Genomic DNA, 72089 nt, shown 5'->3' with positions numbered 1-72089 from the left:
CTAACTAAGAAAGAAAGACTAGTAAGGATCATTTTATTTTTATTTTTCTATTGAATAAATTGCACTTGTAGACTTTTCATATAGTGACATTAACCCATTTTTTTCGGTTTATCGTCAAAATGCTCGTTAACAGCAGACGTCATATCCTCATCCGTCAAAAATCTGCGTCCCCTCAAATCTTTCTTCAGGAGTCCGAACAGAAAATAGTCGCAAGAGTCTGGGCTGGAAGGAGGGTGATTGATTTCTGCGAAGCCATTTTTGGACATGGCCAGCTTTGTTGTGCGAGTAGTGTGCACCGGGGCATTGTCGTGCAACAGCAAAATTCCTTTGCTCAATTTGCCTCTTCGTTTTTCTCTTATTGATTCTCTAAGCTGATGTAGTAATTTGCGTAATAATCAGCATTCATTAACATCCAAGACCCGAGAACAAACATTCGCAATCGCAACCTCAACCTCCTCCTCAAGCCGAACGCCTACCCGGTCGTCATATTACTTACCATTACAAACTTACCAGCTTCACATTGAAATACATATCTAAGTGATCGCTAGGTACTTATGTAAATGCTGAGTGTAGCCAACAAAAAATGATTTATGTTCTAGTGCATAAAGTAAAATCTTCGTCTAAAACCAAAGGCACCCAGGCGCCAAGCCACGAACAGTAAAAGTTTGTAATATACAAAGGTTAATTTATGTGTGTTCATGGATTTTAGTAGATTATGATGCTTGCAAACATGTCACGTTTTGTTATGAAAGGGCTGTAGAATTTGATGACATTTTTGATCATTTGTAGACAGCTTGTATTTCTACTAATAATCTTGACACTGTTACAGAATCTTCTACCATCTCTACATTAATGTGCCTACGAAGATCAAGCCCTACTACGAAGCGATTAGCGAATTACATATTCTTATTCTTTTAAGTGCAAAACTCGAACTTTGTATTGCCGTCTCGCTGATGCTACTTATTTAATACAAGAGTGAGAGGGACGGTATAATACGAACTTCGACTTTCCAGATTTTGTTGTAGCCTCCCAGTGCCTTGATCCAATGAGCAGTTGACCACTGAGTTGTTACTATCTATATTTATTAACTTACTTTAGTCTCCTTGAAACGCCTCCGCTGGTCATCTTGGCACATTGCCATTATCCTTTTAACTTGCAGGATGCGACATATTACTGGTTAAATAAGCCGATAGGGAACATCAGCAAAATGTTTTAGCGATGTTGCATATTATTATTGTTTAGATTTTCAAACCAATACGGTATTTGACTATTTTGTATGTTTTATAAATTAAAACTACACAATGCCTGTTATCGAATAGAAAAACAATTTTTAAGCTACCTTTACAAATAACAAAGTTATAAAGGTTTGAAATTCAAGATTAGACAGAGAAAGACTACTGGCATGTGACGTCATACGCCAGTACCCCCATACTTGCTGCATAGAGAAAAGCGTTTGAGAAAGAGACAGGTATATAGATTTCTCAAAAAATCACTATAAATCCAATATTCAACCGATTTTAATTTTCTCTTCGCTAAACACTATCTGTATATCTATATTTTCATAATAATATTAAGATATGGCAAAATCAGGAGTTGTCAAATACCGTATTCTTGTGATAGACTTTCTGTTGTCGAGTGGAATGGAACGGAGAGAGGCACAGGCGTGTAAATGAAGCACTATGATTCTTGCATCACATTATATTGTATTTCAAACAGTTGTAAAGGGACTAGTAAAACACAATACAAGGTATTACTTGATTAAGTAAAATATCGTCCGTCCATGGCCGGGTCGTTTTGTAGAAGAGAAAGAGACAAGGAAAGTGTAGCCACACGTCAAAACTAGTGTTGCAATTTGGTTGCGATTGCTATAATTACTTAAGGCAGACCTTCACTTTTCAACGTCTTGAAAGTATAGCTCCATCGACACATCGATGATCCCGCCAATGTTTAGGTTGCAAACGATAATTATATTGGTAGCCATTGTTCAGTAACTTCAGTGTACTGTGGGGACTGTAACTTGGTAAGAGATTATATAGGTACTGGCGATCTACGCGCGTGACTTTAAACTGATATGAAATAAACAAGGTTATTGTTCCGCTGATTCAGATTTATTGTAGAACTTGGTAGAACTAATAAATACATTTACATAGATAGTTCCGACCGCTCAGGCTGTCGGGAGCAATCTGCGCTCCGGCATGTATACCGCTGTCAATCGTTTTTAAAGTAAAATTCTAGAAACATACAATATAAAAATCCTACCCTTATACATAATAAAGTCAATCTAACCTGCCAGGTGGTCAGTTTTACCACCTGCCAGCGGGTATACAGCCTAGTTCCTACAGTACGATATTCGCATGAGTGAGAAGACAACACAAATAAATAATCTAATAATCTTGTTAAACTACTTACCTACGAAAAGTTTAGATAATTTAATACTGGTGCGACCTTCTTTCATAGAGATTCATTTTGAAAATACGCGACCCTAATCACGAAACAGTACAAAACAAAAACCAGGCGCAGCTTTAGTCTCATGTCAAGATTTACTGACGAGTGCATCTCACAACCACATATACTTGTACAAATTGCTAGTGTAGATAGATTAGAAGTATAGTCGAATTGCTACCTTCATCATCATCATCATCCCAGCCTATATAGGTACGTCCCACTGCTGGGCACAGGCCTCCTCTCAGAACAAGAGGGCTTGGATCATAGTTCCCACGCGGGCCCAGTGCGGATTGGGAACTTCACACGCACCATTGAATTGCTTCGCAGGTTTGTGCAGGTTTCCTCACGATGTTTTTCCTTCACCGCAAAGCTCGTGGTAAATTTCAAATGTAATTCCGCACATGAATTTCGAAAAACTCAGAGGTGCGAGCCGGGGTTTGAACCCACGACCCTCTGCTTGAGAGGCGATAGGTCAAACCACTAGGCCACCACGGCTTTTTGCTACCTTAGTAAAACTTACATATATTTTTATATAAGGCACTAGCTTTAGCCCGCGGCTTCGCCCGCGTGGAATTCGGTTATCGCTCGCTGTTCCCTCTGGCCCATAAACTATATCTATCCCAAAAATCATGTGCATTTTTCCGGGATAATAAGTAGCCTATGTCACTCTCTGGCCCATAAACTATCCGTCGCTCCGTTTCGACGTGAAAGACGGACACATACAAACACACACACTTTCACATCTATATATATAAAAGGCAAAAGTGATTGACTGATGTATCAACGCACAGCCCAAACCACTGGTTCTAGGGATTTCAAATTTAGCACGTAGGTTCCTTTTAAGGTCTAGGGGTGCACTAAGAAAGGATTTTTCAAAATTCACCCTCTAAGGGGGTGAAATGGGGGTCCAAAATTAGTATGGGGAAACAAGATTAGTTAGACTATTTTATTCGAAACTTCACAGGAGTATTCTTAACAACAAATAAGTAAACACGTGTTTCAGGTTTTTTGAGAATTCAACCCCTGAAAGGGGGTAATGTGGTAACAAAGTCAATCGAAAAGCAATCGTTGATATTTCAACGCACAGCCCAAACCACTGGACCTAGAGACTTGAAATTTTGCACATAGATACCTTATACAATGTAGGCATCCACTAAGGAAGGATTTTTGGAAATTCTAACGGTAACGGGAAAAAACGGGATTTATATATTCGATTCCGAGTGACCCTATCTCAGTAACTGTAATAACTAGACTTCAAATTTGATTCACAAGTAGGTATTACATTAATTAAAACATCGATTTCAGGATTTTTGAAAATTCCCAAGGGATAAGGAAAAAACGGGATTTACATATTCAGTTTAACTGAATTCTATGAACTATAATAACTAGACTCTTCAAATTTGGCATAGAAGTAGGTGATTATAATAGTAAAAAAGTTTTAAGGAATTTGGGAAATTCCCACGGGATAAGGAAAAAACGTGATTTATATTCAGTTTAACGGGATCGATTTTTCATTTTACTGTTCCTAGAAAACTGATATTTTGCATATACTTAGGTTCCTTGAGGAGTGTAGGGGAACACTACAAAAGGATTTCCCGAAGTTCTGACGGGAACGGGAAAAATGGGATTTTTCGTTTTACTGGTCGCAGAAGGCCGCAATTTGGCATGTAAGTTGCTTGAGAAGCGAAGAAAACCATTAATAAATAATTTCCCGAAACTCCCACGGGAAAGGGGAAAAAACAGGATCTTTCATTTTAATGGTCCTAGAAAGCTGAAATTCGGCATGTAGGTTGCTTGGGGATTGTAGAAGAGCGTTAAGAGAGGACTTTCCAAAATTCCAACGGGAACGGGAAAATACGGGATATTTCGTTTTACTGATCGCAGAAAACTCAAATTTGGCATTTAGGTTCCTTGGGGAGGTTTTAGGAAAAAACAGGATTTATCGTTAGTATTATTGCAATTTTACATTAAACAGCATTAGTATTATTGTGGAACGATTAAGAGATAATTTGCCGAAATTCTCACGGGAAAGGGAAAAAATGGGACTTTTCGTTTTACTGGTAGAAAGCTGAAATTCGGCAATGTAGAGGAGCACTGAGAGAGGCCTGTCCAAAATTCACACGAGAACAGGGAAAAACGGGATTTTTCTTTTTACTGGTCGTAGATAGCTGAAACTTGGCAAGTGTGTTCCTTGGGGAGTGTAGGGGAGCATTAACAGAGCATTTCCCGTTTTTTTTATGGGAACGGAAAAAAACAGGATTTTGCGTTTTACTGGTTGTAGAAAGCTAAAATTTCAAAATTCAAAATTTTATACTGCACGTACGCTGCAAAAAGCTCTTTAACCGACTTCGAAAAAATGAGGAGGTTATGCATTCCGATATATATTTTTTTATGTTAGTTCACCGATTTCTCGCTCAATTGTGGATCGATTTTTTAAATATTTTTTTATTCGAAATAATATCTACTCCTGAGGTAGTCCCATTGTCACCAAATCAGAATCTGATGACGGAATCTCAGGGAAATCGAGGGCAACCCTCAAATTTTGTAGGCACGCATTACGTTTTTTATATAATTATCTCGAGTTATTGAAGTATTTGCGTCTGACAGACATCATCTCATGTTGATGAGCTGATGATGGAAGGTTAAACTCCTTAACGGTTAGGAGTTAGAGGAAGTTTCTTTAAACATCATATGCACGTATAGGTAGACCTTTAGTTGTATTCTTTCTGGTTATTCAGGTGAGCTGATGATGGAAGGTATAACTCCTTAACGGTTAGGAGGACACATTAAGTACCTACGCTAAACCAATCAACTCATTACGTAACAAAATTTATCCATACCTGTAAAACAGTATACTGTGACAGGACAGGCTGACAGACCTAAATTTGGCACACATGTAGATAAAGTATCATAGGAGTGCACTAAGTAAGGATTTTTCGAAATTCCCATGGGAAAAGGAAATATTTAAATTTGTCTGCTTCTTGGTTGTTTGGGGAATCTCTGGAAAAACTGAGCGGATTAATAAAAAAACTATCAGTAAAAGCTTTTTAAAAATCGATACCCGAAATAATAGAAGCCTGTTTCAATTCAATCGCGGACAGTGTGGTTTTCTCTTGAATTCACTTATTCCTATCCTGCGGGAACAATCCTATGCCGCGTAGGTACGAAGTCGCGGGCAAAAGAAGCACGTGGGTTTTCTAGAATTACACCCCTGACCTAAAGATGTGAAACAGGGGTTCAAAGTTTAACGAATTATGATCATCTAGGTTGATTTTTAAATTCTAAAATGTGTTACCCCATATTTAACGCGAGCGAAGCCGCGGGCAACAGCTAGTTTATAATATATAAGTATGGATTTGTAAGTAGGTATACTTAATCAACGTTTAATAAAAAACCGGCCAAGTGCGAGTCGGACTCACGCACGAAGGGTTCCGTACCATTTATTTACAATATTCATTAGGCATTAGCAAAAAACGGCAAAAACATCTCGTTTGTTGTATGGGAGCGCCGCTTAAATATTTATTTTATTCTGGTTTTAGTATTTGTTGTTATAGTCGCCACAGTTTTTTTTTATTATTCGACTGGATGGAAAACGAGCAAGTGGGTCTCCTGATGGTAAGAGATAATCTGTGAAAATTTAGTGAAAAGTGAAAAGTTTTCACTGAAAACTGTCTAACTATCACGGTCCATGAGGTACAGCGGTAACAGACGGATGGACGGACGGATGGACAGCGAAGTCTTAGTAATAGGGTTTCCGTGTTTACCACTTGGGTACGGAACCCTAAAAAAACAGTTGGAGTTTTGGTTTTCAGTTAAATAATTAACATATTGCATACAAAGGCCTTATTCTCTAAGACACTTGGAATCGCAATCTTTTTCACCACTTCTAGCTTTCTGTCCCATGGTAATAATAATAATTAAAATATTTTCCGCAAAATGAAATTCTATGCAATTTTTGGCTGCATAAGTTACGAAAAAAATAAGTAATATTTTTCTAAGGATGTCGTATTTTATACGGAATCTTTCAAGTTTAGGTATATTTTATACCTTAGGCTGCTATTTACAACTCATAAACTACTAATAATTTTAAAGCAAACTTGGCCGTTATAGTTTGCATTGATAGTCCCTGAGCAAAGCCGCGGACGGACGGACAGACTGACAGACATGGCGAAACTATAAGGGTTCCGTTTTTGCGATTTTGGCTACGGAACCCTAAAAAGTTAGAAAACCCCGACTTTGTCACTTCAAACTTCAATATCTCAAAAAGGCTAAACCAATTTTGATAAAAAACTTGATTTCAAATAAAAAAAACCGCATTCAAATCGGTCCACCCGTTAAGAGCTACGGTGCCACACACAGACACACATAGCGGTCAAACTTATTACACCCCAAACTTATTATTCTTTTTGCGTCGGGGGTTTATAAAACCATTTATTTGAGGCAACACTGCCCATGCAATGAATAGATACCTTAAAAGTTAAAGACTACTAACATACATAGGTATAATTCACTAGGTGTGGCCCGCGACTCATTCGCGACTTCATTTATCGCTATCCCACGGGAACTATGCTATTTTCCGGGATAAACACTATCATTATGTTCTTCTGCGGGACTTAAACTATCTGTAAACCGAATTTTATCAAAATCGGTTTAGTAGATCCAAAGATTACCCCCTAGGTACAACCTCACAAACTTACTTCACCTCTTAATAATAGTAGTATAAACTAGGTTTTGCCTGCGGCTTCGCTCGCGCAGTATTAGTATGTAGTTTAAAATTTCTTTGATCCCACAAGAACCATACATTATTTCGGAATAAAAAGTAGCTTATATGTTAATGCAGGGTATATATTACCTGTATGCCAAATTTAATGCAATGAGGGCTATCGTTTTTTGGCTCACTAGATGGCGCACTGTTGCGTGAGGTTTTTTGGTATGGCTTTCAAAGTCTGTTATTACGGGCGTGAAAACAAAGTTTAGATTAAAATCATATTTAATACACCTTAAAACCGTACCATAAAAATATCGAGCATGCCACAGTGTTGCATAGTCCCCGCTTTGTTCGGAAAAAAGGGAGGACAAAGGTTTCTGAAAGACAAAACTGTCTCAAAACACAGACATTCATTGCCCCGGAACGCATATTTGCCATAATTAATTTCAGATATTGCAAAATATTCACAAAATTATTCTAATTATAAATAAACCCGCGTAGCTCACCCAAACACTATGAGATTTGACATTTTGGAGACCTCACGCTACACTAGCGCCTCTAGTGGCGAATTCATACGCGATACCCCTCATTCCGATCGGCGGTTTTTGCGTGAAAGAGTATAACAAACATCCGTCTCCATCCATCCATACAAACTTTCGCGTTTATAAACAATAAAATTAGAGGTATGGGATGGGATTGTAGGATAGTGCGATAGGATATAGATAAAAACATTAAATTTTAATAATCAAAAAACCCGACGGCCTTAAAAACTAAAAGGAAGAAAATAAGTCTAGTGGTCTAGCCTCCTGGGTCCCCCGGTCCTTACTTGAGGACACAAAGTAGATAATATAGCTTGAGGATATAAAAAAAAAAAAATTTGAACTTTATTTTCTTGATGTTCGGTTCAAATTGTGAAAACAGAAATTTTACGTCGGGTCTCAGGAGGCTGGAGCTACTTTAAATCGTAACCAGCTCAATCATTCTTGGTAAGGGGTCCTGTCCTGACACTGTCCTTTTTTTTATTCCTCCGCCATATTTATTTTCGCGGACGCCATATTGAAATATTACATACCCTACTGTCACTCCGACAGTTATGACAGATCCAATGATACCTCATATGTTCCAATCCGTCCAGCCGTTTAGGCTGCAGCGAGGACCAAAGACCTGCACATACCTACCCACATACATATATACACTTGAAAAACATAACCCTCCATCGGGCAGTCGGGTAAAAACACAATAATTACAACTAATTAGGTGATAAAACGGCGTGACCCCGTTGAGTCACCGTCCCTGACGTGCATTCATCTGCGGCATGGCTTAATGTTTTTCCGTAGTACTTTGTCGGATAACATAATTACTTATACTTGGTTTGGATAGTTATTTAACTAAATGTAAACAAAACAACGTCAATTGGTGTCTTAAATATTGAAATCCCCCATTAAACTATCTAAACATTTACATTTCTGTATTGAATTACACTAGTTTAGTTTGTATTACAATGATAGATAAGTAAAATGTTTAAAATCATTGAATGTACCAAATTTAGCAGCTAAAGTTTGTTTACATTTTGTAAATACCTATTCAAACCAAGTAAAACTATCTAAACATTTACATTTCTGTATTGAATTACACTAGTTTAGTTTGTATTACAATGATAGATAAGTAAAATGTTTAAAATCATTGAATGTACCAAATTTAGCAGCTAAAGTTTGTTTACATTTTGTTAAATACCTATTCAAACCAAGTAAAACTATCTAGACATTTACATTTCTGTATTGAAATACTTACACTAGTTTAGTTTGTATTACAATGATAGATAAGTAAAATGTTTAAAATCATTGAATGTACCAAATTTAGCAGCTAAAGTTTGTTTACATTTTGTTAAATACCTATTCAAACCAAGTATAAGCTAATTGGTAAAACAAGGTAACTACGAAATTTTCCGACAAAAATACGATCGCAAAACATTATTCACTAGGTACCGTATATATAATAACATCCTTGTCCGAGTAGTGCGTGTGTGAATGTATGTTCGAATATGTGTCAGTATGTTGTCCAAGATAAGCTGAAGAACTCTGAAGATCTTAATGTTTTGTGGAATTATGTTGGCCTGACCACAGCACACCACAAAGTTGTTATTTGCATTGTAGATCCGACAATTTATGTGGACGACTTTATGCTATAAGGAACATGTAGCATTTTTTTATTTAAACATTGGATTTATTATGTTTTTAAAAATTCAATTATGCCTATTTACCTACACGCAATTAAGTAAATCATTGAAACTAAAACAAAATATTAAATAGGAGTGTAGTCATTAAAAAGTGTTCTTTCAAAATACCACCAACGGGACTTATCACGATAACACACACGAGTAATATTTACCTCGACGTTTCGGCCACATTACATGCAGTGGCCTTGGTCACGGGTAGACTAAAAAGTCGTTATATTAAAAAGTATTTCCACGCTACATTGTTTGTTTGTTTATACTCTTTATTGTTCAAAAAGGAAAAAAAAAGGTTACAGAAAAAAAAGTGTTAAGTACAAAGGCGAACTTATCCCTGAAGGGATCTCTGCCAGTTAGCCTTTGAACGATCAGTACAAAAAACTTCTAATATAAATACACAGCAACTTAGAAGTTGCTTAATTTTGGTTTGCTTGGCCGGTTTTTTGAATATGGAACTTCGACTTATCTATACCGTCACGTTACTACTACCCTACTACATACAACAGGTCATTTACTTAAGCTTTTTACCTATAATATCTTCATGCAAAGCCCGATTGCTGCATGTTGCATAATGATTTACAGATTATTGTGCGCGTTGTATAGCTCAGTTCGCCTTTTGAGCCGAAACGGTGCAGTGATAACGTTCATTACAAACATGAGTGAGTCATTTTAGTCTAAAATAAACCTACTTATATTATAAATTCGAAAGTTTGTATGTGTAAGTGAATTTGTGACTCCTTCAGGCGAAAACGGTGGACGGGTTTGGGTGAAATTAAATTTGATAATGTAGATATCTTGATGCCTGGACACATAGGCTATTCTTTATCCTGATATTGCTACGGATCGGTATACATTTTTCTAATAGAAACTAAAACAACTCGTTGGAGGTGTATTCTGGGCAGCATTTACTTAGTTCAAATCTTGTCAATCTCCTTCGTCAATTTTACCATGGATAAGATTAAATTTTTGACGATATTCAGGATGGGTAGGGCAGTTTTCCTTGTTGAGTTTTCAAAGTGGTATTTTTCTACTAGGACTTATAATTACGAATCGTCAATTTTTCATATTGTACTAAATGACAATAAATCTCGAGCATATCTATACTTGGTTTGGATAGGTATGTAACTAAATGTAAACAAACTTCAGCTGCCCGATTTGGTACCTACATTCAAGGATTTTAAACATTTTACTTATCTATCATTGTAATACAAACTAAACACACTAGTTTAGCATTTCAATACAGAAATGTAAATGTTTAGATACTTAGTTTAATGGGGGATTTCAATATTTAAAGGCACCAATTGACGTTGTTTTGTTTACATTTAGTTTAATACCTATCCAAACCGAGTACTTATACATATATGGAAAAATCGACCAAATAAAACCATTAAAATAAAAAAATAAAAATAATTGGGTCATTATTCAATTTGTTCGACTGTACTTGTGTTGCTTCCTCAAGTGTAAAGTGCAGTTAATAAAGACTCAAAAAATCAATAAATATCTTTATTTCATATTTATAAGTAAGTAGGTTTACAGTAGGTACCTGGGGCGTCCCTTTAGGCTAAAAAGCCTGTGTTAGAACGCTCCACTCCTCCAACATTTTTAACACTTATTGACAATATTATATTATAAGTAACAGTATTTTATAATAACTAATCAATATAGAGAGTAACAAATAAATAAATAAGCCTCGTAGATGTACACATATTAGGTCATCTATCCTGTGTGTGTGTGTGTGTGTGTTCGCCGAAAGTTCATAATTAAAGTACTGAACACACGACTTCTTTTGAATGGTACCGACGTGTTATGCGCTCTACTTAATAAGTGACATGACATTTTTACATTGTATTAAATCAAACAGGGTTTACCCGCGGCTTCGCACGCCTAAACTATTCGATCAAATAGTTACAAAATTCCTCCGGGAATCCCCTAAATTTAGATCGTGGTCTACATTGAGGTTGTGTCATTCCCGTGGGAATATCGGGCGGGATAAAGAGTAGCTTATGTGTTATTTCAGATGTTCAGCTACCTACATACCAAATTTCATGATTCTAAACCCAGTGGTTATTATTTCGAGATTTTATCCCTATCCCGTAGGAATATCGGGATAAAAAGTAGCCTATGCCAGCCAGGGTATATATTACCAGTGTGCCAAATTTCATTTAAATCCGTTTTGTAGTTTTTGCGTGAAAGAGTAACGAACATACATCCAACAAACATCCATCCATACAAACTTTCGCGTTTAAAATATTAAAAATAATAAGTAAGATAAATCATTAGGGTTATTTATTAGTGGCAAATGTGTGTGTGGGAAGACAGTGTCCAGCCAGGCGGATCTGCGGCGTCTCCAAGTCGACGACTGGCAAGAGGCTGCGCACGATCGGGACAGATGGCGTGCTCTCGTTTCGGAGGCCAAGACCCTCTTTGGGTCCCTGAGCCAAATTAGTTAGTTTGTTAGTTAGTTAGTTAAATGTCAAACCACGAGTTTAAAGTACACTGAGATGATATAACCCCACCGATAAAATTATAATATAGAGAATGTATAGGAAATAAAAATCTTAACTTAGTGTTAATCACTCTATATCGAATATTAATCTCTCGATGCGACCTTCAGGCGGAAATCCATCGATTAAAGAAATAAAGAAAGAAAATACATTTATTCACAACACAAGACACAACAATATTATTAAGTAGGTACAAATAAAAAAGTATGTGTCATTGCGGTTGTGAATCGTATGAAGCGTAAAGACAAAAAGAAATTAAAAAAATAAATAAGGGACATCACTGGCTTTCGGTCGCATTGGTCACTTCCCTATGGCGTTTGACGTGGCCATTTCGACATTGTTCCTTGAGCCTCCTTGGCGCGCGTGTGTTCCGTGTTTGATAATTGTATTATTATTATATTATCGGTGTTTGTTTGAATTAAATAATTTGAAAGACTATATGGTGTTATTAGATACCTACGCTGTCTTGATAGGTTTAAATTGGCTAACTTGTATCCCGGGAAAGTTTTAAGTTTCCGCAGCTTTCTGTTTAGTCTTTGCAGTTATATATATCTTAGTATTTTTTTTCTCATTCCAGAAAGACTAATTCTTCTTGTATTAATATTTAACTACGGGACATGCTTGCCGCTTGAAGACAAACAAACAGAAGCAACCACAGACAACGTAGAGGAGGAAATTCAAAAAACAGTAAATGTCGTCTCCTACATCCAGAATTTTAAAAACATTATGGCGGACTACGTAAACACTCAATACAAAAATCTAACCATAGACGACATGGAGAAAATTAAAATAACTTTAGAAGAATTCCTAATCAATTTTGCTAACGATTTGAGGGAAACAGTTGAATTACAACAGAAGAATTTGACGTTTGAGGCGAAAGAAGAAATCCAAGACGGCTTACCGGATACGACGTTCGTAGAAATCAAAGATAGAATGAAAACTGAATTCCCGGATATCAAGGAGGACACTGCAAACGAAATCATTTTCAAATTAAGAAAGAATTTGTTTATAACGCGACAAAAAATTGATAATATTATAAATAATTCAGAAAAGGCCGCAGCCGAATATGCACTGGATTAAAAATTACTTGTATCCAAAATAGTTTCAATATTAAGTCTACAGCCGAACTTTAGCAAAAAAAGTTCACGTTTATTTTAAGCATTTAGTTTATTTAAAACGTAGGATTGACACAACATGAAATCTATCGAAAAACACGGGGTAGATTTTTTTTATTTTTATTTATTATTATTAAGCCACAGTTTACAAAAATAACAACTTACAAATATTTTGTCCAAACTGCAAAGCGGTTTTTCGGCGAAGATAGCACTCTTTTTAGGGTTCCGTACCCAAAGGGTGCCAACGGGACCCTATTACTGAGACTCCACTGTCTGTCTCTGTCTGTCTGTCCGTCCGTCTGTCACAGGGCTCTATCTCTGAAGCCGTAAAAGTTAGACACTCGAAATTTTCACAGATTAGGTATTACTGTGGCCGCTATAACAACAAAATACTAAAAATAAAATAAAGTTACAAATTAAAGGGGGCCATGAAGTAAGGGATTGATGGACGAGTTCGGGTCCAACCATCCCTGTTCTGGCCGAGGTTTGTATAGTGCTTTTCTCAAACAATGTGAGAAAATATTTCATCCATTCATCCATCAATCGCATCGCATCGCATCGCATCGCATCGCATTGCATCGCATCGCGTCCTGTCGCGTCGCGTCGCGTCGCTTCGCATCGCATCGCATCGCATCGCATCGCATCGCAGTATCGCAAATGCTTACAGAGTAGTGGTGGTTGGCTGTTCGTAATTTTTCCTTTGTCAATTTAATGTTAGTAAGCAAATTTAAAAACTTTGAGCAGCGGACAGTAATGGATTTTCATACATACTTTATGGCCTAGGGCCTAGGCCCTACGACTATGTATTTTTATATTTGCTGATGCAGTGTCAAAACATACCTTTTAGATACTTAAGACCGCGTCTGTTTGTCCGCAGGTGCCCTAAAAACACACCACACCCTGTCAGGTGTGTAAAAAAAGACGGACTGTAAATAAAATGAATAATTGCATGTTAACATTACCTACTTGTCGTCTTATTTTATTACGTATTAACCTGTTGAAGAATAAAGCAATAAGATTCTGCATTTTACCACAGTAACGTACCTACGTTAAAATGTGAAAAGTTGTAGTAGGTATATTTTTTTTTATCCAAAATGATTTCCATCAAAAATTGCCTATTGCGTATTTCTTTTCAATCCGTTCCATATGGGTATCAAGTGGCTTGGAAAATAGAATTTTGACACAAAAAAAAACATATACAATGTGGCTGCCATCACAAAAGTAACGTTAAGCAATATGAACCTAATCATCTGTACCTTAGTTCATACGCAGTAAATTTCATTTAATTTAATTATGAATTTTGTGCAACTATGCTCAAAAGACATCTGACGATGATGACATTTCTAACCTTCACTAGTGTATTCCGGGAGTAGCAACAAGTAGCAACCCAAGCACTACACGTGCCGCGTTCGAATGAATACGAATTATGCGGTAGACAGAGAAGCATAAAGTAGGCACGATTCTTATGCCTAAACGTCACTTTTGTACGGCACAGAAGCTTCTGTATTTGTACTATTACTTATTCTGTGGTATTGTATAGGTACGGAACCCTTCGTACGAAAGTCCGACTCGCACTTTGGCGTTTTTTTTTTACTTTGTCCGTGCGAAGCCGGGGCGGGTCGCTAGTTATATAATATTCGCCGAGAGTTTTTCAATACGGGTCCCTGACTGCCGCTTTTTAACCCTCGACCTTCGAGGGCTTGTTTATAAGTTTGTGTATATATATGTGTTTGTGTCTGTCTGTGGCACTGTAGTTCTTAAATGGGTGAACCGATTTAAATGCAGTTTTATATTTTAAAACAGGTTTTCTAGCGATGGTTCCTAGACATTTTTATCAAAATCGGTTCAGACGTTTTTTAAATATCGAACTTAGACATTGTTCGATATATCGCCGTTTTTATTCTAGTTTTAATTTGCAAAAGCGCTGCGCTAAGTCTGACTGAAACGGAACGCAGCCTACGAAGGTATTGGCGATGGTCTGCGCGCGCAACTAGTGTCAATTTGAACTCGCCAGAAGAAGAGAAGGCACATTTTAATTCAATATTTTATTAATTAATTAAAACCTACTACATCAAGAGAACATTTTAGTTGTGATGTATTAAAGAATATTATTTTGTGTAATCAGTGCGTAGGTGTGACTTTTTTTAAGACATTTAGATTTGACCTAAGCCTGGACTGCTGAAAACTTTCGACGGGTTCGCTATCGTAGAGGAAAGGCATGGTGAGTCTTTTGTAATTAATCTGGAATGATAAAGGCAGTATTAACAGAAAGCCCATCTTTCTGTGTCCAGTTTTTTAGGTCATTCTAAACTTAGCCAGTTTCTCCTCATACAGTCCATTTGCTTCGAAAACTTTTCTTTACGTGGTTCCGTGACGCCACATTTTTTGACCTCCGATCCGAATTTTCTATTCAAAAGTTACACTATTCTCTTGCCCATTATACCGTGAATCGTATTCACGTCATATTTCTGTAAAATAAACATCTAAAATCATTTTTTTCACGTGTGCAATTGCACATGGGCGAGTTCACTTTTTTTTTGTTTCAAGTTGGCAAGTCCATTGTAATTAATTTGTCCGTGACAGAATTTAAAAATGGCGCCAATAATAGAGGGTGAAGATTGTGAATCACAATTAAAAATTTTAAATTTGAAAAAAGAATATCTGTTCAGTAAGGTTCAAAAGGCTTATGATTTATCCAAAACACTTAGAATGGATAGCTTAGATTCGGTGCAGAGATTTTTGGTACAGTATTCAGAACTCGACGACGCTCGTAGCGACTTCGAAAATATTGTTATGAATATTGTTGTACTTGAATTGCAACAGTCACCAGATTCTAAGCCCTCGACAAGCGTACTAGAGAGTTTTGACGATTTATTTTATGCGTGCAAACGAGTAGCTTTGAACTGTGAAAAGTTAAACCAGGAGCAGTCGGCGAATTTACGTCAAACAAATAATGAGAGCAATTTAGGTAGGCCGTCATTGCCTAAGCTTACTTTGATCGAATTCGATGGTCAGATTGAAAATTGGACGACGTTCTACGATACTTTCGTGTCTTTAGTACATAATCGTAGCTTCGATGACATCGACAAATTTCACTATCTGTTGTCATGTGTGAAGGGTTCCGCACTAAATATGGTAAAAAATCTTCCGATCACTGCTAATAACTATGCCGTAGTGTGGCAAAGTTTATTAGACAGTATCATGATCAAAGGGCATTGACCGGGAGATATTTAGACCGAATGCTGGGTTTTACCCTGCTGACAAAAGATAGTGTCGCGAATTTGACTTCGTTTATTGAAACTTTTGACCATTCATTGAAAGCTATTAAAGCATTGAAAATTCGAGATTTAGATGACTACCTATTCTGCCATATTGCCTTACGCGGGCTCGATAGCCACACGCGAAAGTTATTCGAAGAAAGCCGGGATCAAAACGAGTTGCCGACTTTCAAAGAACTCATTGATATCGTAAATAAACAAAATAAAGTACTCGAAAATACTTTCCCGAGTACTAGCTCCTGGACCGCTTCTTCGTCAACTCAAAACAAAACAAAATCTGGTTTTATTCTAAACAAATTTAGTACACCGCAACCGAGTTATAAGCCTACTCAATCGAATAACATGTATTATAAAAATTCACGATCTCCCCAGGTTTTGCCTAAATTTGGCTTGACTACAACTCGAAACGACACTCATTTATGCGTGCATTGTAATTTAAATTATATGATTTACCGGTGCGAACAGTTTCGTAAACTGTTAGTTCAGGATAGGATTGACCGTGTCAACGCCTTAAAATTATGCACGAATTGCTTAAAATCTAGTCATGATTCTTCTGAGTGCAGAAGCTACATGACTTGTGGAGTATGCTCTTCGCCTCACCATTATTTGCTTCATCGCGACGCGGGTGTGCCGTCAGCCGTGCTGACGCCGCAGCCGCCCCTTTTTGACGCAGGTGCGTCGTCAGCCGTGCTGACGTCGCAGCCATCTCGCTCTAACGTATGCGTAGCCGGGATAAATCCATCGCACTCCGTGAGTGTCGATGCCCATACTGACGTCGCGGTAAAAGAATCGCTTCATTCCGTGAATGAGGACGCAAACTATGGTGTTGTGTTAGGTACTACTCGCATACAAATTGCTGATATCGCGGGTCAACCGCAGAATCGCCGTGCAGTTCTAGATTTGGGTGCTCAAAGCTCGTTTATTACGTTAGATTGTGCTCAACGTTTGGGCCTACGTCGCAACAAATGTCCGTTTACCGTGTCTGGACTAGGCGGCGAAGTAGTTAAAAACTATGGTATTATTACTTGCGACATAAAACCGTGTAAATCGGACGTTCCGAGTTTTGCGGTAGGTTCCGAGGTTGTGGAACAGTATAAGCGTTTCGACTTAGCTGATCCATTGTTCTACGAAAAGTCAGCTGTTGATATTTTGTTAGGCAACGATGTAGTGTCAGAATTAATTATAGACAAGCCGGTCAACATTAAGTAAATCAAATATTACTCCAGTCTACGAGAAGATTTGTTGTATGGAGACTTACGAAAAATTATCCCGCCTATGAAACTTGGCACATGATGAAAATAGGTAATACAGATTGTAATTATACAATAATCCAACAACTTTTTTTACGAGAAGTTAGGTATTTTTACCTAAATATGACAATCGTTTATAGCTCCCTGTGAAAAATTCCTCAGCCTGAAATTCTTTCTGTATACTTACCTATGTACTACCTAAAATATGTATGTAAAAGAATCCAATTGTTTTTCGACTTCAGAGATACCGCAAATTTAACTTTTAATTTTGCACTGTAACTTCTACTGAAAAAATGCTCTGCTGATTTTTATTTTTTTATATGCTTTTATATGTTCAAACAAAGGTGATTTTCGTGAATGGCTACTCGACGATGATTAGCTGCGCAAAAATTAGCCTGGTACTAATGGTTGAATTGTTTTTTTTTTTTTATCAATGTATTCGCGTCGGTATGGCTGGCTGTAAGTCTCACCGGAGAAGTATGGCATTACGCTACCGCCTTCATCTTTTTTTATCGACTATCGGAAAATACAAGCATTTTTATGGAACAAATAGTTTGATTTTCGTTATTTATCGCCCACGCGATTGGGCCAGCGCTATGACCATCATTTTCTTTTTTGTCATTCCGTAATTAGACCCCTGTGAAGAACCGCCATACTGGTACAAATGATCTAATATTTTGTGTCACAATCTCCGGGTCTACCAGAAGTGGTCCGATCGGTGAAGGTGGCAGAGCTTGGAGCCACTGCCCGGATTCCCACTCAGCAACCTCGAGGAGCCAAGCACGCTATGAAAGACTGGTTGACGTTTGGTACAAATTATCCCATCGTACCAGTCCACAGAGTGGTTCATCCCAAAGCCGCTGAGAACTGAAGTTTCCGGGTAGATCGGTGCTTAGGCAGGCGTTGGTCCACGCATTTCTGGACACAGATATAAAAGGTATGTCCAAATGTTTTACCGGCGATTTTAGAATTTGGGAAGTAAGTTCCAGTGAACTTTAAGGTTTGTTTAGGTAAGTATATTTTATACCTTAGGCTGCTATTTACTCATAAACTACTAATAATTCTCAAGCAAACTTAGCCGTTATAGTTTTCCTTGAAAGTTTGATATACTTACTACCATCCTGATTTTTTTCAAATTTTCCACCAACCGGTTTAGATTTTAGAGGGGTGGGGGGGCTCGATTTTTATGAAAATTTGCACTTTAAAGTTGAATATTTCGCAAACAAATCACTGAATCGAAAAATCGTCTTAGCAAACTCCTAATGGTTTTAAAATACCAATCCAACGATTTTCCACACTATAGGGTTGGATGAAAAAAAAAAATCACCCCCACTGTACGCCTATGGGAGGCAGCCTAAAAAAAAATTTTTTTTAATTTTTTATTGTACTATTTTGTCGGCATATATATCCGCATTGATTGTCCCTGAGCAAAGCCGCGGACGGACAGACAGACAGACAGACAGACATGGCGAAACTATAAGGGTTCCGTTTTTGCCATTTTGGCTCCGGAACCCTAAAAAGGAGACGGGCAGCTTCTCTGATATCACCCTCCCCTACTTTGTTTACAATGTTTCTATATAAAGATGTATTATGTTTGAGGGCTATTCTGTGAAGATCTTCGAGTGAATTGTATTTGGTGTATTGTATCCTTATTGTATCCAACAATTTTGAACATGAAACTACCGTGAGACTCACTCATATTAAATATATTGACTCGGATAACTCATGACTTAAATCGAGTTTAGCCCGACATGTTTCGGGCTAATCCGTAGCCCTTCCTCTTCGGAACCCTACTCTACCCTACATTTGACAATTATAATGAAAATGACGATGAAAACGCGGGTAGTTGTGTGCCGGTGTCAGTTTCGTTGGGTAGTCACGCGAGCAGAGCGGCGGCGCGTAGTGCGCGTGTTGCAACAGCCGCCGAGTAGCGTTGCTCCGAAGAGGAAGAGCTACGGATTAGCCCGAAGTCGGGCTAATGAGGGCTATCGTTTTTTGTCTCACTTGATGGCGCACTGTTGCGTGAGGTTTTTAAGTATAGCTTTCAAAGTCTGTTATTAGATTAAAATCATATTTAATACAACTTAAAACCGTACCATAAAAATATCGAGCATGCCAGTGTTCCATAGTCCCCGTTTTGTTCGAAAAAAAGGGAGGACAAAGGTTTCCGAAAGACAAAACTGTTTCAAAACACAGACATTCATTGCCCCGGAACGCATATTTGCCATAATTAATTTCAGATATTGCAAAATATTCACAAAATTATTCTAATTATAAATAAACCCGCGTAGCTCACCGAAAAACTATGAGATTTGACATTTCGGAGACCTCACGCTACACTAGCGCCTCTAGTGGCGAATTCATACGCGATAGCCCTCATTAAGACGTGAGTTATCCGGGTCAATAATATATTTAATATGTAACCAACAAACTGGTGTTTTCGCTTCTATGGTCTTACGGCCACCAGCGGGCGACTGCGCTTTTAGTTTTGCCCAAGATTAAGTAAGTACAATCCGAACCATTTGATTCCTGACCCATCGTAGAACGTTCGCACAGCCTAAGTGTCAGAATAAATTCCCTCCCAATCGTAGAACGTTCGCATTCAGTTAAGTGTCACGAATAAACCTTTCGCCTCGTTCAAGCAAACATGCGTTGGCACTATACGACTTTTATTCGAAATGAAGGTTTCTACAGGGGGTCATGAATTACGATTCAGATGATGGTTCGATAGTATTGTAGTCCAACAACAGTATAATTGAGTCGCCAACTCGACTATTCTACCTCTGTTCGCATTTACAGTCGTTACACGTTTCGTTAACTTGGCTTTTCGTAACTTGCCGTTACCCACTAAAGGGTTAAAGTGACAAGCTACAAAAGTGATCACTTATCATCACGTTGACTGTACCTAGATTTTTTTTTTATTTTTTTTATTCGACTGGATGGAAAACGAGCAAGCGGGTCACCTGATGGTAAGAGATTACCACAACCCATAGACACCTGCAACACCAGGGGGATTGCAGATGCGTTGCCAACCTAGAGGCCTAAGATGGGATACCTCAAGTGCCAGTAATTTCACCGGCTGTCTTACTCTCCACGCCGAAACACAACAATGCAAGCACTGCTATTTCGCGGCAGGATTAGCGAGCAAGATGGTGGTAGCAATCCGGGCGGACCTTGCACAAGGTCCTACCACCTGCAAACTCTAACTCTAGATCCAACCAGCGGCCCGAGTGTGGCGATTACCTAATGTACATAGGGCGGCTTTAGGGCGGTGAATGAAACAAAATAAATAAAAACGAATAAAGGATTTATTTACTAAAGTATATTTTTTGTATGTTTTTTTACATTGCTCCATATGAATAAATAAAATGTATAATTAGAAATGATTAAATCGATATTTCGTGCTCAGTCGTTGGCATTAGTCGAATACGTAACATACTTCAGGATAAAATTCGAAAGTATATATATACTTACTTAGAATCCCATGAGACGGCGAACGTTCCAAGGGATATCAGCAATATCGTCATAGCAGACGCAGATCTTGCCCCTTCCGCCAGATGGTCTTCCTGGTTTGACTGGTTTGGCTGGGTGTCCTGGTTGCCCTGGCTGTAGAGGTTGTTGTGGCTGTTGTGGCTGTTGTGGTTGCTGTCCCTGGGTTGGGTTGTACCCTGGGCCACTTAGGTTTCCTGGTTGTCCTGGTGTTCCTGGCTGTTGTGGCTGCTGTGGCTGTTGTGGCTGTTGTGGTTGCTGTGGCTGCTGTGGCTGCTGTGGCTGTTGTGGCTGCTGTGGGTTGGACCCTGGGCCACTTAGGTTTCCTGGTTGTCCTGGTGTTTCTGGCTGTTGTGGCTGCTGTGGGTTGGACCCTGGGCCACTTAGGTTTCCTGGTTGTCCTGGTGTTCCTGGCTGTTGTGGCTGTTGTGGCTGTTGTGGTTGCTGTGGCTGCTGTGGCTGCTGTGGCTGTTGTGGCTGCTGTGGCTGTTGTGGTTGCTGTGACTGCAGTCCTGAGTCACCTTGCTGTTCAGATTGTGATGGCTGCTGTGGCTGTTGTGGTTGCTGTGGCTGCTTTGGCTGCTGTGGGTTGGACCCTGGGCCACTTAGGTTTCCTGGTTGTCCTGGTGTTCCTGGCTGTTGTGGCTGCTGTGGCTGTTGTGGTGTTTGTGGCTGTTGTGGCTGCTGTGGTTGTTGTGGTTGCTGTGGCTGCTGTGGTTGCTGTCCCTGGTTTGGGTTGTACCCTGGGCCACTTAGGTTTCCTGGTTGTCCTGGTGTTCCTGGCTGTTGTGGCTGCTGTGGCTGTTGTGGCTGTTGTGGCTGCTGTGGTTGCTGTCCCTGGTTTGGGTTGGACCCTGGGCCACTTAGGTTTCCTGGTTGTCCTGGTGTTCCTGGCTGTTGTGGCTGCTGTGGCTGTTGTGGTGTTTGTGGCTGTTGTGGCTGCTGTGGTTGCTGTCCCTGGTTTGGGTTGTACCCTGGGCCACTTAGGTTTCCTGGTTGTCCTGGTGTTCCTGGCTGTTGTGGCTGCTGTGGCTGTTGTGGCTGTTGTGGCTGCTGTGGTTGCTGTCCCTGGTTTGGGTTGGACCCTGGGCCACTTAGGTTTCCTGGTTGTCCTGGTGTTCCTGGCTGTTGTGGCTGCTGTGGCTGTTGTGGCTGTTGTGGCTGCTGTGGTTGCTGTCCCTGGTTTGGGTTGTACCCTGGGCCACTTAGGTTTCCTGGTTGTCCTGGTGTTCCTGGCTGTTGTGGCTGCTGTGGCTGTTGTGGCTGTTGTGGCTGCTGTGGTTGCTGTCCCTGGTTTGGGTTGTACCCTGGGCCACTTAGGTTTCCTGGTTGTCCTGGTGTTCCTGGCTGTTGTGGCTGCTGTGGCTGTTGTGGCTGTTGTGGCTGCTGTGGTTGCTGTCCCTGGTTTGGGTTGTACCCTGGGCCACTTAGGTTTCCTGGTTGTCCTGGTGTTCCTGGCTGTTGTGGCTGCTGTGGCTGTTGTGGCTGCTGTGGCTGTTGTGGTTGCTGTGGCTGCTGTGGCTGCTGTGGCTGTTGTGGCTGCTGTGGGTTGGACCCTGGGCCACTTAGGTTTCCTGGTTGTCCTGGTGTTCCTGGCTGTTGTGGCTGCTGTGGCTGTTGTGGTTGCTGTGGCTGCTGTGGCTGCTGTGGCTGTTGTGGTTGCTGTGACTGCAGTCCTGAGTCACCTTGCTGTTCAGATTGTGATGGCTGCTGTGGCTGTTGTGGCTGCTGTGGCTGTTGTGGCTGTTGTGGCTGCTGTGGTTGCTGTCCCTGGTTTGGGTTGTACCCTGGGCCACTTAGGTTTCCTGGTTGTCCTGGTGTTCCTGGCTGTTGTGGCTGCTGTGGCTGTTGTGGCTGTTGTGGCTGCTGTGGTTGCTGTCCCTGGTTTGGGTTGGACCCTGGGCCACTTAGGTTTCCTGGTTGTCCTGGTGTTCCTGGCTGTTGTGGCTGCTGTGGCTGTTGTGGCTGTTGTGGCTGTTGTGGCTGCTGTGGTTGCTGTCCCTGGTTTGGGTTGTACCCTGGGCCACTTAGGTTTCCTGGTTGTCCTGGTGTTCCTGGCTGTTGTGGCTGCTGTGGCTGTTGTGGTTGCTGTGGCTGCTGTGGCTGCTGTGGCTGTTGTGGTTGCTGTGACTGCAGTCCTGAGTCACCTTGCTGTTCAGATTGTGATGGCTGCTGTGGCTGTTGTGGCTGCTGTGGCTGTTGTGGCTGTTGTGGCTGCTGTGGTTGCTGTCCCTGGTTTGGGTTGTACCCTGGGCCACTTAGGTTTCCTGGTTGTCCTGGTGTTCCTGGCTGTTGTGGCTGCTGTGGCTGTTGTGGCTGTTGTGGCTGCTGTGGTTGCTGTGCCTGGTTTGGGTTGGACCCTGGGCCACTTAGGTTTCCTGGTTGTCCTGGTGTTCCTGGCTGTTGTGGCTGCTGTGGCTGTTGTGGCTGTTGTGGCTGCTGTGGTTGCTGTCCCTGGTTTGGGTTGTACCCTGGGCCACTTAGGTTTCCTGGTTGTCCTGGTGTTCCTGGCTGTTGTGGCTGCTGTGGCTGTTGTGGCTGTTGTGGCTGCTGTGGTTGCTGTCCCTGGTTTGGGTTGTACCCTGGGCCACTTAGGTTTCCTGGTTGTCCTGGTGTTCCTGGCTGTTGTGGCTGCTGTGGCTGTTGTGGCTGTTGTGGCTGCTGTGGTTGCTGTCTCTGGTTTGGGTTGGACCCTGGGCCACTTAGGTTTCCTGGTTGTCCTGGTGTTCCTGGCTGTTGTGGCTGCTGTGGCTGTTGTGGCTGTTGTGGCTGCTGTGGTTGCTGTCCCTGGTTTGGGTTGTACCCTGGGCCACTTAGGTTTCCTGGTTGTCCTGGTGTTCCTGGCTGTTGTGGCTGCTGTGGCTGTTGTGGCTGTTGTGGCTGCTGTGGTTGCTGTCCCTGGTTTGGGTTGGACCCTGGGCCACTTAGGTTTCCTGGTTGTCCTGGTGTTCCTGGCTGTTGTGGCTGCTGTGGCTGTTGTGGCTGTTGTGGCTGCTGTGGTTGCTGTCCCTGGTTTGGGTTGTACCCTGGGCCACTTAGGTTTCCTGGTTGTCCTGGTGTTCCTGGCTGTTGTGGCTGCTGTGGCTGTTGTGGTTGCTGTGGCTGCTGTGGCTGCTGTGGCTGTTGTGGTTGCTGTGACTGCAGTCCTGAGTCACCTTGCTGTTCAGATTGTGATGGCTGCTGTGGCTGTTGTGGCTGCTGTGGCTGTTGTGGCTGTTGTGGCTGCTGTGGTTGCTGTCCCTGGTTTGGGTTGTACCCTGGGCCACTTAGGTTTCCTGGTTGTCCTGGTGTTCCTGGCTGTTGTGGCTGCTGTGGCTGTTGTGGTTGCTGTGGCTGCTGTGGCTGCTGTGGCTGTTGTGGTTGCTGTGACTGCAGTCCTGAGTCACCTTGCTGTTCAGATTGTGATGGCTGCTGTGGCTGTTGTGGCTGCTGTGGCTGTTGTGGCTGTTGTGGCTGCTGTGGTTGCTGTCCCTGGTTTGGGTTGTACCCTGGGCCACTTAGGTTTCCTGGTTGTCCTGGTGTTCCTGGCTGTTGTGGCTGCTGTGGCTGTTGTGGTTGCTGTGGCTGCTGTGGCTGCTGTGGCTGTTGTGGTTGCTGTGACTGCAGTCCTGAGTCACCTTGCTGTTCAGATTGTGATGGCTGCTGTGGCTGTTGTGGCTGCTGTGGCTGTTGTGGCTGTTGTGGCTGCTGTGGTTGCTGTCCCTGGTTTGGGTTGTACCCTGGGCCACTTAGGTTTCCTGGTTGTCCTGGTGTTCCTGGCTGTTGTGGCTGCTGTGGCTGTTGTGGTTGCTGTGGCTGCTGTGGCTGCTGTGGCTGTTGTGGTTGCTGTGACTGCAGTCCTGAGTCACCTTGCTGTTCAGATTGTGATGGCTGCTGTGGCTGTTGTGGCTGCTGTGGCTGTTGTGGCTGTTGTGGCTGCTGTGGTTGCTGTCCCTGGTTTGGGTTGTACCCTGGGCCACTTAGGTTTCCTGGTTGTCCTGGTGTTCCTGGCTGTTGTGGCTGCTGTGGCTGTTGTGGTTGCTGTGGCTGCTGTGGCTGCTGTGCTGTTGTGGTTGCTGTGACTGCAGTCCTGAGTCACCTTGCTGTTCAGATTGTGATGGCTGCTGTGGCTGTTGTGGCTGCTGTGGCTGTTGTGGCTGTTGTGGCTGCTGTGGTTGCTGTCCCTGGTTTGGGTTGTACCCTGGGCCACTTAGGTTTCCTGGTTGTCCTGGTGTTCCTGGCTGTTGTGGCTGCTGTGGCTGTTGTGGCTGTTGTGGCTGCTGTGGTTGCTGTCCCTGGTTTGGGTTGTACCCTGGCCACTTAGGTTTCCTGGTTGTCCTGGTGTTCCTGGCTGTTGTGGCTGCTGTGGCTGTTGTGGCTGTTGTGGCTGCTGTGGTTGCTGTCCCTGGTTTGGGTTGTACCCTGGGCCACTTAGGTTTCCTGGTTGTCCTGGTGTTCCTGGCTGTTGTGGCTGCTGTGGCTGTTGTGGCTGTTGTGGCTGCTGTGGTTGCTGTCCCTGGTTTGGGTTGGACCCTGGGCCACTTAGGTTTCCTGTGGTGTCCTGGCTGTTGTGGCTGCTGTGGCTGTTGTGGCTGTTGTGGCTGCTGTGGTTGCTGTCCCTGGTTTGGGTTGTACCCTGGGCCACTTAGGTTTCCTGGTTGTCCTGGTGTTCCTGGCTGTTGTGGCTGCTGTGGCTGTTGTGGCTGTTGTGGCTGCTGTGGTTGCTGTCCCTGGTTTGGGTTGTACCCTGGGCCACTTAGGTTTCCTGGTTGTCCTGGTGTTCCTGGCTGTTGTGGCTGCTGTGGCTGTTGTGGCTGTTGTGGCTGCTGTGGTTGCTGTCCCTGGTTTGGGTTGGACCCTGGGCCACTTAGGTTTCCTGGTTGTCCTGGTGTTCCTGGCTGTTGTGGCTGCTGTGGCTGTTGTGGCTGTTGTGGCTGCTGTGGTTGCTGTCCCTGGTTTGGGTTGTACCCTGGGCCACTTAGGTTTCCTGGTTGTCCTGGTGTTCCTGGCTGTTGTGGCTGCTGTGGCTGTTGTGGTTGTGGCTGCTGTGGTTGCTGTCCCTGGTTTTGGGGTTGGACCCTGGGCCACTTTGGTTTCCTGGTTGTCCTGGTGTTGTGGCTGTTGTGGCTGCTGTGGCTGTTGTGGCTGTTGTGGCTGCTGTGGTTGCTGTCCCTGGTTTGGGTTGTACCCTGGGCCACTTAGGTTTCCTGGTTGTCCTGGTGTTCCTGGCTGTTGTGGCTGCTGTGGCTGTTGTGGTTGCTGTGGCTGCTGTGGCTGCTGTGGCTGTTGTGGTTGCTGTGACTGCAGTCCTGAGTCACCTTGCTGTTCAGATTGTGATGGCTGCTGTGGCTGTTGTGGCTGCTGTGGCTGTTGTGGCTGTTGTGGCTGCTGTGGTTGCTGTGCCTGGTTTGGGTTGTACCCTGGGCCACTTAGGTTTCCTGGTTGTCCTGGTGTTCCTGGCTGTTGTGGCTGCTGTGGCTGTTGTGGCTGTTGTGGCTGCTGTGGTTGCTGTCCCTGGTTTGGGTTGGACCCTGGGCCACTTAGGTTTCCTGGTTGTCCTGGTGTTCCTGGCTGTTGTGGCTGCTGTGGCTGTTGTGGCTGTTGTGGCTGCTGTGGTTGCTGTCCCTGGTTTGGGTTGTACCCTGGGCCACTTAGGTTTCCTGGTTGTCCTGGTGTTCCTGGCTGTTGTGGCTGCTGTGGCTGTTGTGGTTGCTGTGGCTGCTGTGGCTGCTGTGGCTGTTGTGGTTGCTGTGACTGCAGTCCTGAGTCACCTTGCTGTTCAGATTGTGATGGCTGCTGTGGCTGTTGTGGCTGCTGTGGCTGTTGTGGCTGTTGTGGCTGCTGTGGTTGCTGTCCCTGGTTTGGGTTGTACCCTGGGCCACTTAGGTTTCCTGGTTGTCCTGGTGTTCCTGGCTGTTGTGGCTGCTGTGGCTGTTGTGGCTGTTGTGGCTGCTGTGGTTGCTGTCCCTGGTTTGGGTTGGACCCTGGGCCACTTAGGTTTCCTGGTTGTCCTGGTGTTCCTGGCTGTTGTGGCTGCTGTGGCTGTTGTGGCTGTTGTGGCTGCTGTGGTTGCTGTCCCTGGTTTGGGTTGTACCCTGGGCCACTTAGGTTTCCTGGTTGTCCTGGTGTTCCTGGCTGTTGTGGCTGCTGTGGCTGTTGTGGTTGCTGTGGCTGCTGTGGCTGCTGTGGCTGTTGTGGTTGCTGTGACTGCAGTCCTGAGTCACCTTGCTGTTCAGATTGTGATGGCTGCTGTGGCTGTTGTGGCTGCTGTGGCTGTTGTGGCTGTTGTGGCTGCTGTGGTTGCTGTCCCTGGTTTGGGTTGTACCCTGGGCCACTTAGGTTTCCTGGTTGTCCTGGTGTTCCTGGCTGTTGTGGCTGCTGTGGCTGTTGTGGCTGTTGTGGCTGCTGTGGTTGCTGTCCCTGGTTTGGGTTGGACCCTGGGCCACTTAGGTTTCCTGGTTGTCCTGGTGTTCCTGGCTGTTGTGGCTGCTGTGGCTGTTGTGGCTGTTGTGGCTGCTGTGGTTGCTGTCCCTGGTTTGGGTTGTACCCTGGGCCACTTAGGTTTCCTGGTTGTCCTGGTGTTCCTGGCTGTTGTGGCTGCTGTGGCTGTTGTGGCTGTTGTGGCTGCTGTGGTTGCTGTCCCTGGTTTGGGTTGTACCCTGGGCCACTTAGGTTTCCTGGTTGTCCTGGTGTTCCTGGCTGTTGTGGCTGCTGTGGCTGTTGTGGCTGCTGTGGCTGTTGTGGCTGCTGTGGTTGCTGTCCCTGGTTTGGGTTGGACCCTGGGCCACTTAGGTTTCCTGGTTGTCCTGGTGTTCCTGGCTGTTGTGGCTGCTGTGGCTGTTGTGGCTGTTGTGGCTGTTGTGGCTGCTGTGGTTGCTGTCCCTGGTTTGGGTTGTACCCTGGGCCACTTAGGTTTCCTGGTTGTCCTGGTGTTCCTGGCTGTTGTGGCTGCTGTGGCTGTTGTGGCTGTTGTGGCTGCTGTGGTTGCTGTCCCTGGTTTGGGTTGGACCCTGGGCCACTTAGGTTTCCTGGTTGTCCTGGTGTTCCTGGCTGTTGTGGCTGCTGTGGCTGTTGTGGCTGTTGTGGCTGCTGTGGTTGCTGTCCCTGGTTTGGGTTGTACCCTGGGCCACTTAGGTTTCCTGGTTGTCCTGGTGTTCCTGGCTGTTGTGGCTGCTGTGGCTGTTGTGGTTGCTGTGGCTGCTGTGGCTGCTGTGGCTGTTGTGGTTGCTGTGACTGCAATCCTGAGTCACCTTGCTGTTCAGATTGTGATGGCTGCTGTGGCTGTTGTGGCTGCTGTGGCTGTTGTGGCTGTTGTGGCTGCTGTGGTTGCTGTCCCTGGTTTGGGTTGTACCCTGGGCCACTTAGGTTTCCTGGTTGTCCTGGTGTTCCTGGCTGTTGTGGCTGCTGTGGCTGTTGTGGTTGCTGTGGCTGCTGTGGCTGCTGTGGCTGTTGTGGTTGCTGTGACTGCAGTCCTGAGTCACCTTGCTGTTCAGATTGTGATGGCTGCTGTGGCTGTTGTGGCTGCTGTGGCTGTTGTGGCTGTTGTGGCTGCTGTGGTTGCTGTCCCTGGTTTGGGTTGTACCCTGGGCCACTTAGGTTTCCTGGTTGTCCTGGTGTTCCTGGCTGTTGTGGCTGCTGTGGCTGTTGTGGCTGTTGTGGCTGCTGTGGTTGCTGTCCCTGGTTTGGGTTGGACCCTGGGCCACTTAGGTTTCCTGGTTGTCCTGGTGTTCCTGGCTGTTGTGGCTGCTGTGGCTGTTGTGGCTGTTGTGGCTGCTGTGGTTGCTGTCCCTGGTTTGGGTTGTACCCTGGGCCACTTAGGTTTCCTGGTTGTCCTGGTGTTCCTGGCTGTTGTGGCTGCTGTGGCTGTTGTGGTTGCTGTGGCTGCTGTGGCTGCTGTGGCTGTTGTGGTTGCTGTGACTGCAGTCCTGAGTCACCTTGCTGTTCAGATTGTGATGGCTGCTGTGGCTGTTGTGGCTGCTGTGGCTGTTGTGGCTGTTGTGGCTGCTGTGGTTGCTGTCCCTGGTTTGGGTTGTACCCTGGGCCACTTAGGTTTCCTGGTTGTCCTGGTGTTCCTGGCTGTTGTGGCTGCTGTGGCTGTTGTGGCTGTTGTGGCTGCTGTGGTTGCTGTCCCTGGTTTGGGTTGGACCCTGGGCCACTTAGGTTTCCTGGTTGTCCTGGTGTTCCTGGCTGTTGTGGCTGCTGTGGCTGTTGTGGCTGTTGTGGCTGCTGTGGTTGCTGTCCCTGGTTTGGGTTGTACCCTGGGCCACTTAGGTTTCCTGGTTGTCCTGGTGTTCCTGGCTGTTGTGGCTGCTGTGGCTGTTGTGGTTGCTGTGGCTGCTGTGGCTGCTGTGGCTGTTGTGGTTGCTGTGACTGCAGTCCTGAGTCACCTTGCTGTTCAGATTGTGATGGCTGCTGTGGCTGTTGTGGCTGCTGTGGCTGTTGTGGCTGTTGTGGCTGCTGTGGTTGCTGTCCCTGGTTTGGGTTGTACCCTGGGCCACTTAGGTTTCCTGGTTGTCCTGGTGTTCCTGGCTGTTGTGGCTGCTGTGGCTGTTGTGGCTGTTGTGGCTGCTGTGGTTGCTGTCCCTGGTTTGGGTTGGACCCTGGGCCACTTAGGTTTCCTGGTTGTCCTGGTGTTCCTGGCTGTTGTGGCTGCTGTGGCTGTTGTGGCTGTTGTGGCTGCTGTGGTTGCTGTCCCTGGTTTGGGTTGTACCCTGGGCCACTTAGGTTTCCTGGTTGTCCTGGTGTTCCTGGCTGTTGTGGCTGCTGTGGCTGTTGTGGCTGTTGTGGCTGCTGTGGTTGCTGTCCCTGGTTTGGGTTGTACCCTGGGCCACTTAGGTTTCCTGGTTGTCCTGGTGTTCCTGGCTGTTGTGGCTGCTGTGGCTGTTGTGGCTGTTGTGGCTGCTGTGGTTGCTGTCCCTGGTTTGGGTTGGACCCTGGGCCACTTAGGTTTCCTGGTTGTCCTGGTGTTCCTGGCTGTTGTGGCTGCTGTGGCTGTTGTGGCTGTTGTGGCTGCTGTGGTTGCTGTCCCTGGTTTGGGTTGTACCCTGGGCCACTTAGGTTTCCTGGTTGTCCTGGTGTTCCTGGCTGTTGTGGCTGCTGTGGCTGTTGTGGCTGTTGTGGCTGCTGTGGTTGCTGTCCCTGGTTTGGGTTGGACCCTGGGCCACTTAGGTTTCCTGGTTGTCCTGGTGTTCCTGGCTGTTGTGGCTGCTGTGGCTGTTGTGGCTGCTGTGGCTGTTGTGGTTGCTGTGGCTGTTGTGGCTGCTGTGGGTTGGACCCTGGGCCACTTAGGTTTCCTGGTTGTCCTGGTGTTCCTGGCTGTTGTGGCTGCTGTGGCTGTTGTGGCTGTTGTGGCTGCTGTGGTTGCTGTCCCTGGTTTGGGTTGTACCCTGGGCCACTTAGGTTTCCTGGTTGTCCTGGTGATCCTGGCTGTTGTGGCTGCTGTGGTTGCTGTGGTTGCTGTGGCTGATGTGGCTGTTGTGATTGCTGTGGCTGTTGTGGCTGTTGTGGCTCCTGTGGCTGCTTGCCTGTGTGGCCTCCATGTACTGTAATAGTTTTGGTTTTTCGTGAGAGATCCTGAACACACACATCTAATGTTTAGATACATGCACAGCACAGCTAGTTTCTCCTGTCGTTGCATGCCTTTATGTCTGATCTGTCTACACTACATCTACTATTCCAATTATTGTCCCTCAAAATCTTGTAACAGAACACATAAAAACTGATTAGTAGATTAACTAATACGAAGCCAGCAATTGCTATTCCAGCCGAGACTAATATAAAGCTTTTCTCAAAAATGGTGAATAATTCTGAAATAGAATAAACTTTTTCTTAAAATATATTATAAAATTAAATTTTATTACAATATTATGCTTTCCCCCGCCTTTTTTCATTAAAAATAATCTGCAAGTGTATTTTTCCACCGAAAACACCACAAGCTATTTCAGACTCAATAGAAAAAGTCCGGAGTTCCAACAAAATATCTGATACCGGCCATTAGACTTGGCTGTATACGACTTGTGCCAACATATCCATGGCCTTTTTAACTTAAAAAAAAATGACTGATTGCAGGCGCGCTAATTCATTATTGTCGAGCTAGCGCGCCTGCAATCTTTTTAACTTTTTAATTTTTCGCTGACCATAAACTATGCACTTCACCTTCTGATATGTTTTTATTATTTATTTATTCAAGAACAATATACATTGTGTTTGAAATCATAATGGGTACTAGACAAAAATGCATAACAACAGATCACCCATATAAGTAATAACATAATCAAAACAAAACAATAGAACACATAATAACATTGTCAATCAAAAATTTCTAAAATGTCATTACAATTAATATTAATATATAAGAAGAAAAATTTCAATCAATCAATTTAATTCATTCTTAAACAAATTTTGCAATGTTACTTGTAGCACAAAAACGAATGCGTAAGAAATATTGTCCGCAGGTATGTAGCAGGCTAATTGTAATGGCATCCATTAAGTCGAATTGTTACATTTGTAGTAATCTTCAATAGAATAAAAACACTTTTCCAACAAAAATTTTTTTAGTTTGTTCTTAAATATGTGTCCATCTACTAGTGACTTAAGGCCAACTGGCAACTTGTTAAAATGAAAAATCTCCTGGTAGCCTGCAGTGTGTTTAACTATTTTAAGTTTAGTATTAATTGAACGTGGCAAGTCCTTCCTCCTCGTAGCCAAGCGCCTGTGCCTTTCTTCAGGAGTCTCTATGTCTGTTATGTGCTTAACTAAATCCGTCAGAACTACAAGTATGTATAGACACGGAACAGTGAGGATCCCGTTCTTCAAAAAATATTCCCTACAGGATGTTCTTTGAGGAATATGTAAATAAAAAAAATATGGAAATATGTAAAGAATAATGTCAACATTTACGGACATTTTTGAGAAAAAGTATATAATTATTACTTTTCTCATCACACAATTTTTTTTAAAGTTAAAATGGCCATGGAAATGTTGGCAAAAGTCATATAGCCAAGTCTTACGGCCGGTATCAAATATTTTGTTAGAACTCTGGATTTTTTTTATTAGGTCTGAAACAGCTTGTGGTGTTTTCGGCGGAAAAATACATCTGCTCTTTTTTTTTAATGAAAAAAAGGCGGGAAAGCACGAAAAGTTTCATTGGAATAAAATTAAATATAGGTTTATTCTACTTTAATTTTTTCCCTACGCCATTTTTGAGAAACGCTTTATATTAGTCTCTGCTGGAATAGGAATTACTGGTTTCGTATTAGTTTAATTCTCATACTCAGCCAGCAATGCCTACTTCCAGGCCACGACCATTATCCACTAACTATAACTACTTAGACTTATTTAATACCGTTTGGTAATCTTGTATGGTGTCTTGATGATGGGTGTATTGTAAGGAAGTCTCCTCTATTTGTAACTTTCTTAAATGATACAGAATTAATCGTGGTGCTTAATGAGTACATGTGTGGCCCTGCCTACATACATAAGTGTGCTTAACGAGCTATACGTTAGAATAAGTTCTTAAAAGTTTAACTAATATTTTCGCGTTGGTAGATTCCATACTAATATTATAAATGCGAAAGTAACTCTGTCTGTCTGTCTGTCTGTCTGTCTGTCTGTCTGTTACGCTTTCACGCCTAAACCGCTGAACCGATTTTGATGAAATTTGGTACAGAGATAGAATAGACCCTGGGAAAGAACATAGGCTATTTTTTATCGCGAAAAAGAGGCTTTCAGGGGTTGAAATAGGAGATGAAAGTTTATATGGTGGAAGTTCGTAGCTATCGAAGATAAAACCATGAAACTTGGCATTTAGGCACTTAATAAGAAGTAATTCTATATTTGTTTGAGCTTTTTTAAAAAATCGACCTGTGAGGGGATGGAATAGGGGATGAAAGTTTACATGGAAGATCGTCATTGTCGAAGATAAATCGATGGTTCTTTATGAAACTTGGTATTTGGGCACGTGATAAGAGATAAATACATATTTGTTCGCGCGTTTTTAAAAATTCTTCCTGTGAGGGGTGAAATAGGGGATGAAACTTTATATGGAAGATCGTCATTGTCGAAGATAAATCGATGGTTTTTTATGAAACTTGGCATTGGGCTACTTATAAGAAATAAATAGATATTTGTTTAAGCGTTTTTGAAAATGATACCTGCGAGGGGATATTAGCAGAGGGGATGGTGCAGTGTTAGCAGAGCCTTTTAAGCTCATAAGCAAAATGTATGCAATGTGGGGTCATTTTAGATGGCTTATTCACATAGACAGTCAGACATGAAAAATTATGATTATCAGATTTTTCTTATTTATTGTGCTATAAGAGCTACCTTTATGCAAAATTCCAAGTTTCTAGGACAGCCGGAAGTACCTACCCTATAACTTTTTCTGTTGAGGCAATTTGTATGGAAACACCTTTTTAACGACTGTAGCTTTTGATTGCCTTGACTTAGAGGTGTGATTTTTTCACAGCTTTCGGGACTATTGACCTGAGTTTAGGGTTTTAATTTCAACTCGATGTATACCTTACTCCGCGCGTTTACGAGATAAAGGGTCTTGACAGACAGACGGACGGACGGACAGCAAAGTAATCCTACAAGGGTTCCATTTTTTCCTTTTAAGGTACGGAACCCTAAAAAACATTTGATCTAGCGCTTTTCAAATTTCGACCTATTTACTTGAAAATATGGGGATGAAAGTTCTTAAGGAATTCCAAAAAAGTTACTACGTATAAGTATATTTATCGGAAATATGTGTAGCTATGCTTAGTAAAAATGCCTTGACTTAGGTACAATAAAGGACGTAAGGTGTCAATAGTTCACTATGAAGAATTAGTCCTTTTGTGTTGGCAGGGTAGAATACACGTCGTATTGCTAAAATATGGCTACCCGCAAAATATTTATGTTTTACCAAAGAACATCGGATGGATGGATGTATGGAAGAACAAAAAAAAATAGTTTATATTTGTAGCAATGTACTAAAATAGGTTATTTTTGGTAAACCGTAGAAGTTTCTATGTACTATTAATGGCAGAATAGGTATCCTATATAAATTAAATACTTCCCAAAATTACTATTTCAAGCGGACGAAGTCGCGGGCAGAAGCTTATTAATTATATTTCTTCCAAGTCTGAGTAGACTGCTTATTTTGCAACATACAATACAATACAATTATTATATTCTTTCTTTGTAATAGTACAAACAAATACAATTTAATACTGACTGTGTAGTATTTAAGGTTCATGTGGTATCTGTAAATTTTTCCTACGTCTTTTCGTATTCCGTGATGTGCTTCTTTCTTCGTTGTTCTCTTATATTTCCTTTGTTTGGTGTAAAGTTTGTATCCATTTATAGAAAAAAGCGTCTTTTATACTCTGACAATAGCTTATAGCTGGCTTAGTAGTTCATTATAAATTCCCATGGGATAGGGAATCCGGCAAGGTCACGGCAAGGTAGACAAAATTGCAAGCGTTATTGTGAGGAAAAACTTGCTAAGGGGTCAATTTTGTTTATTTATGTAAAATGTGAAAGTACTAGTATAATAAATGTACCTTCCAACTGTAATTGTTTGCTGCTGTGACTACGTAATCGTTTTTTTTGTAATACGGATCGAAATACCGTAGGGTATTTTTGCTATATCAGCCATTTGTTGGCGAGGGTGCCTTGGCCTAAACGGTGCACTTCCCTCCTCAAGAAGAAGACAATGCTGGCCCTATATTACGAAGTGCAAAATTCGAACTTCGTATCTTTCCGTCCCGCTAGCACTAATATTATTTGACGTCTTCACTGCTACCGACGCACATATGCGTTTTCGGAACTTCGCCCAGTGCCGCTGTTATAATTATTCATACATTTTGAACGCACACGTGCCTCGGTGGCACCAGTAGAAGTCAGGTGGCAGTGATACGTTAATACGAGAGTGAGAAGGCTGGCACGGTACCAACTTCGATTTTCGAATTTCGTAGTAGCCGCCCTGGAACGAACTAAGCTTGTAGGCCGTTGCGTGATTATTTCGGACTGTTGCTGTTAGCCTCTGATAGTTTTAACAGTTTATCGGAGAGAAGGCCAGTGCCCTTAGTGTAAGTTTTCGGTTACAAAATACGTTTCGATCGCGTTCGCGTTAAAATCTCAATTTGTATGGAAACATGTACAGCGCCTCTAGCGGAACGTTTGCGATGTTCGTGTTTCCATACAACTTGAGATTTTACGCGAACGCGATCGAGACGTATTTTGTAACCGAAAACTTACACTAGGGGTACTGGCCTGCCAGTTACATAGCAAGTGTTAGGTACGTGACTTGTTTCCGGAAAGATGTTATTTTGAAGCTTACCTTTGTGCGACCATTTTTCTAAGACCTCGCTGCTGCTGCTCGATTCTTCGCTTGTTGTTGTTGTGTTGTTGGATTGTCGAAGGTCTGCAATGATAAAAGCATAATTCTGCGTGAGCTAACTTGGCCCGAAACAATGTGGCAATTGGGTACCTTAAGTTTTCTGGGATGGCCCATATATTTTTTATCGATACCGATAGTAGAGTTACTCACGAACTCGGCTGTTGTCAGATTTTTTTTAGTTTCCGTTTTTTGTAAAACACTCCATAATTTACCCTTTTTTTTGGTTTTTTTGCTGATCGAATGACGTTCCGTTTAACGTGGAAACCATTTAATAATCAAGAACTAAAAAGGAAAACTGAAATATGACGGTATAGTAACGAAGATAATAGGATATTTGCAGGTGGTAGGACCTTGTGCAAGGTCCGCCCGGATTGCTACCACCATCTTGCTCGCTAATCCTGCCGTGAAGCAGCAGTGCTTGCACTGTTGTGTTGCGGCGTGGAGAGTAAGACAGCCGGTGAAATTACTGGCACTTGAGGTATCCCGTCTTAGGCCTATTGGTTGGCAACGCATCTGCAATACCCCTGGTGTTGTAGATGTTTATGGGCGGTGGTGATCTCTTACCATCAGGAGACTCACTTGCTCGTTTTCCATTCAATCGTATAAAAAAATTATATATTTTACGGTTTATTGAAATCTAAGCGGTGTCCGCTGTCCGCTACGGGTAGGTATTGGTTGAGTTTGGCTAATGAAAGCTGAACCCAGCCACTTGTACTATATTACTTATTCTGTGACCCAGCTATTATTTGAGTGGCAACATTATTCAAATGGCATGGGCAAACAGACCAAAGAGTATAAGAAAACAGACACTTGATCTTGTACTATTATAAATTCTGTCACTTGTTGAGTTTAGTTACCTTCGTGTCTTCGTGTGTTAAAATAGAGTTTTTTTGGAAATTTACTGCTGAAACATAGGTAAAACAAAGAAAAGTGGTGTGCAACAGATTATTTTTACCATGATAAGCAAATTCAAACAAAAACAGCAGAGAGGGAAGCCTTGTTCAAACAGAAAAAAGGGTGTTTAGATGCGGTGACCGAATTTGTAGATTAGTTACTAATTCTCTATTTTAACACACGAAGGTACTAGACTCAACAAGTCACAGAATGGGCAATACAATTGTGGTTCTTAAGATTCACTCACACGTTTTTCTCAAAAATATTCGTATTAACCTTTTTATGTTCAACATATCCAATAGGTATTATTTTCCAATAGGCATGCGATAGACAGTGAAGCATAATAGTAGGCACGATTCTTATGACTAAGTGTCACTTTTGTACGGTAGAGAAGCTTCTGTACTTGTAGTTACTATTACTTGTTCTGTGGTGATTCCTCTGCAAGTTTTTTGAATTTGCCGCGTTTTTTGCAGGTTCATCTTTCATTAGCCAGACTACACGTATACGAATCACGCGCTATCCAAATCAGCGCGATATTCGCTACCAAATCCGGTAGCGAGGGCGCGGGGGCAAATTGACTCGAACTTCGTCGAAGACGCGGGCGAATCGCTTATTATTCTGATATATTTTTGGAGTTAGCTTAGATGCCATAAGTACCAATTATCCAGCTGGATATCACTTGTGTGTTACCGCTACCTTTGGCGGTAGAGCATACCGCTTAGATTTGAATATATCTTTCGTCGAGCTGAAACTTACACTCAATAATGGAACGTGGTAGAAGTTGCATTGTGATATATGGGACTCCGTTTATTTGCTCTTCTCGAGTTACAATCTCGTACTCATCCGCGCCGTCTGTAAATTTGACATGAATACCGAATTTAGTATAACTTGTGTCTGTTTATGAATGATGAGGTATAGAGCGGGTTTTGGAGGGAGTTGTGTATGCAAAATTAGAGGACCGCATTCTGTGAATAGTTTTGAACATAGAAAAGCTTGCACATATGATTCTGAATGTTGCCAGGAGGTCCGGTGGTCCATTTTTTTATACCTGAACCCCATGTAATGTAATCATGTTAATGGAATGAAAAAATGCTTTTAAACCATTTTAATAATTATTTTCCTGACAATATCCCATTTTTACGAGGTTTCATTTAACTTGCAATGTATACATACATCTGTATCTGTATGTACAATGTGCGGGTCAAATCTTGCAAGTTGAATTTGACCCGCTTCTAGTACTAGCCGAATTGACTTGAAGTTTGGTATACTTATGTAAATCTGACGACAATACAATAATCGGATAGTGACATCCTGGTGGTCCAACTAGGATCGTCTCCGAAGGACGGAACTCTTCAACGGTTAATGGCATCGACTTGAAATTTGGCACGGAAATGTAGTTTAGATGGCGATAAAAGTACAATCAACAAAAAGTACAGTCCGCAAAAAAGCTAGTATTCAAAATATTTTATTTAATGAAATATACTTTTTCTTATTATTAAAAATAAAAGTTATCAACTGAATCGGTATATGTATAAAAGCTTGTAAAAAAATAATATTATCACGAAATTAGTTATTAAAATGTTCCAAAAGCAATTTTTTCAGTCCTTTTACTTACATGATGTTTTAAGGGATGGGGTATAAAAAAATGGACCACCGGATCTCCTGGCAACATTCAGAATCATAATTTGCAAGCTTTTCTGAGTTCAAAACTATTCACAGGGTGCGGTTCTCTAATTTTGCATACGCAACTTCCCTTCCTGCTCTAGTAGGTATAGTTCTGTCGTGATTTGAGTTATAATTAGATATGAGGAAGTAATAATAATTCCCGTGTAGATAAAAGTTTAAAACCTATAAGAGTGCTGAGTTATCGACTCTAAATCAACTCAGGCAATGTTGGGGCCAGAGGGCAAAGTTGAAGCAGTTTACGGTACTCTGTGTGACAGAAAGAAATGGTGTAAACGATTGTGATTCCGAGTGCGTTTGTTAGAGAAGGCCTTAAGGTGAGATACTTCAATGGTTTATGCAAGATTAGTTGCTTCTATAAGTTAGAATGTACAATTGCATTGCGTTTTATGTATTGTATTTAGTGTGATACTCACTTGGTATGTCAATTAGGACGGTTTGCTGGTGAGCTGTAAAAAGTGTATGTACTTTTTAAATTATACTAAATTAAGTATTCATATCAAACTCACAAAAAAGGCCATTAATTACAATTAGTGTGTCAGTTAACTTACAATCGTGTGATACTTTGGAATTATCAGATACTTTGCTTCCAGAAGTGCCTCCGCTGACGCTGGAGCCCTTGGTGACCACGATATTAGAAGACTTCTCTGTAATCGAATAAATTGGTTAAATTTCATGATTCACTTCAACGCAAGCAGAAATGCCAATTTCGCGCCTTGGTCACCAAAGCGACTCTTGGGTTTGGATAAGCCTTCGCCTTTTCAATCAGGCGTTTTATGTTTTTTCTACAAATTGGCTACATTTTGAAAAACAAAATTTCTAGATTAAATTTTTAACACAACACTTACGCGAGCTTTCCTGCGCGGAAGCCTGATTGACTTTGCGTTGTTGTTCATCTACAACCTTTTGGCCGTTGCTGTTGATGATGACTTGCTCAGTGGATGCTATAAATACAGAGAAACAATTAAAAAATGAAGGACTAAAGACGACAGATTTGATCACTCGCGAAGGAGTGCTTCTCTATATATAGTAAATTGTTGGTTAAAAAGCTTCCTGTATGTAATACAGTACATTGAGTAACTCACAGTAACGTAGTAGCATACCCAGAAGAATTATCAAATCCTTTTCTCAAACATGACATGAAATATTGACGTTGTGTTACAAATAATAGGCCGAGAAGTATCGCGCTGCAGGCGCTGCGGCTCAGCTGCTTGCGCGCGGTCACTCCAGCGGCCTGCAAAGAGATTTCATACAACCTTGCAGGCCGCTGGCCGGCAATGCGACCGTCTTTTGTTCAACGCGCGCTCTGCGACACGCACGCGGCCCACGCCCAGCAACACCACAGCACGCACAGCAGCACTGCCAGCAGCCAGCGCGACACGCGCGTACACAACACCACGGCCAGACTAGCGTCCCGCCAGCTTCACTTCTTGTTTTTATTTTATTTCATGTAATGTTTGAGAAAAGCACTAAGTATACAAGCCTCGGCCGGAACCTGGGGTTGCCGGCCTCGCATCCCTATCCGGTCTATATCTGCTTGGCCGGCAACCCCCTACTTCCCGGCCTCTACAGTAATGTACTATTATTTTACAAAGGCTAGCGAGCAAGATGCCACAGATGTCATAGCGGGTACGAATACGACAGAGGAATCACAAAACCACTTCATTTCAAGAGATGAATGACAACTATCTACAATTACATGTAGTCTGGGGTAATACTTATCTAATATAAAGTTAGGAGACGCTGCACTTAACTCGTTCGTCCCCTTCAAGATTTAACCACAGATTGCTATCTACTACTATAAGACGTGAATAAATGAGATGAAATTAACTCTTAATCCTGCTTAAGCAAATCTATTGCAAGTAACAGAAGCTTGCCCGTTCCACTGGCGACCATAGGGCTGCCTCTTACCTCGGCCAACGTATTGGCATTGCCATACAACGAGGACACGCAGCCAGCCTTATGGGCACCCTGCCCAATAGCAGCGACTTGGGTGATATTTGTAAATATAGATTTTTAGGATTAGAGTAAGTTAGTTTTAGTTCTATTTCTATTTATTTTTGTTAATTATTGTATATATTACGTGTTATTATAATAACTTTATTAAGAAAATACAAAATATCTATTAAGTTAAAATAACTAAAACTAAAACTTTAATTAAAAAAGAGAGATGGGCCTCTTGGCATGGTGCCCATCACGCAGGCAGCATTCCCGCGTTGAACTGCGATTGAGATTCTTTGCGCGAGAAAGCTGCCGGCGCGAGGGTTGCCGTTGCCTCCCTTAACCTATTGCTGAGCCCCCTGTGTAGCCCCAGCGCACCCTTACCCCAAGGACCTAGAGTCTCGACGCCGAAAGCAAAGAAATGATATTGGGCGCCGAGACAGCTATATTTTGTGATCTTGAGGTGTTCCCGGGCGTCTTTATTATTAAATAAAATATTCTTTTAATTGCAAGTTTTATAATAGTACTAACCCATCTCGTGGTTCTCACAACGATTAGGTTAGCTTGAAAAGATCCCTTTTAGGGATACGTTCGCCTTTGTACTCTTTTGTTTTGTTGTTTTCTTTTTGTATTATTTTTGTGTTTTATGTACAATAAAGTATTTACATACGTACATACTACAGGAGCTGATATCGAAAATACAACAAACCCATCTTAAAGGAGCTGATGCGAGATTGGGCTACTCTGCCCGCTCCGCCAACTACGAACTTATGGTGCGGAAGGCAGTGAGAATCCGCCACACCATTTTTCCCTTTTTAGGGTACCGTAGCCAAAATGGCAAAAACGGAACCCTTAGTTTCGCCACGTCTGTCTGTCTGCCCGTCTGTCTGTCTGTCCGTCCGCGGCTTTGCTTAGGGACTATCAATCAATGCTATAAAGCTGTAATTTGCACGAATGAATGTAAACTATGTCGACAAAATGGTACAATTAAAAAAACATTTTTTTTTTCAAAGTACTTACCTCCCATAGACGTAAAGTGGGGGTGATTTTTTTTCTCATCCAACCTTGTAGTGTGGGGTATAATTGGATAGGTCTTTTAAAACCATTAAGGGGTTCTCAGACAGTTTTTCGATTTAGTGATTTGTTTGCAAAATAAACAATTTTAAAGTGTAAATTTTCATTAAAATCGAGCGCGAAATATTACTTATTTTTTTCGTAATGGCTACGGAACCCTATTTTGGGCGTGTCCGAAACGCTCTTGGCCGGTTTTTTGGGGGAGTTTGACTCTCCTTAAAAGCCAAAGACGCTAGTTCTTGCTTTTGTTCACTTAGTTTATTTTTAATCTATATTGGCTCTGTGCATGACATCAGTGACACCTAGCGTCCGCAACTTAAATGGCTCTGATGCTCTGACGTTTTGAAATTTCATCGCAGCATTGTGACAAAAATCAAACCTATAACGTATTAATTTATAATACCTACAAAATTACTGTGATACCGTGATTTGGGTGGACAAAAGGTTGTGAATTCATTTTTGGACCTTAAAATAAATGAGGTAAGTAAAATTTATTCAAAAAGTGTGTTTTATTTTCGTTGTCAGGGTTTGTTCACTTCATGTTTAGTTGTACTTTTACTGTAAAACGAAAAGATAAAGCTATCTTATTGGTTTCTTTGAATAATAGTAAAACTATATAATTGTTCTTATATCGCTGGTAATAAATTAAATATCGTTTTCAGATCAAAATGAGTATCATTTTGAAGACCGGTTTTGTGAGTATCACTCGATATAAAATTTCAACCACAAACCGTTTCATAAGGAAAATTGTTGCTGGACATGTCCGAGATGTAGAGGAATTAAGAACAAAACAGGGACAGTGTTCAATAATTCAAGCTCGCATCATACACAAACATCTATTACTAAAATTAGGTAGTTAAAGTCTACACAAATTGCTTTGTTAATGACAGATTCATATGAGTATGACTGATGACAGAGCCTAGATTATTTCTTCTTTTGGCCACTATGAGCGCTGCGATAGATTTCATTACCCCCACCTAGTACTTCGCACCCTCCCAATAATTTTATGAGGTGCTTTATAGGAGATGGGAACGTGCAGCTAGAAAATATCCATTATGGACGACTGGGGGGATAGGGCACCGACACCGTCGGACTATCAGCGCCTAAAAGATCTGGCTTCACGTCCTTAACTACAAGCTTTCATTTTTCCCTTAAAGTCCTACTAATATTATAAATGTGAAAGTTTGTGAGTGAGTGAGTATGCTTGTTACTTCTTCGCGCTGAAACGGCTGGACGGATTTGGATGACATTTGGTTAAATGTTAGTTTATAACCTGGATTAAAACATAGAATACTTTTTATCCCGATATTCCCACGGGATAGGGTTAAAATCTCTAAATAACAACCGCTGAGCTTAAAGTCATGAAATTTGGTATGTAATTAGCTGGACGTCTGGAATAACACATAGGCTACTTTTTTATCCCGATGTTCCCACAGAATGGGGATAAAATCTCGAAATAACAACCGCTGGGTTTAGAGTCATGAAATTTGGCATGGGTGTATTAATTTAACGTCAATGAAAACCACGATGTAATTTTAGGGAATTGCCAAAGGAATTTTTAAAAATCCCGGAATTTAAATTCAACAGCTTTACCTAATGATTTACGCGTGCGAAACCGCGGGTATACACTAGTTATAAATAAGGTTTCCTACGAAGCCTCAAGCAATGACCACGACCTTCTATTAAGGATGTAGGTATGTAGACTTAGAAGAAGATTGGGTGTTACTTACAAGATTGTTGCGATGACTTGGCGCTCTCCTGCGTCGAATAGGTTGACTCTTCTTCTACATAGCTGCCATCAGAACTTTGCTCCACGTAGCTCGATCTTTCTGAGGAGCATACATTACGGTTATACCAAGTTTTTCATCCGTATCCACATCAGAATTCACAATAAGAAATAGCGTAGCCTCGAAAACCGCTGTCTTAACGTAGTTGTACTGGAACTAAAATGTTAAACTCGTTCGGGACTTGTCAGTTTCCTTTGTTTTCCTGAAGATTGCAATGAGAAAGAAAAAGAAAACCAATCTTCGATCTTTTTCTTTTGTTTCGATTTCCGAACGACGAACTATACTTCATTTGTTTTAACATTTGAAACTTAACGGTAAAATTTGCACACGTTTTTAAATTAAACAAGGAAACTATTTAAAATTGTGTTAACTTCTATAATAAAAACATAATAAATCCCGCTAATAAATTTACATGTAGGTATTTTCAGTCCATTTGTGTTTGAAATACCGAGAAACCGGTGTTACAATTTGACTGTTAATTCAAACCTTAAATTAAACGGAGTACTATAAAGTTTAAGTGTGGCACTTGTCCCCCCGCTGACAATGAGCGAGAGAGAAGCGAGTAGAGCTAGAAGATAGAAACGGATTGGCGAGCAGCAAGAAGCGAGTGTATAGTTCCAATAGTGTAGATTTTACGTACCAGAGTTCTGCGCCGCAGTCTGCTCAGCAGCAGTTTGCTGGGTGCTCTTGCTGTAGATTTGATCACCGTTACTCTGTTCCACCAGCGACTCAAAGCCTGTGAATACAATTGCGATGGTAGGTTATTCAGCGTTTCTAAAAGTTAACCCTTGGTATGCTTAAGACTCGGTGTCAAATTTAAGGCATTTTTTTATTTTATTTTAATCAGCAGTATTTTGTGCTTATAAAGCATATGGGACTAGAATGCAGTATGTTTTTTAGTTCCCACCTATGAGGGGTTAAATAGTTATTTGTGTCACAAGGGAGCAAAATGGTGTATTTACGGCGAGGGCGTAAATTGAATCCAGAATGTAGAGAAGGATTCTACAATAGAATCCTGAGCGTAGCGAGGGATTCTAAAGCAGAATCCTAAGCGTAATAAGGGATTCAAGTGTTAGCGCCCAAGATGAAAATAATTTTGCTCCCGAGTGGCTCATACAACTTTTCACACCGAGCATTAATAAACTTGAAAAAAAAAATTCTTAATATTATTAAAGAACAACCAGCATAGAAAATGGAGTGGCTTTACAATTATCAACTTCAAAAAATGGCATTTGCAATAAAACACTTAGAAAAGCCTTGAAGAGAAAAGTTTTACTTTGCTTCCTCTCGTCAGGGAGGAAAAGTTACTTTTCTGAAGGAGAGGTGTGAAAAGAAATGTTCAGGGTTACATTTTTATGAAAACTAAGACAATACCAATCATAAATCTAGCGCGATCAAAATTCTTGCGACTTGTCCACAACTTACTGAAGTTTACTGAAGGTAATATCAAAACATAATTATAGCAAAATATTATTCAATACATCTGTATTATTTATACACTGACCGGAGTTTTCACTTTGATAATGCTGCTCTTCTTCCGAGCACTCTTCTTTGGTTTGGAAGTTCGAGAAACTGTCATCGTTACCTAAACCGTTGCCTTGTGCTGGAATAGCAAATATTTATTAAGTAAAACATATTCATTTTCTTTACCTACTTTAAATGTAAACCTACTAACCTAGCAAAAAGTCAATCTTGTTAGCTAGTTAGTTCGTATCGTATGTCGAGGATAAGCTCTGGAACGGGTGCGCATCAACTCACATAATTTTGAAATTTATAATTTAACGTTTGTCCTAATTTTCATTGTCATAATTTTTTCCGTCGAAACAAATTTTTTAAATGGTCAATTTTGTAGAACTCAATAGATTAGGATTGGTTTGTTATAACGATTCCGAACATTTAATGGATTAAAAGGAAAGAGTTATGACAAACATCACATTATGACAAACATTATAGACTCTTAACGATTATACGAGCCGATAGGGACTCCTCTGAAACAGCTAAAAGGTTGGTTGGATCGTTTGCCTAAAATGTGAAAATAAGCTTCAGTAACAAACCATATATTCGAGAAAAATGCAAACGGAAATTTTGCTATTAAGAAATAACGATTTTGGAAAAATAATCTTACAAATCGCTCAACCACTGGACGAAATATTCTGGAATTATTTAATGATAAATTGTTTAATTATGGTTAGTGATACCCTGTTTAGAACGAATACTTACATTCTTGGTAAGTTGATGACGATGAAGATGACGATGAAGATGATTCTTCTTCGTGGACTGTATGAAAAACAATGGTTTAATGAGTAACTTTAGTTATAACATCACAATTGCGATATTTATTTACGATTTACTTTCTTTTTGCCAAACTTATATTTTCTAATAATTTTATTGGCAGTGAGGAATAATGCATCAAGAAGAATTATTTTGCTGAGATAAATATCTGAATCTTAAACATTTGGGACCAAATAAAACATTAACGAAGGATTTCAATTAATGAAAATTGACAATAATAATTCATGCCAACAATTTAAAACTTAATTTATTTTTGCAACTTTCTTTTGAGCTAGCTCTAAGTTAAATTTTAAAATCAAACAAAAGTGTAAAGTTGTAATAATGTTTGTGTATAATAGTTGACGAGGACGTGCATATAGTGAATGTATGAATGTGTGTGAATTTGATTAGTAAGCATTTGATGTTTTGTAAGAATTGTTTTCTTTTTTATTTAGTATTCTACTTACAAGATTGTTGATTGGAGGAGGTCATCTCTGAAATCAAAATAAGTAATTAAGTATCATTACGCGTATAAGTGATCATATCGTCTGAGACCCCAGTGTAGGTTTATTTAGCAAAAACGTCCAAAACGCTGTTCGCTTGAAAGGGTCTAATCGCACCACTTCCATTCCCACAATTTCATTTGTCATTAATCTCACTCGCCAAACCAACTGTTGCCGTAAAATATACAATATTTTACACAATATTCCATTGTACAATTCAGCTTATAGTGAAAAGGGTGAAATAAAAGTATAAAAGCGACTAAATTTTTGTTTCCATTTAATAATTTAGTCCTATATATTTGTAAAGGAATTCTACACTATGAAATTCTACGGAAACTTAAAAAAGAAATAATACTTGCTTTAAACTTTCGTGAAAGTTTCCAGAATTTTCCTAAAACTTTCCTGCCTTTTTTTTGGACCAAGAAGGGACCAAATATTTACGTACAAAACTGAGCAATTTACGTAGAGAATGGCGCTACAATATGTATGTTATATACAGGTATATTATAAGTTTTTAAATCAACTTACCCGATTTTGGTGCTGCTTGCACACTCAGAATCTGAAATTAAAATAAACACAAACCCTTACTAAATGATCTTTCATAATGACTATTTAAAAATACGTTTCATAAGCGCTTATTACCATTAAAAAAATGCATTTAAGAATCAAGTTCGTTTCGTAAACAATAAAAAAAGTTTTACCATTGAGAATAAGCATCCAAAATATCTTATGCATTTTTATAGCCGTAAAAGTATTTCAGATGTACTCAGCGGCACCAAATTGAGAGAGAGAGAGAGAAACATGTATTTACACATATTCGATACACATAAAGATACATAATTGAGCTTACTACATACAAAATTACCAATTACTGCATATATTTGAGGGATAGTTTTTTTGCCGCTCAGTATATTTTTGGATGCTTTTTAGGGTTCCGGAGCCAAAATGGCAAAAACAGAACCCTTAAAGTTTCGCCATGTCTGTCTGTCTGACCGTCCGCAGCTTTGCTCAGGGACTATCAATGCTAAAAAGGTGTAATTTTGCACGGATATATATGTTAACTATGCCGACAAAATAGTACAATAAAAAAAATTTTTTAGGGTACCTCCCATAGACGTAAAGTGGGGGTGATTTTTTTTCTCATCCAACCCTATAGAGTTGGGTATCGTTGGATAGGTCTATTGAAATCATTAGGGAGTTGCTAAAACGGTTTTTCGATTCAGTGATTTGTTTGCAAAATATTCAACTTTAAAGTGCAAATTTTCATTAAAATCGAGCGTACCCCCCCCCCCTCCAAAACCTAAAGCGGAAGGTGGAAAAATTTGAAAAAAATCAGAATGGTGGTAAGTAAGTATATCAAACTTTCAAGGAAAACTATAAGGGCTAAGTTAGCTTGAGAATTATTAGTAGTTTAAGAGTAAATAGCAGACTAAGGTACCTAAACTTGGAAGATTCCGTATATAATACGAAATCCTTTAGTAAAATATTACTTTTTTTTTTCGCAATGGCTACGGAACCCTATTTTGGGCGTGTCCGACATGCTCTTGGCCGGTTTTTTTTCCTATCTGATGTAATGAAGGTTTCTATGGCTGGCTTATTAGCGCTAGTATCAACTTATCAACAGGTCCGTTTGACAACTTTGACGTTAGTGCCGCGTTTGTGATTGGCTCAATACATAAGCCAATCGCGAGCAAGACTGTAACGTCAAACGGACCTCGCGATACTAACGCCATCTAGGGATGTTTCTCCTGCCAAGAAACCATTATGGCCGATTTCTGATAGCGGGAGCCAACGGGGTGAAGAGAGCGGTTGAAGTAAAAACTGCATTTTCAGGTGGTGGAGGTGCTTGGACAGCAAAACACAAAACACTGGTCGATTTGCTTTTGAGGGTTAGACACGGCAGATAAAATAAAAGTTTGAAGTTATAAAAAAATGTTTTTTCACTTCTCATGCTCTAAAAGTAGGTTTATTCCCTAGGGAGTAAAAGTAATTAATTTTTCGAGTGACTTTAGATAAACTCAAACAGCCAGTACGTGATTGCTTAGTTTTTGGTATAAAATAAGATTGTGTGGACCATTTTCATGACGAAAATGCTAGAAAAAAAAAATAGTTGTATGCTTTTCCGCATAGAAGGTGGCGCCATTCTATTTATTCCAGTTTGTGTATGGACCATTTCGCCGATGCAATTTTGATATTATCTGTGTCTGGTTGGAATAAAATACTTACCGCGAAATTTTGAAATTGTATAGCGTAAATCATAAACGATTAAAATAAATTGATTATTCTCACAATGTCGTCAAGTGATAGTGAAAATTATGATGTCGAGCAAAGAGCAAAAGACGTAATTGATAATCTTTTGTCCCCGAAATCTAGAAAGATTTATTTAAAAACCTATGAAAGTTTTATGGATTGGAGGAATAAGAAACGCATTCATTATTTCACAAAAATTACTATTTTTTTTCTCGCAATCGAAGTGAAAAATAGTTTTCACCTCGAGACTAAAAGTCAATATAAACCCTCGGATAAATAGACAAAATCGCTATCGCTAAAGCTCGGATGGCTAACCACCTCAGGTATATATTGGCTTATTTTAGTCCCTCGATAAAAAATATACTATGAAACGTTAGCCCATTCAGACTATATATGACGTGTAGAGACCCTCTGGACAAAGATGTATAGTACGTGTTGATTACGATTTGATATTTCGGAATATCGGTTTTTTTTGGTTCTTTGCCTTTTCCCAACTCATATTGCTTCCCAAATGTTTCATTTGCCAAACTTTTTGTATTATTCCCACCTGTTACCACCAAATTCATATCAGTGGTACCAGGTGGGAATTTTTTCCCTACCTGTTACTACTGGTAACTAATGGGAATAAAAATTCCCATCTGTTACCACCAATTTCTTTAGCGGGTATGAGATGGGAAAAAAATACAATTAGTTATTTTATATTCATCTAATCAAATAGGGATCCTGGCTTTTCACCGAATATATTTTTACCCATTCATTTCCCAACTGTTTCACATATGGATAACCGATTAGTTTTGTGAAACTGTGAACGATTCAGGATATATTTCAGGACTGTCCTGCACAGGTTAGGTAAGTTTTAAAACAATCCTGAAGTAATGAAGTTTAAAAAAAATCGTTTGCCCAATGAAACAGTTGGGAAATTAATCATAAAAAAAATCTGGGAAAAAGTATTGTCTGCGAAAATTTAGTATACGAATCAAATAATTTACAATATTACAAGATTCCTAGGAACTCTACTCGGGATTTTGGTCTTTATCGAGAGAGTAGAGACACGTTGTAGAACCAGTGCCACGATATGGGCATTTTCACTTTAAGCGGTGCATTAATTTATTTCATTTTTCAGGGTAAGGTTAGGTTAGTAATCACGAGCACTATTGATTTTGACGAAGAAAAGATCAGAACTAAATTATTGTTATTATTATTTTAAAATTTATGACGGTGGAAGCATTCTACACTTCCACTGAACGTAGATATAGTTTAGATATAGTTAGTGTTTAGTATTGTAACTAAGGGACCCCATACATCCCTGTATTTTTATTATTATTATTTTTTGTATTTTTTTTTCTTTAACTGTATAATATAGTTTTTAAGTATTTTATTTGTAATTATATTATTATGAAAAAATGACTTTCTGCCAAGTTTCTTGCGGCGCATTCTTCTTGGCAATGATGGTCTTTCCGAAAGCGCTGGTAGTTTAAAAAATTACGTGTAAAAGTGCCCATTGCGGCCTATTTACTGAATAAATCATTTGCATTTGAATTTTGAATTTGAATTTGAAAAATGTCCCCGATTATTCATAAAAAAAAATTGTGTCCATTTTGTAACGACCCGTAAAAACTGTATGAAAAAAAGTCACAAAACTGACAAAAAATTAGGGACACTTTCTTTCTTCGTCCAAATCAAAAGTGCTAATTGTGAGTAATAAGAACCCAAAATTACCTTATTCCGAAAAAACATGCATCATTTAAAGTGAAAATGCCCATATAGAAGTACTAAAATTTTATAACTCAAAAGAATAGACGGTATATACTTACACTGAGCGCGCACACCAGAACTCCCATAGAAAGCCAACGCATTTTGGTAGTCTAGAACCTTTTTGACCCGAAGACTACTGGAGTCGTTATGACTATGATTCGAACATCGATATACCCCCTTTTTATACCCAAAATTATAGTTAAAGCAAATATTGAGAGCTATAAATTTGATTGTCAACTGTTTAAACTTCTTTTGTTCCTGCTCGGCCATAAATTTCGTATGTTTTTCTTTGACATATGTTCTTTTGTTTCTTAGGTGTTCCAATGCATCTATGAGTATGAAGTAATGTGGACCCTGACTTGAGAATTCAAGGTATAGATGATTTTTCAGGAGTGTGGCAATATGAAAATTTCCCAACTACAGTTTTAGGGAGAAAAACTGATCATCCATACTAATTATTATAAATCGTCGTTGATACTGCATACCGCGTAACTAGCTTTTTCCATAAGGTATAATTTTGACTGTCAGAACAGTACTAACATTGAGTTCGCTGCTTTAGCGCCAAAAACGCCATATTGTAGACTTTCGTATAATAATAACAGGGCGTCTTCGGCGCTAACGCAGCGAACTCGCAGCAACATCGTTGCGCGCTCGTGGCGATATCGTTGCGTGCTCGCGGTGAAATCATTACGCGCTCGAAGCGAATTCGCTGCGCGCTCGCCTCGCTTTCAACTCGCCCGCAAATCGCTAGTGTGATAAGGCCCTAATTGGCTACCGCCTAATGGTGGCCAGTTATTGATGATTTACCTTACTCTAATTAAACGCATTTTATGATGATTCTCATTGACGTTTTTTACGCGCCGACAAGCACCGCACTGGGCCCGCGTGGGAACTACTGCCCAAGCTCTCTCATTCTGAGAGGAGGCCTGTGCCCAGCAGTGCGACGTATAGGCTGGGATGATGATGACGCGCCGACAAAGTACCGACGTCCGACACGTTTTCCAAACCGATACCGAGCGCACAGAAAGCATTCAAGAGCGGCACCGACAATAAGGTACCTTTCTTACTAAACTTTAAGGGATGTTTTAACTCATAAAAAATCGATTTAAAAACTTGTGTCTCTGTCAAATTAAAATTTAGACCCTGCTTATTAATATAGAGTAAAAAAAGAAAAAATGATTTTTTTCGACATTTTACTTTAAGCGCGATCATCTCGGAAACCGACAACAAGGTACCATTTCCCAGATAACGCCACATATATCGAAAGATGGCAAAGATATTATCTGCGTATATAAATTGATCTGTGTATAATAACTGCCGATATAAATATGGTATAGTATTTTATCTGCAGATATATACAGGTTGATGTGAAAGCTCCGCTGCACGCGAGTAAATCTAGAAGAGATAGAAACGAAAACATTCTGTATAAACAATCCGCACCAAAAAACAAGTCTACTCAGTTTGAAGGATTTAGGCTGAATGTATCGCCTCGAATATTATCGTATCTGCGTAGTGTGTGATAGTTTCAGATCATTAAGTTATTATACGCAGATAAAATATTATCGTATCTGCGTAGTGTGTGACACGCTTAAAATATAAGTTATCTGCGCTGTGTGTGTTAGCTCATTGAATTGTATAGGGAGCGATATTGACAGATATGCCTTCAGATACAAATATCTTATCGTATCTGCTTAGTGTGTGACACGCTTTCAAAAGCGCCATTATAATTTTCTTTTGCACTGCAAACTGGAAAATGCCCCCCCGAAAAAAGTGGCGCCTACACGGAAAAAAGGATCTCTTAGATTAAGGCAATATACTTACCCTTGGTCAAGACAATAATATTTCGTATATAGCCGGACGCCATATTGTATTGGATGAAGACAAATATTGTCTTGGGTTCAAACTAATATCTTACACTAATCAATATTCCTGAGACTATGAATATTCTTGGTCAAAGAATTCCTTGTTTTCCGTGTAGAGCGCTCCCTTGCTCTACCCCAACTCGAAGTTCGTGTCGTGCGGTCCCTCTGACACACTATTTAATATGAGAGCGAGAGGGACGGTACGATACGAACTTCAAGTTTCGAGTTTCGTAGTAGCCCTGCTGAGGGACCGCACGACACGAACTTCGAGTTTCGAGTTTCGTAGTAGCCCAGCAGGCCCTACTACGAAGTGCAAAATTCGAACTTAGTATCTTGCCGTCCCGCTGACGCTTTTATTATTTAATACGAGAGCGAGAGGGACGGTACGATACGAACTTAGATTTTCGAATTTCGTAGTAACCCCCAAGGGCCGGCGCTTTTCGAAACTTAAATATTTATACTTAGTAACTTTCAAGCAGTATTTTTTTACTCGTTTTAACCGCCATTTAAACCATTACTCTTATAGCAATGAGGGCTATCGCGTATGAATTCGCCACTAGAGGCGCTAGTGTAGCGTGAGGTCTCCGAAATGTCAAATCTCATAGTTTTTGGGTGAGCTACGCGGGTTTATTTAAAATTAGAATAATTTTGTGAATATTTTGCAATATCTGAAATTAATTATAGCAAATATGCGTTCCGGGGCAATGAATGTCTGTGTTTTGAGACAGTTTTGTCTTTCGGAAACCTTTGTCCTCCCTTTTTTCCGAACAAAACGGGGACTATGCAACACTGTGGCATGCTCGATATTTTTATGGTACGGTTTTAAGGTGTATTAAATATGATTTTAATCTAAACTTTGTTTTTACGCCCGTAATAACAGACTTTGAAAGCCATACTTAAAAACCTCACGCAACAGTGCGCCATCTAGTGAGACAAAAAACGATAGCCCTCATTGAAATGTTTTTCAGTTACGTTACGTTACGAAAAAATTAAGTAATATTTTTTTAAGGATTTCTTATTTTGTACGGAATATTCCAAGTTTAGGTATATTTTATACCTTAGGCTGCTATTTACTCTTAAACCACTAATAATTCTCAAGAAAACTAAACCGTTATAGTTTTCCTTGTAAGTTTGATATACTTACTACCATCCTAATTTTTTTCAAATTTTTCCACTTACCGGTTTAGATTTTAAAGGGGGGGGGACGCTCGATTTAAATGAAATTTGGCACTTTCAAGTTGAATATTTTGCAAACAAATCACTGGATCGAAAAATCGTCTTAGCAACCCCCTAGTGGTTTTAAAAGACCTATCCATCCAACGATACCCCACACTACAAGGTTGGATGAGAAAAAAAAAACACCTCCGCTTTAAGTCTATGGGAGGTACTCTAAATTTTTTTTTGTATTTTTTATTGTACCATTTTGTTGGCATAGTTTACTTATATATTCGTGCAAAATTACAGCTTTCTAGCATTGATAGTTCCTGAGCAAAGCCGCAGACGGACAGACAAACAGACAGACATGGCGAAACTATAAGAGTTCCGTTTTTGCCATTTTGGCTATCATTTCAGCAGGTCTTGTGTGGATCTCCTCTTCAGCCGTGTGGTGTGTTTCCTCATCAGGTCATTTGCCAGTTTTTTAGGATGGTTTTCGATTGTTTTCTATTCTTATCCTATATTTGCCTCTGCATGTCGGAATCTCATGGAATCATTGTCGAAATGGGAATAATCGTATGAGAATTTAGTAAGATTCCGGAATTTCGATTCCTGTCGAATACTTAGTTCACTAACGAGCGAAGCGGGTATAGTCTCGTAGTTAATAGAATTGTAAACACACAATACCTAGCCTATTTTTCTAGAACAACTAACTGTCTTGCGTCCAATATTTTTTAATGTTTACCCAATTGTTCCATAGTCGACAAGCGTCCAATTTTATACAAAAGCCGGAATAATTGATTAATAGTATTATAGTGTACACTTGGTAAATAAGTTTATTGTGCTTCTACAATGGTTGGCAAACGGATATTGTTTGTTTTTCAAATGACGCAGTATTGGATTACATACGAAACGGGAAGCGATGATGGATGTGCTATTTCGCACCAATATTATAAAAAATATTTATTGAAGTTAAAATAATAGATTTATATATATTGATCTAAATTATAAAATACAATGGGGTAGTTTCCTAAAAATGGATTCTATGTATAATGGAGATAATATGTCAACTAAAACTATAAAGTAAATATTTATTAAGAAAATATTAAGAAAATACAAAATATCCATAGGACTAAAACTACTCATCATGTCAGCCGAAAGACGTCCACTGCTGGACATAGGCCTCCCCCAAGGCTCTCCACTCAGACCGGTCTTGTGCTTTCCGCATCCACCGCGATCCCGCGATCTTAACCAAGTCGTCGCTCCATCTTGTTGGAGGCCTACCGTCACTCGTCGAATCCGACTCGGCTGGGCAGCGTTCGGGAAGCTTCGCAGTGTCTTTTCGTCCAAATTACCGCAGTGTTTGAAGTCAAAAGTCTTTGACCAGTGTGTGTTGCCAGTGATGACATACGGATGCGAGACGTGGGCGCTAACGATGGGCCTCATGAGAAAGCTCAAAGTCACTCAGAGGGCTATGGAGAGGGCTATGCTCGGGGTTTCTCTGCGGGATAGAATTAGAAATGATGATATCCGCAGTAGAACTAAGGTTACCGACATAGCCCGAAGAATTGCGAAACTAAAGTGGCGGTGGGCGGGGCACATTGCTCGCAGGACGGATGGCCGATGGGGCCAGAAGGTTCTCGAATGGCGTCCGCGGACCGGGAGACTAAAACTACTATTAAATTAAAATAACTAAAACTAAAACTTTAATTAAAAACCGGCCAAGAGCGTGTCGGACACGCCCGAAATAGGGTTCCGTAGCCATTACGAAAAAATTAAGTAATATTTTTCTAAGAATTTCGTATTTTATACGGAATCTTCCATAGTTTAGGTATATTTTATACCTTAGGCTGCTATTTACTCTTAAACTACTAATAATTCTCAAGCAAACTTAGCCGTTATAGTTTTCCTTAAAAGTTTGATATACTTACTACCATCCTGAATTTTTTCAAATTTTTCCACCCACCGGTTTGGATTTTAGTGGGGGGAGACGCTCGATTTTAATGAAAATTTGCACTTTAAAGTTGAATATTTCGCAAACTCGCTGAATCGATAAATCGTCTGAGCAAACCCCTAATGGTTTTAAAAGACCTATCCAATTATACCCCACACTAGGGTTGGATGAGAAAAAAAATCACCCCCACTTTACGTCTATGGAAGGTACCCTAAAAAAAATGTTTTTTTTTTTAAATTTTAATTGTACTATTTTATCGGCATAGTCTACACATATATCCGTGATCCGTGCAAAATTACAGCTTTCTCGCATTGATAGTCTCTGAGCAAAGCCGCGGACGGACAGACGGACAGACAGACATGGCGAAACTATAAGGGTTCCGTTTTTGCCATTTTGGCTCGGGAACCCTAACAAGAGAGGTGGGCCTCTTGGCATGGTGCCCATCACGCCGGCAGCATTCCCTCGCTGAACTACGATTGCGTTTCTTTGCGCGAGAAAACATTATTGCGTGTCAAAATACTATAGGTATACAATTAAACTAAAAAAATGCTTATCACGGTCACGAAATGGCCCCAAATGGGGTTGACGATTATTCTATTCAGTGATCTGTTTGCGAAATATTCAACTTTAAAATGTAAAATGTCATTAAAATCGAGCGCCCCCCCCCCCCCGCTCTCTAAAATGTAAACTGTTGGGTGGATTTTTTTTTTTAAATTCAGAAAATTCAGGTAGTACTTACCCGAATATAACTAAGATTGCTTGAGAATTATTAGTAGTTTAAGAGTAAATGGCAGCCTCAGGTATAAAACATACCTAAACTTGGAAGATTCCGTACAAAATACGAAATCCTTAGAAAAATATTACTTAATTTTTTCGTAATGGCTACGGAACCCTATATCGGGCGTGTCCTTGGCCGGTTTTTATATTACCAGCGTATTTGACGTTAATTTACTTCCTGTGTCAAAAAGCGCCCCCCCCCTCCCTAATTATGTGACGTAATGTACTTATGCATAACCTCTAATGAAAGTTGGCGAATTGATCTGTCACAGAGATGAATACCATTTATTCAGAATCTAAATTTTAGATCTTTTGTTGTTTGAATGAATGATTGTCTTAAAATCTTTGAGTCGACTATATTAGTCTCGGCTTGACAAGGAAGGGCTGGGTAATTACAGGTAAAATACATAGGCTAGGCTACTTTTTATCCCGGAAAATGCATAGTTCCCGCGGGATAGCAATACACGAATTCTACGCGGACGGAGTTTCGGGCAAAAGCTAGTTTTCTGTGTAATTTTTTGCGCTGAATTGAATGAGACCATACCTACCCATACTTAAAGGATTAATATTTTACAAGATATGTAGGGTTTTTGTTGAAAAAAAAAACGGTCAAGTGCGAGTCGGACGTCGTACTTGAAGGGCTCCGTATCTCACTAAAATGTCTTAAAAACAGTTCACTAATAGTTTTTTGTGAAAAATTCTTATACAAGCTTCTTTTGCTGACTGTACTAAATTTGAGTTGAAAGTCTCCACCCGAACAAACAGTTATATTCCCACTCCCCCTGACCATACCCCTTCAAAGTGAGGTGTCATTTTCTATGTATTTTTGTGCGCTGAACCGAATGAGACCATACCCATACTCATAGGATCAATATTTTGCAAGATATGAAGGGTGTTTGTTGGAAACAGGTGACATCTATTTGGCATACTTTTTAATGTCCGAAACTGATTACGCATAACAGGTTTCGCATAATTTATTTACGCCTAATCCTAAACTTGCAGAAATTTAGTTCGGAATAATTCTGTATAAGTCGAATAATGGTTAACCCGAATTTATTCTAGCATAATATTAACATGGCCGAATTTTATTATGCATAATCTTGTTTAGCATATATGTCATTTAGCCGAATTTTGATAGTCCGAAATCCTGTCAAAATCTATGTCCGAAATAAATTAGGTACCTAATTACAAATTATTATTGATGACTAGAAAAATGGGTTATAAGGTTAGAATTGTATTTGTAATGGAACGAACAGCCACCAGTAAAAAAGGCACCGGCACAAAGGAGAGGGACGGGGGGCTAAGCCCCCCGCATGTAAAAACACAATCCTACGAAGGTTTTAAAAAAAAAAGAATATTTGATACTTGGGTAGGCGAAACAGTAAAGGGGGGACGAAGAGGGGGCATATAAGGAAAACCCAGGTAACGTGATTGCTGAACTATAGGCGGAATAGGAGCTCCGTCGACTTCACCTCAGAGTCGTTAAATAAGTCGTCAAAAGTTACATTAAGTATGCGAAAGTAACTTTCCACGTAACTAAGTTACGTAAGTAATTTTCTGCCTAAACAATATTCGGAATTCACAAATTACGCGTAAAGCCCATTCGGCTTACATAATATTGGTTATGCGTAAGAGAATCCTGCGTAAACTGTTATGCGAAAACAGATTCGGCATAAATACTATTATGCGGAAACAGATTATGCAAAATAGAATTATGACATAAAAAAATATGCGTAATCTAAACAAGGGGAGTTCAACACACACAACATACATGGAAACATAGAAAACAAAATATTTTTATTTTAACTGGACCAATTTTCGGTTTAAGCAACAATATAGGCTTCTCAGGATCACTGAGAGCAAACAGTATTACCATTACATCCACATCTTGAGAAACTATTGTAGGTAACTAAGTGATTTTTAGACTGTTCTATGTTTTCAACAAAAACCCTTCATATCTCGCAAAATATTAATCCTATGAGAGTGAGTGTAGTCTCATTCGATTCAGCGCAAAAAATTACATCGAAAATGACACCTCACTTGCCCTTGCACTTGATGTACACATTATGCCGCCAAAATATGCCATTTTACCTGTGCTATAAATCAATCAATATACATTAGGTACCTAGGAACCCAGGTACTGGAACTTATACATATAGACCGAGATAACATAATATTCGCAAGATGAGACTTACCGAGTGGAAACTAGCTTGAAATTCTCGTGAAAGTTTCTGGATAGTTCCTGGAAATTTCTAGCCTTTTTGGGAATATTTTATTATTTTATTCTATTGTTTCCTGCAACTTGTGCATAACTAGCTTGTCTTGATTAGGTTTCATCATAACCCGCCTATAGCAGTCCACTGCTGGACATAGGCCTCCCCCAATGAGCGCTGCACCCTGTCCTCGGCTCGACGCACCCGGCTTCTACCAGCAGCTGTTCGCATATCGTCATCCTACCTAGCCGGACGGCGTCCTACACTGTTTACCGCGACGCGGTCTCCACTCAAGAATTTGTTTACTACACCGGTTGATTCTTCGGCAGATATGGCCAGTCGATTAGGTTTACTAATCTGGCAACCTGACGGAAGCTCTGAAGTCCAAAATTGGGGTTTGCCAGCGAGCCATGCAGCGCAGCATGATAGGTTTAAAGCTCATGGATCGGATCCGGAACACCGCCTTGCGCTCCATTACTCAAATCACTGATTTAGGTCGAACGGCGTCTAAGCTGAAGAGGGACTGGGCTGGCCATATTTGCCGCATGCCGGACGAGTTTTGGGCCAAGATAACCACCGAGTGGATGCCACCAACTCGAAAAGGTGACCTGACAGACATAGACGGCGATGGCGGGACTAAGTGGACTTCTTCTTGATGGACTGGCCCTTGTATGCAGGGGACAGAGAGCAGTGGAAGTATCGGGGGGAAGTCTTGGGCTCAGCAGTGGGTCAAAATCATCATCTCAGCCTGTATACGTCCCACAGCTGGTCACAGGCACCCTCTCAGAATGAGAGGGCTTGGGCCGTAGTTCCCACGCGGGCCCAGTGCGGATTGGGAACTTCACATATACCATTGAATTGCTTCGCAGGTTTGTGCAGGTTTCCTCGCGATGTTTTCCCACCGTAAAGCTAATGTAATTTCGCACATGAAGTTCGAAAAAGTCAGAGGTGCGAGCCGGGGTTTGAACCCACGATCCTCTGCTTGAGAGGCCATAGGTTAAACCACTCGGCCGCCACGGCTTCAAAATAGTGGGTCAAAATAGTCAAAAATAAATAATGATCATGCTGAGTTGGGACCATTTTGCGACAAAATTTGTCTCGATTTCCTTGTTTATTTTTCTTTGCCTTGTAAATGTCACGAATAAATGTTTTTTTTTCTTTCTTTTCTTTTAATGATATCTGGCAACCCTAATATAATTTACCAAAAAATAATGTCTAATTCTGGCCATCAAAACACTATTATGTCTTCTGTGTCAATTGGTCACAAAAGTCTTTGTGTACAGGTGTAATCTCTAACAAAACACTACACGTGACAACAATACAAAGTATTTCTATTTCTTAGCATTCAATTAATTTCTATGGCGTGCAAAATCCATTGTCATCTACTCCACAGTAAAATGTTTAAATTTTCCACATCACCATAAAACTGGTTTAAAAATAATTCACAATATTTCGCAAATGATTGTAATAGTCTGGCTGAACTGAACATCTATCTTGTTTTTTTTTTATTGATTATTGACATTTTCTCCATGATGCTCGAAGTATAATACTTGAATCAAACATACTCGTATTTGTATGTTTTTGTTTTAATCTCATCTCAATCTAGGTAAAATCTGTATGTTGCTTAAGGTCGGAGCAAAGCAATTATAGGTATTTAGTTCACTGATATGGTATGGACCTCCGCAAAATAACCCCTGATTCAATAAATTATTTAAGTAAGGCCTTTAAAACAAATGCATAGTTTGAAAACATGTATTTTACATTTAATTTGATGAAACTAGTTTTTTAGTAGTTTAATTTCTTCAATAATTCATTCATCTTTGGATCTTCCACATAGTTTTATGTTAATATGGTCCACAAGAATCACAGAAGTATATCTCTATTATAAATCTTCATACGTGCGTTAACCCTTCATGCTTACGGCACAGAATAAGAATATCTACGGTGGGTTAGGTGCACATACTCGTACAGAACTAGAATATGAAATTAATTACAGGATAAGCCCTACCAAGTGCAAAATTCGAACTTGAGAGGGACGGTACGATACGAACTTCAATTTTTGAATTTCGAAGTAGCCCCTCCAGTTCCAAAGAGGGCGGGCTTTAAACTAAATACCTACATACTGTGTTAACTAACGAATACACGAGTCTTTACCTACAAATAAAACAATGTTTTCAAATATAATAATTTTATTGAATACATGTTGACAAAAAGTATTAGAACAGAGTACAACAATCAAAAAATAAATGGTATAACGTTGTTACTATGTAGAAAAAATATGAATTTGTTACTTATTAAAGTGCCATTATTTTTCATACTTACTCTAATCCAGGGTTACTCAAAGTGGGGTACGCGAACCCCTAGGGGCTCGCTATTTGATGGTAGGGGGTTCGCGACAAGGTTTACGTGACTCCAAAAACCACCAGGCTGCAAGACTAGCAAGGTGATTAAGATTGTTTTTTGTAGTCTTTTTGTATTTGTTATAAAAATAACAACTACAAACTAAAAACAACAACTAAAAAGTTTCTCCAACAGTCAATTTTATTACTTTCTTTTGGGGTTCGCTATCGTCTAGAAACTTTAACAGGGGTACGTGGAGCCATAAGTTTGAGAAACGAGAAACCCTGTTCTAATCCTATTAGTAATAAAATTATAAATGTGTATGAGCGCGTGCATGCGTGTGTGTACCTATTTGTTACTCCTACTACGCACTAAAACGACTGGACGGTTTTAGATGAAACTTGGTGTGCAGGTAGCCGGATTTCTGGAATAACACAAAGGCCAATTTTATCCCTATGTTCCCACAGGATCGGGATAAAATTGCGAAAAATCAATCACTAAATTGACTGGAAACTTGGCAGGGATGTTTTTATGCAACGTAAATGAAGATTAGTTATAGAAAAAAACCCGTAGTTTTAATTCAATTGCCAGATGTATTGATAAACGCGTTATTATTTTGTATGGTCTTTGTGATAGTTCGTCCTGTGTTGATTTATATGTACATGGAGGGCGAGTTTTCTATATTACAACACATATTTATATCGTATAGGTATAGATATAGATTTCTTACTCGTGTGGTAGAAACAATAACGTAAAAAGTTGTAGTTCATTGATATAGACGTCTCCAAATTAACGTTAGAATCAATCGAATTATCTTATTACAAAAATAACACAAAATCAATAAAATACATAAGAAATACGAACTTGTTTGAAATCACTGTGTACAGCACCAATGATGTATTAGGTATATATCCAACCGCATACTTTATAACTGTTTCCATAGGAACTTTATTTTATGTATAAACGAGTAAAAAAAAGAGTTTCATCGGTAAAATAAAATCAAAAACATATTTGCGTTTTTATCTGGATACATTGAACTGAATTAAAATAGATGTATTGCGTTAAAAAAAAACATCACACTTGGTCGTTAACAGTGTCGTATCATGCAGGCTACCTTGGTTGCAACCCCCCAAATAAAACCCTCGACCTTAATGTGCTTGTCATGAAACCCGTGGTCGGTAAATGAGTCATTGCGCGTACAAATTTTCTTGTCTTGAAGCCCAAGGTCGGTAAATGAGTCAATGCCCGTACTGATGCTGCTGCGCGCGCTGGCCCACACGCACACGCACGTCAGGCGCGTGCTGCGGGAAGGGAAGGGCGGCGTTGCCTAAGGTATCGCCAATATTTGGAACAATTATATTTTTTCTTTTAGAAAGTCTCAAAAAAAAAGCCTCAGTCTTCGACTTCGGGCTTCTAATAGACTCTCGTTCGTAATTCCTTATTTACCTTATTATACAAGGCATGTTTTAAAGAATTACAAATATTGGTATTTCGTTTTCTGAACGAAACTCACGTGGCTTTAGCATTTTCTTTTGGGTAGTATATAGTTAATTAACGGAATGTGACTTAATTTCTAGGTCGTGCTGAGACACCGACTTCGAGCTAGTAGGTACCTAGTGCTAGAAAAATACTTTCAAGGGTTTTGTAGTCGGTTCCATTTTTTGTTATTTTTTTTGGAGTCGGTTTTACTTTTTTGTTAAAAAATTTCTTTATTTCTCACTTTTTAATGATTCATAGCCAAAGTACATCTCACAACGATTCCATGAAGCCCAAACACGGCTTAGTTACGTTGTTTTATAACAGAGTTCCGTTGCCTACCTTCCGGCTTCAGCATCAGATCAGTTCGAAAGAATCATTAACTTAAAGCTCCTTCTTAGTCGCTTATCTAGGTATATTAATAATGATCGGTTATAGACGAGCGAGCATTACTTAGCTTTGACGAGTTCCATTGGTCATCTACGGTCTTCTTCATCAGGCCCAGGTTACCAAATGATACTTTCTGAATGTAAATGCTTATCTTAATGCTAAAAATGCCAAAATCGCCATAGGTGTGCCTATAAAATTTTGTGGTTTGCCCTCGATTTCCCTAGGATCCCATCATCAGATCTTGACTTGGTGACAATGGGACCACCTCAGAAGAGTACCCTTTATTGACTGAGTAATCGGCGAACATACATAAAAAAACAAACATTGGAACATAGAACCTCCTCCTTTTTTGAAGTCGGTTAAAAATACGATGAGAAAGCATTAAGTATACGCATTATTGTATCTGTAGCCGTGTATCAACTGTTAATTCTTTATTCACTCTAGTTCCCTGTTAGTAGTCGCAAAGAAATACTATAGACTTGGAAAAGTTAATAATTAACCTTTCATCCAAATAAGTTAAACGTACGAGTGCTTGTCACTGCCCCAATAGTTGTCATCTTTAATCTCATGTCATAGCAAAAGAGATGACAGCAGGTTGTCGTCTATTGGGCACTAGCGTTTACCTTACAATACAAAAGGTAAGGAGTAAAGTAAGTAAAGGAGTTCGGAAAACATAAACTTTCATCAAGTCAAATGTTTACTAATGTTTCGGCGAAAATTATTTAGCAAATTATTAGCTCCCAAACTATTTATCCCATATTTTTATTTAGGCGAAATGTTATTTCCCAACTCAACATTTCGCACTGATATCATTTCCCAACTAAGTATCATTTGATAAATTATTATTATGCAAATTATTACCTGGGATTTTTTAAAGATGTCATTTATGTTTTGGTCAAATATGTATTGATTGGCATACCTTAACTTAGCAACATATTGAATAGCATCCAAGCATCCAACCTACTTTCCTAGTCTAGGAAAGTAGGTTGAATGCCATACAATAACCTACTGTGGATGCCATTCAATGCCACTGTGGTAGTTATCCTGGCTGCTATAAAAAAAAACCTAACATCAAAGGTTAGCCTTCTGCTCTGAACCGTCTTGCTCGCTCGCACAAATTTTGAAGTACAACTTTGCAATATTAAAATTGGCCAAATGTTATTTGACAATTTGTTATTTGCCTAAGCCAATCATTTGCTACATAATTATTTTCCACATAAAAGTGTGATGAAGTAAAATTTTGCAATGTAAAAATGTTGCGAAATAAGAAAAATGCGAATTAAAGTTATGCCAAATGAAACTTCGGAAAAGATTGGGTGCTAAGTGAAATTTGGCGAAAATTGTTTCGCCGAAAAGGCAGTACACCCAAGTCAAAATATGATATTGGTGAAATAGATGTTCTAGTTACAATATTAACGGGTTTATTACATGAATTTACTTCTTTTTCGTCAAGAACATATAATTCAGCAGCCCCCTGTCCTTCGTTATGTAGACCAGTTTTGGTCCATGTTCTTTATCCAACGCCTTCACCAACTCTTGACCGTTCTCCGGTAAATCCAAATACATGACCTCAAAGTTCTTCTTCGCATTATCATCTTTTTCAGCTTGAGCACTCCTTTCTTTCTCCAATTCATGCAGCCTAGCCTTTTCTCTATGATGATCGATTTCATCCAGCTCGTCATCGTTTAGTTGGCAGTCGTTTACGGAGAGTTGCAGCATCGTCTCTTTTTCTTCCACCTCATCAGCTGTGTGTTGTTCAATGGCCAGTTTGATCAGCCTGATGTCAAAGTGCTCATGTTCCATTTGCAGGTTGGCCAAGAAGTCGCCCAGTTTCTCCACTATGATGTCGATTTGTTCCTCCTTTTCTGGTGACATGTGGATACAGCTGGGTCGAGATTTGGGACGTGGTGGTTCTGAAAATAAAGCAATTAAGTATGAATGAATGAAGTACCTCATATGCTCACAAAATATCCGACAATATGCTTCCAACGCTAGGCTTATTTTGAACCAAAAGCGTAAAATTTTGTACATACAGATTCCATTTACTAATTTTAAGATCGCAAAGAATAATGAAAAAAACGTACAGTTGAATTGAGACCCTCCTCCTTTTTTGAAGGCGGTTTGAAAAGGCAACCTGGCAGAACTGGACAGCGAAGCCAGGATGAACTGGACTAGGTACTTCTTGAAGGACTGGCCCTTGTATGCAGGGGACAGAGAGCAGTGGAAGTATCGGGGGAAGGCCTTTGCTTAACAGTGGGACAGAATAGGCTAACAATAATATGAAATAAAGAGGGATTTTTCCGAATTTCCACGAGCTCTACAATGGGGGCGAAGCCGTGGCCGCAAGCAAGTCTAAGTATGTTGGTTTATTTTGTGTTTGTTTTTTGCAGCTCTGTAATTACTGAACCGAATTCATTTACTAAACGTTAGGGCTCCACAGAAAACCAGCGTTACCGTTAATGGCGCCGCCATACAAATTTCAATTCTCGTCTCGCCTCGTCTCGTCTCGCCTCGCCGGTGGAAAATCACCTTAATAGTGTTTGAGGGATAAAAGGATTACATTTTTTTCAACTGTAATGTTTAGTTTATTTTTCATTCGGACTTATGTTGTCTCGTGCTACTCTGAACCATTCTGCTGTTGGTTTTAAGCTAATCTAGGATTAAAATTAATAATTACAGGTTATTGCACCTTGACTAGGCAGCCCGACCGCTAGACTTATTATCTGAAACAAAGAGAAACGTCAATTAAATATCTTGACGGATTTTTTAATAAAGAATTAGAATAAATAAAAAACTAGATCACAACAAAATAGATAACAACAAATAAAAAACTAAAACTAGATTAAAATTAAATAAACTAAACTAAAACTACAATAAAAAATAAAATAAAATAAAAATGTGTTTATTTAAAATCCATACTTTATTTTAATATTATAAATGCGTAAGTGTGTTTGTATGTTTGTGTGTTTGTCCGTCTTTCACGCCGTAATGGAGCGACGGATCGACGTGATTTTTGGCACAGAGATAGTTTATGGGCCCGAGAATGACATAGGCTACTTTTTATCCCGGAAAAATGCACAGTGCCCGAGGGAACAGCGCGCGATAACCGAATACCACGCGGGCGGAGCCGCGGGCAAGCTAGTCATTCTATAAATGGCCACTGAGGCATGGTACTGTAAACTTTTTCGTGCTTGTTCGCTTTAGAACTGGCAACCAAGTTCTATTTTTAATATTGTAATTTTAAAAAAATAGCGTACGGACGCAAGGGAGTCTAGGGGACTTGTACTCTAGCATTTCTAGCAGCTAAAGAAGACGGATCGAAACAAACTCGAAAGATAAAAGTATGATTTTTATTTGCTAGCATCGAGTATTACAGTAGGAACCAAAGACGCTGGCAGCATTTCCTAGCTGGATTGAAAGACTGATGCATTGAGCAAGGAAGCTGCCAGCTCATCGGTCTCCTGTGGTATCTCTGAGTCGCTTCGATAAGTCTTTGAAGGGACTCAGAGCGCCAGGGCCCCACGGACCAAGGGTATCGACGCCGAAAGGTACAAAATTATATTCGGCGCCGAGACCACTGTACTTTCACTGTACTTGTCTAATAAATAGTTTAATTTGAGATTTTAGTAAGTGTAAGTAAATAACTTAATCTCAAATAATACTGAGCTGAGATTGTGTTGTGTTCAACTGAGATTGTGTTGGCCGCTGCGGGTCTATAGCTCGCAGCGCAGTCTCCAGGAAATCAAGAACATAGTACCTACCATCCATTCTCTTTCCATTTTCTGATTTCCTCACGTTTTAGTTAACAATTAATAATTTTTATTATTGAAAAATAAAATGTAAATATAAGCCAACGTGATATATTATTACACAAAAGTTTATTGTAACAGCTGTTTGTTTCTGTAGACTTATAACAATTGTTTTCTGAAAAATATTCAGCTTGAAAACAAAGTTAAATTGTTTGTCAAGATTATATTCTTAGGGTTCTGCATTAAAATGGTAAACTCGGAACCACACAGTTTAGATGTGTGGAGATTTTATTGTCTGTTAATGTATATTTCAGAATCATATTATACATAATTTTGACACTGGGAGACTATACATGTCCAATAATGTTTAATTTTCCTTTTATTTATTTATATGACGCGTGACGGTGGAAGCATTGTACACTTACACTGAACGTTAAATATACTCGTAGTAAAGATATTTAGTTTTGTAACTAAAGGACCCCATACATCCCTGTATTTTTATGTATTTTTAAAATTTTGTACCATAATTTAAGTATGTGTATTTTATTTGTAATTATTTATTAACAACAAACCCAAATCAAGAGGATCGAGATGCAGACTCCTCAAGTGCACATAGACGGAGTTCCTCTGGAACGTGTAGTTTATGAGGCTCGTAACTTGGGTGTTATATTCGACGGAGCTTTGCGCTTTGAGGGTCATGTTTTGGAGCTGATGCGCAACTGCTTTTACAGGCTTCAAGTTCTGTACCGGATACGCGAGTGTCTGTCTGTGGACGTCCGTGTCAGATTGTGCCATGCCCTCATACTGTCTAAGCTTAATTATGCAGACACAGACACACTAAGAGAGTCATACAGCGGGTTCAAAATGCTTGCGCACCGCACGGTTTTGTTTTCCTGTTCCCCGTCGCGGCCACATTACACCTTTTCTTAATAAAAATAATTTAATTAATATGGAGGCACTACTACTCTGCACTTTGCGTCATTACTATTTGGAGTAATAAAAAACGGGGAACCTTGTTATCTGCGCAGAAAACTCGTATTTTCTCAGCGTCAGGTGAGACAGACTTTACAGCTTCGATGCCCACGACACCATACGGCTGCCTTTCGTGGTAGCTTTCCGTTTGCTGCCTCGAAGTGTTGGAATGACTTGCCTCCCCAATAAAATACAAACTGCGCCTTAAGCTATTCTTAGCGGAGATGCAAAAATCCCAATAGGCAGTCACGCAAATCACAAAGTGCACGCACTCCACGCACACACACACACACACACACACACACACACACACACACACACACACACACACACACACACACAAATGCATGCACAATGTTTCTATAATTATACTGATTGTTATAAGTAAACTGTAACTGAATGTTTCGTCCTGTAATCCTCGTTTTGTAACAAGTAGTGATTCGTAATATAGTCAGTCTGATACTGGGATGTGTCCCTGGTGACAGCCACCTATGTAACTGTAACTGGCGTCACTGAAAATCAGCGTTGCGAAATAATCTTCAGATCGCCATTGAGTGGCGGCCATTTTGGCTGGTAGGAATAGGCATGGATGTGCTTCTGTATGTGTATCTATTTTTATCAGCCAATAAACCATTCTTATTCTTATTCTTATAAAAAAAAAATACTTTCGGCCAAGTTTCTTGCGACGCATTTTTCTTGGCAATGATGGTCTTTTCGAAAGCGCAGGCAGTTTAAAAAAAACATGTAAAAGAGCTCTTTGCGGCCTATTTGCAGAATAAACTATTTGAAATTTGTCCGTCTGTACGTCAGTCTACGAGTATTAAGACTACTATTACCTACTTTCTCAGAAACAAGTACTTAGAGGTGAGTTTAAATACCCAAGACCCAAGGGCCTAGGGTAGGGTCTAGGACAAAAGTAGATATTTTTCTAAAGTCATTGAATTTAATCAAATTAATATCTTTCTGTGGCAATAGAGGAGAATTGGTTTTCTTGCTTGATTCATGTTGTTTTATTATTTATTTATTTATTCAAAAGATAAATAAATAATAATAAATGATTTATTGAATCAGGCGTTACTTTGCGGATGTCCATGTCAATGAATTATCCCCATTTCCTTATCCTTTTTAGGGTTCCGTAGTCAACTAAGGGTAAGCTTAGAGACCGTTAGTACTAGAAAGCTGTAATTTGACATGAATATACATACATATCAGTCACGCCGACAGTGGTAAAATAAAAAAAACCTCCCATAGACGTTAAGTGGGGGTGAGTTTTTTTTCTCGACTAATCCTATATTGTGGGGTATCGTTGGATAGGTGTTTTAAAACCATTGCTTTAGGTTGCTAAGACAATTTTTCTATTCGTGATCTGTTTGCGAAATATTCAACTTTAAATTGCACATTTTCATTGAAATCGAGCGACCCTCTAAAATCTACTGTTAGGTGGAAAATTTTTGAAAAAATTCGGAATAGTAGTAAATATATCAAATTTACAAGGAAAATTATAGCGGCTAAGATTGCTTGAGAATTATTAGTAGTTTAAGAGTAAATAGCAGCCTAAGGTATAATACTTAAACTTGGAAGATTCAGTACACAATACGAAGTACTTAGAAAAAAAAAAATTTTTTTTCGTAATGGCCACGGAACCCTATCCTGGGCGTGTCCGACACGCTCTTGGCCGGTTTTTTCTTATTAGAATTTGAATTTGGAAAAAAATTGGGAACCTGGTTTAGGGGGTTACAAGCAAGGCCTGCATGCTACGACGAGCAAGTTAGATGAAAAAAAACCGGCCAAGAGCGTGTCGGACACGCCCAAGATAGGGTTCCGTAGCCATTACGAAAAAAATCAAGTAATATTATGTGCGTTATAACACAATTAAAACACTTACTACAGTCTTAAAATCTATTACCAGAAAAAGAGCGTATATATCTTCACGGCACTTACATCCTTTTGTTGAGAAGCGCAGTTTTTCGGCAATAACTTAAAAACGGTATATCCGATCATGTTGAAACCAATTTTCGTTGAAAGTATTTATTAAGCGTTACCTTTTCATATTTTTGCATATTTTTTGGACAAACGGTTTACAAGATAGAGGGGGGGACACAATTTTTGCTACTTCACGTAATCAAAAAAGTTTTTGAGAAACCTTGCTATCTTTTCAAAAGAGCTGTCGAACTATGTGCCACACGTTGATGCGAATTAAAAAAAAAACAATTTCTGTTACGTTACGTGTATGGAGTGCCCCCCCTATAAATATTTATTTTTGTAATTTAACTACAAAACTAAATAGTGGCTTTGACAAGACATCTGTACTCCAAATTTCATTGATATACATCTTGTAGTTTTCGAGTAAAATGCCTGTGACAGACAGACAGACAGACAGATGGACTTGACGAAACTATAAGGGTTCTGCTTTTGACATTTTGGCGCCGGAACCCTAAAAACATTATTAGGTAAATAATAAAAATAAATAAATATCATGGGATACTTGTAAATAGAGTTCTACGAGTTTGTATGTACATACAATACAAACATCAATAATTAACCTAAATAAATAGTGTAACACACTAAGCAAAGCTTGTACTATAGGTAGATACTAGGCAACGGATAAACATACTTATATATACATATCATCATCATCTCAGCCTATATACGTCCCACTGCTGAGCACAGGCCTCCTCTCACAATGGAAGGGCCTTGGGCCGTAGGTCCCCAGCCCAGTGCACATATTAAATTATATATTACGAGTATATATTATAAACACTTACAAAGGACCAAAGTATTATATCCCACCGCATGTTGTCAGCCTGTCTGCTTCGCCGAGTAGCCCAAGAACAACTGAATAAACGCAAATTCTCTACGCACTATGTCACAGATATTAGCTATGCTTTTTGTTAGTGCGTAGTTGGACATTTTGCTAAGTTAAGACATAGTATATTCAGATATCCTACTAATATTTTAAATGCGAAAGTTTGTGAGTATGTGTGTGTGTGTTTGTTACTCCTTCACGCTAAAATGGCTGGACGGATTTGGATGAAATTTGGTATGTTGAGCTGGACATCTGGAATAACACATAGGCTTTTTATTCCGATATTCCCACGGGACCGGAAGAAAATCTTGAAATGTCTGCTTAAAAGGTCATAAGTTCATACAGAGGTCTGGAGAAAGTTGAACAGAATGTGTTGTTTAGAGTATTTCTAATCTATGTACAAATATATTAGACTATCGCGGTCAATATTTCATTATTTCATGAATTAAATTCGGGTTTCATGGCGCATGCAACTGTGCCCAAATATCGAGCTTCAGTAAAATCAAGGTACGCGGAACAAAACCCTAATTTGATTCATAAAATTATGTACAAAGCCTCATAACGTCATTACAACTGTAAGAAAAGCGAAGTGCTTGTTTTCAAATGAAGGTATGTAAGATCTATAATAAGCTTCCATCAGAATTGGAACTGTTGCCTATGCCACGTTTCAAACAGAGATTGTTGACATTCCTTGTTAATAAATGTTATTATTCCGTTTCTGATTACTTGAATGACAATTTCATATATATATTTTTTTTACAAAAACGACTATAAGTAATAAAAATGTGAATCATAATTTATATTTATATTTTGTAACTTGCTGAATTTATAAATTCAATTTGTAAGTTGGTTAGTTACAATTTTTTAATTTGATTATAAATTTTAATTTTTTATTTTATCTCAATTTCTAATTTGATTATATTTTTTTAATTTGTTTCAACTGACTATATTTTTGAAGTGTATTTGAAGTCTGTAGCGTTTTAATTTTGATTATGTAAGTTTAATTTTGTATTTCTACCTAGCAATTTAATGTTTTGTACGCCCATTGGCAAGACATAGAAGATCACAAAATGTCTTAACTACTCTGTATCTTACAGCCTACCTATGTTCTACAAGAAACATTTTTTCTGATTCTGATTCTGATTCAAAGCGACTGCTAAATACATGCCGTCTAATGTACCATCTGTTGTGCTTTCCGGTGTACCTTTGAAGGTGGTGCAGGAGTTCAAATACCTGGGTCACATTATTGCGGATTATTTAAATGATGATCACGATATAGAAAGGGAGCGCAGGGCGTTGGCGGTACGAAGTAATGTGCTGACTCGTAGATTTAGCAGATGTTCGGATGACGTGAAAATTACGCTGTTCAAAGCGTATTGCACGTCATTATATTCGAGTGGCTTGTGGTTTCAGCGCACGAAACGGGCCTACAACGTCCTGCGGGTGCAGTACAACATGCGTTCAGGATGCTACTAGGGCTGCCGCGACACTGCAGCGCGTCCGCGTTCGCTGAGACGCGCACAGACGACGGCTTTCACGCTGTAATGAAAGAAAGAAAGAAGAAAGAAAGAAAAGTTTATTTTGGCTCCAAAAAGTACCACCTAAAACTAAGACTAGAACTAGCACTAAAACTATGTTACTAGGTGACACGGCAGGATACCAAAAAGGGTCTCCACTCAGCATGTGTTGCCGCACATTATGTGCAGTAACGCTGGTTTTCTGTAATGCGTAAGAAGACGGCTTCTCTTCTCCAGCGTGTGCGCGGTAGCAATAATAGTATCCTGAGCGTGATTGCAAACCGGCTGGACAGCCCTTTGTGGTGGCACATGACTAAAATAGTCATAGGGACCATATAATTTTAATTTAATTTTTATTTTTTTAAGTAGGTATTTACAACGTGTACAGCATGGCGATCAAAATTTATAATAAACTACCGCCTGCCTTAGTAGAGTTGCCAATGCGAAAATTTAAATCATTTTTATTAAATTGGCTTATGGCTTACAATTTTTATAGCCTCAATGAGTTTTTTAATTTAAGGGAATAGTTTTGATTACATATGACATTTATTTTATTTTAATTCTATTGTGATAATTCTTATGATATTGATTTTGATTTATAATGATAATTTTGTTTTCGATTATGTATGACATTTTGCAGTTTTGATATTTGATCTTAATTAATTTTTTAACCTAGATTTAAGTCAAATTTTTGCATGCCTACTGTTAGAGGGCAGCTAGCACTATTGACACTTTTATAAGTTAATACCTTATAAGAAATTCCAACATCGTATTTATCCACATAGTGCTAAAGCAAATAAATAAATATTTCATTTCATTTTTATTTCATTTCATATCAATTTTTATTTCATTTCATTTCATTTTTACTATTCGTATAGTTTTTTCCTATTATTCTTTTAAACACTAACACTATTATGGATTATCTTGTTTCGTCTGAAATAATAGATTGTTATTATTATTATTATAACGGAGAAATTACTGATTTACGATTTAATCATATAATTTTTAATCATATTATATACCTCGTTGAGTTTCTTGCCGGATTCTTCTCAACAGAGGTTTTTCTGAATTGCTGGTAGATTATTTTGACATTCTTGAGTGCTTGCCATAGCCTGAATTGAATAAAGATAGGCATATTGACTTAAACTTTGACTTTGAACCCTTCAGAACATACATTAATATTATTTTGAAAGTCTTTTATATTCATCTAATCAAATATACGAGTATTTACAATATTAGAACATTCCTGAGACTCTACACAGAAACTCACTCAGACTCACTCTACTATGGCTCTACCTACTCAGAAATTTAGTCAATGTCCCGAGAGTAGAGACATACA

At 39.9% G+C, this 72089-nt stretch overlaps 3 protein-coding genes across 5 annotated transcripts; 1 reads left to right on the top strand and 2 right to left on the bottom strand.

Moving 5' to 3' along the window:
- The first annotated feature begins 9957 nt into the window (after nucleotides 1-9957).
- On the top strand, nucleotides 9958-13963 carry LOC141444575 (uncharacterized). The gene is made up of 2 exons (XM_074110141.1): nucleotides 9958-10042; nucleotides 12465-13963. The coding sequence occupies exons 1-2, from the start codon at nucleotides 10039-10041 to the stop codon at nucleotides 12965-12967; spliced, it is 507 nt and encodes a 168-aa protein (XP_073966242.1). The 5' UTR covers nucleotides 9958-10038; the 3' UTR covers nucleotides 12968-13963.
- An 11105-nt stretch (nucleotides 13964-25068) lies between these two features.
- LOC141444471 (uncharacterized) lies at nucleotides 25069-49688 on the bottom strand. Of its 3 annotated transcripts, XM_074110021.1 has the most exons (13): nucleotides 49599-49688; nucleotides 46063-46093; nucleotides 45499-45525; nucleotides 44981-45037; nucleotides 44265-44363; nucleotides 43401-43496; nucleotides 42704-42802; nucleotides 38807-38902; nucleotides 38510-38605; nucleotides 38375-38407; nucleotides 37032-37127; nucleotides 35322-35405; nucleotides 25069-30540 (listed from the first exon to the last, which is right to left on the bottom strand). In XM_074110021.1, exons 1-13 carry the CDS (start codon nucleotides 49638-49640, stop codon nucleotides 25541-25543), a joined length of 5856 nt encoding a protein of 1951 aa, XP_073966122.1. In that variant the 5' UTR covers nucleotides 49641-49688; the 3' UTR covers nucleotides 25069-25540. The 3 variants fall into 3 exon arrangements, with proteins under 3 accessions (XP_073966122.1, XP_073966123.1, XP_073966124.1); XM_074110022.1 differs by lacking the exon at nucleotides 44981-45037; XM_074110023.1 differs by lacking the exons at nucleotides 37032-37127; nucleotides 38375-38407.
- Nucleotides 49689-60021: 10333 nt separating this feature from the next.
- On the bottom strand, nucleotides 60022-69286 carry LOC141444675 (uncharacterized). Its single transcript, XM_074110260.1, has 3 exons — nucleotides 69193-69286; nucleotides 64396-64429; nucleotides 60022-63619 (listed from the first exon to the last, which is right to left on the bottom strand). Exons 1-3 carry the CDS (start codon nucleotides 69220-69222, stop codon nucleotides 63141-63143), a joined length of 543 nt encoding a protein of 180 aa, XP_073966361.1. The 5' UTR covers nucleotides 69223-69286; the 3' UTR covers nucleotides 60022-63140.
- Nucleotides 69287-72089: the final 2803 nt, after the last annotated feature.

This window comes from Choristoneura fumiferana, chromosome 30 (genome assembly GCF_025370935.1).
Source record: "Choristoneura fumiferana chromosome 30, NRCan_CFum_1, whole genome shotgun sequence".
Classification (NCBI taxonomy): domain Eukaryota; kingdom Metazoa; phylum Arthropoda; class Insecta; order Lepidoptera; family Tortricidae; genus Choristoneura; species Choristoneura fumiferana.
This window is presented reverse-complemented; position numbering and strand designations above follow the sequence as displayed.

Bases quoted from the DNA above. Each gene is read 5' to 3' on its own strand.
- LOC141444471 (XM_074110021.1), bottom strand. From the start codon at position 49,640: ATGCGTTGGCTTTCTATGGGAGTTCTGGTGTGCGCGCTCAGT. The intron at 45,526-46,062 runs GTAAGTTGATTT...TTTTGATTTCAG, and splicing joins GCAAGCAGCACCAAAATCGG to AGATGACCTCCTCCAATCAA. The intron at 44,364-44,980 runs GTAAGTATTCGT...TTGCTATTCCAG, and splicing joins GTCATCAACTTACCAAGAAT to CACAAGGCAACGGTTTAGGT.
- LOC141444675 (XM_074110260.1), bottom strand. From the start codon at position 69,222: ATGCGGTGGGATATAATACTTTGGTCCTTT. The intron at 64,430-69,192 runs GTAAGTGTTTAT...TCTTTGTTTCAG, and splicing joins ATATAATACTTTGGTCCTTT to ATAATAAGTCTAGCGGTCGG. The intron at 63,620-64,395 runs GTGCAATAACCT...CTTTATTTTCAG, and splicing joins GGTCGGGCTGCCTAGTCAAG to AACCACCACGTCCCAAATCT.